Consider the following 72,089-nt stretch of genomic DNA (forward strand, 5'->3'; position numbering starts at 1 on the left):
AGAACAAAGTGTGGACTTTGATTGACTTGCACGATGATCGACAAGCCATTGAAAATAAATGGATCTTCAATAGGAAGACAGACGCTGATAGTAGTGTTACTATCTACAAAGCTCGAATTGTCGCAAAAAGTTTTCGACAAGTTCAAGGTGTTGACTACGATAAGATTTTGTCACTCGTAGCGATGCTTAAGTCTGTCCAAATCATGTTAGCAATTGCCACATTTTATGAAATCTGGCAAATGGATGTCAAAACTGCATTCCTTAATGGATTTCTTAAAGAAGAGTTGTATATGATGCAACAAGAAGGTTTTGTCAATCCTAAAGGTGCTAACAAAGTGTGCAAAGCTCCAGCGATCCATCTGTGGACTGTTGCAAGCATCTCGGAGTTGGAATATACGCTTTGATGAGTTGATCAAAGCATATAGTTTTATACAGACTTGCGGTGAAGCCTGTATTTACAAGAAAGTGAGTGGGAGCACTACAGCCTGTCAGATAAGTATATGTGAATGACATATTGTTGATCGGAAATGATGTAGAATTTTCTGGAAAGCATAAAGGAATGTTGGAAAGGATTTTTTCTAAGGAAAACTTCGGTGAAGCTGCTTACATATTGAGCATCTAAGATCTATAGAGATAGATCACGACGCTTGCTAAGTTTTTTCAATGAGTACATACCTTGACAAGTTTTGAAGTAGTTCAAAATGGAACAGTTAAAGAAGGAGTTCTTGCCTGTGCTGCAAGGTGTGAAATTGAGTAAGACTCAAAGCCCGACCACAGCAGAAGATAGAAAGAGAATGAAAAGTCATTCCCTATGCCTAAGTCATCGGTTCTATAAGTATGCTATGCTGTGTACCATACCTATTGTATATCTTAGCATAATTTTGGCAAGGGAGTACAATAGTGATCTAGGAGTAGATCACTGGACAGCGGTCAAAATTATCCTTAGAGGACTAAGGAAATATTTCTCGGTTATGGAGATGATAAAAGAGTTCGTCATAGAGAGTTACGTCGATGCAAGCTTTGACACCAATCTGGATGACTCTGAGTCTCGATCTGGATACATATTGAAAATAGGAGCAATTAGCAAGAGTAGCTCCGTGCAGAGCATTGTAGACATAGAAATTTGCAAAATACATACGGATCTGAATGTGGTAGACCCGTAGACTAAAACTTCTCTCACAAGCAAAACATGATCACACCTTATTACTCTTGGGTGTTAATCACATACCGATGTGAACTAGATTATTGACTCTAGTAGAACCCTTTTTCAGTATTGGTCACATGGCGATGTGAACTATGGGTAAGATGTGAACTATTGGTGTTAAATCACATGGCAATGTGAACTAGATTATTGACTCTAGTGCAAGTGGGAGACTGAAGGAAATATGCCCTAGAGGCAACAATAAAGTTATTATTTTATTTCCTTATATCATGATAAATGTTTATTATTCATGCTAGAATTGTATTAACCGGAAACTTGATAAATGTGAAAATACATAGACAAAACAAAGTGTCCCTGGTATGCCTCTACTAGACTACCTTGTTAATCAAAGATGGTTAAGTTTCCTGACCATAGACATGTATTGTCATTTGATGAACGAGATCACATCATTAGAGAATGATGTGATGGACAAGACCCATCCGTTAGCTTAGCATTATGATCGTTGAGTTTTATTGCTATTGCTTTGTTCATGACTTATACATGTTCCTCTGACTATGAGATTATGCAACTCCCGAATACCTGAGGAACACCTTGTGTGCTATCAAACGTCACAACGTAACTGGGTGATTATAAAGATGTTCTACAGGTGTCTCTGAAGGTGTTTGTTGGGTTGGCATAGATCGAGATTAGGATTTGTCGCTCCGTGTATAGGAAAGGTATCTCTGGGCCCTCTCGATAATGCACATCACTATAAGCCTTGCAAGCAATGTGACTAATGAGTTAGTTGCGAGATGATGCATTACGGAACGAGTAAAGAGATTTCCCGGTAACAAGATTAAACTAGGTATGATGATACCGATGATCGAATCTCGGGTATGGAACATACCGATGACAAAGGGAGTGACGTATGTTGTTATGCGATTTGACCGATAAAGATCTTCATAGAATATGTAGGAGCCAATATGAGCATCCAGGTTCCGCTATTGGTTATTGACCAAAGATGTGTCTCGGTCATGTCTACATAGTTCTCAAACCCGTAGGGTCCGCACACTTAACGTTCGATGACGATTTGTATTATGAGTTATGTGATTTGATGAACCGAAGCTTGTTCGGAGTCCCGAATGAGATCACTAACATGATGAGGAGTCTCAAAATGGTCTAGAGGTAAAGATTCATATATTGGAAGGTTGCATTTGGACATCGGAATGGTTCCGAGTGGTTCGGGCACTTTTCCGGATTACCAGGAGGTTACCGGAACCCCCGGGAGAAGTTATGGGCCTTATGTGCCATAAGAGGGAAGCACACCAGCCCACAAGGGGCTAGTGCGCCCCCCCTTGGGCAGGAGGCCGGTTAGGACTAGGAGAAGGGGGCCGCCCCCCTTTCCTTCTCCTTCTCCCTTCCCCCTTTCCTACTCCGTGTGGGAGGTGGAATCCTACTAGGACTAGGGAGTCCTAGTAGGACTCCACACATTGGCGCGCCCCCCTAGGGCCGGCTGCCTCTCGCTCTCCCTCCTTTATATACGGGGGCAGGGGTCACCTTAGAACACACAAGTTTCTCTTAACCGTGTGCGGTGCCCCCCTCCACAGTAACACACCTCGATCATATCGTCGTAGTGCTTAGGAGAAGCCCTGCGCCGGTAAGTTCATCATCACCGTCGCCACGCCGTCGTGCTGACGGAACTCTCCCTCGGCCTCAACTGGATCAAGAGCTCGAGGGACGTCATCGAGCTGAACGTGTGCTAAACGCGGAGGTGTCGTACGTTCGGTGCTTGGATCAGTTGGATCGCGAAGACGTTCAACTACATCAACCGCGTTATTAAACGCTTCCACTTTTGGTCTACGAGGGTACGTGGACACACTCTCCCCGCTCGTTGCTATGCTTCTCCGAGATAGATCTTGTGTGATCATAGGAAGTTTTGAAATACTACGTTCCCCAACAGCAATAACGGTAAACGCGTAGTGGAATTGTGAAATCTGGGAAGTTGCAACACTGCACCAAAGTATATGGATTCTAGGTTTCAATATCAATCATTCAGCTGCGTAGTTAGAATCAAAATAGAAAGAACATATTTGAAATAAAAGCAATGCTTTGCATTGACTAACGACAGGAAAGGGAATGAAGCATATTTATAGCAGCCTCTATGAGGAAGAGACAGAAATGGGAGGATAGATAAATAATAGTACAAGTGATTGATCTCAGTTTTCACTCGAATATAGCATTACTGATACATTAATAAGGTCCGGTCACCTGTGTACATAAGTGACCCCATGACAATTAACCAAATTATCTCCAAATAGAAACATATATATCATCTTGTCTTATTGTTTTAGTGCCAATGAAGTTCTGTTAGAGATTGTGCTCCTTAGGCGTGGAACCATATGCTAATTAATACTTCCTCTGTTCTAACATATAGTACATACTTTATTTTGAAAAGTCAAGCATATCAATGTTTGACCAAGTTTTAAAAAATTAACATACACATGTACTTTTATAGTTTATTTATTTAGTACTTAGGATATTGATAGTTTATTCTAGGCACTTCATCAAACATGGACATCTTTGTCTTTTCAAAAAACTAATATGCACTGCATTGTGGAACAGAGGTAGCATAAAGCATGCCATGTATAAACTGCCTGAGGTTGCTAATCCACAAGCACGGACATGGTACTCAAGCAGTGAAGCATGGGGATTTCTTATTGAAACCTTACTTAGTGAGATAAAATCCTAGTATAATGTACTACTTGTTTAGCCCTGAAGCGAACGAGACTGAATTTGGATCAGGCTGCCAAAGAAAGGATGGCAGAGGGTGGGGAAGGAGATATCGGGAGTTGTACTGCAGACCTTGTGGACCATGGCGTGGTGATGAAGGCGACCAAGTTCCGAAGACGACAACCGTCCATATCCAGCGCCATTGCTAGTCGTGGTAGCCTAGTTTGTCGCCTGCTCCTCTAGGCCCCAAGCGCAATCGTCGTTGGACGTTAATTACCACACAAAAGAAGGAGAGAAAGGTGGAGAGATGGGCGGGGTGTGCGACGTGGTGGTGGACAGGCAAATCCCATGCAGCCTTGTGTGCGGAGGAGGCAGTGTTGGCCGGATGCCTGTGCAACCGTGTGGTGTGGAGAAGGCGTTGATGCAGTGGCGCCCGTGTAACCATGTGACACGGACGAGCGGGTGATGGTCTGGGTGCCTGTGCAACCGTGTGGTGCTGAGGAGGCGGTGTTGGCTGAGGGAGTCCTGGACTAAGGGGTCCTCGGGCGTCCGGCCTGTTATCCATGGGCCGGACTGATGGGCTGTGAAGACACGAAGACCGAAGACTATACCCGTGTCCGGATTGGACTCTACTTGGCGTGGAAGGCAAGCTAGGTGACCGATTATGAAGATTCCCTCTTATGTAACCGACCTCATGTAACCCTAGATCTCTCCGGTGTCTATATAAACCGGAGAGAATAGTCCGGATAGGACAGATTCATTACCATATACTCATAGGCTAGACTTCTAGGGTTTAGCCATTACGATCTTGTGGTAGATCAACTCTTGTAACACTCATATTCATCAAGATCAATCAAGCAGGAAGTAGCGTATTACCTACATAGAGAGGGCCCGAACCTGGGTAAACATCGTGTCCCCCGTCTCCTGTTACCATCGATCCTAGACGCACAATTCGGGACCCCCTACCCGAGATCCGCCAGTTTTGACACCGACATTGGTGCTTTCATTGAGAGTTCCACTATGCCGTCGACGAAAGGATTCGATGGCCCCTTCGATCGTCAGTAATGACGCCGTCCAGGGAGAAACTTTTCCCCTGGACAAATCTTTGTGTTCGGCGGCTTCGTACTGCGGGCCAACTCTCTTGGCCGTCTGGAGCAGGTCGATAGCTACGCTCCTGGCCATCAGGTCAGATTTGGAAGCTTGAACTACGTCGCGGATATCCGTGGAGCTTGATCTTTGATGGATTCGAGACCGCGGAGATCGCTCCCCTTCTCTCCGATGAACATGACTTAAATCTGTCATCGGAGCACACCTAGGAGATGGATCCTGTTGCTGCAACGGCCTCAGTATCGAAGTAGATCATCCCCTCCGAGGCCATAAAGTATGCGGCGTTGGAGCCGCACATGGACTCAACATCCTGCAATGCTTGCGTTGACGGAACTCCGGACTCGTTTCCGGCTGCACGTTCCGGACCGGATGCACCTGCGGACACCGAGCTGGATCGGTTGTCGATTTTCGAATTTAGCACCGCAGACGTCTTCCAGCATTCGCCTCTGGGTGACGTACTAAATTCTTTGAAGAACTTGTCCTTGGAGGAAGACTCACAGCCGAACTATGTTCGGTTCGAGCTAGAGGCGGACGATGAGGAATTTTGCTTCCCACCCGCCACCCACTTCATAGCCACCGTCGACGACTTAACCGACGTGCTTGACTATGGCTCCGAAGACATCACCGGTATGGACGACGATGCCGACAATGAGCAAGGCCAAGACCCACCATTCACTTGACGTTGGACGGCCACCTCTTCATACGACGTATACATGGTTGATACACCCAAGGGATCTGGCGACGACAAAGAAGAGCCAGATAAGAATAAAACTTCCGAGACGCAGTCCAAGCGCCGGCGCCCCAAACGCCGTTCTAAGCCTCGCCGCTCAAAGGATAGCAATACTGGTACCGGAGAAAATAGCACTCCGGGCGACGCCAAAAACAATGAAGACCCTGTCGGAGCTGCATCTGAGCAGGAGGAACATGACAACAGGCAGGACAACCCTGATGAGCAGGCCATATAAGATGACTCGGGGGACGATAGTTACCGTCCACCCTCCAAAGAGGAGTCAAGCCTCGGCAACAAAGATTTCATCGTGCCTGAGGATCCTCTGGAGCAAGAGCGCTTTAAGCTTCAACTCATAGCCACTGCAAGGGGCCTGAAGAAGAAGCAGCAGCAGCAGCTTCAAGCTGAACAAGATCTGCTCGTCGACAGCGGAAGAATACGGCCTCAAGCGCCCAACCAAGAGCTACCCAAAACATAGACTGCTACCTCAATTCGATGAGGAGGCACCGGGGCACACATCTCCCTCGTGTAATGTGGAACGACCACCGCGTGGCCGAGACAGGGCGGCCGACCGGCCACCCCGCGGCCGGGACAAAGCGGCAACTCAGGCCGAACAATAGCCTGCCCCACCGCCTCGCAAAAATAGAGATGGAAGAGTTCGGGGTCACACATACGACCTCCGGCAAATCCTGGACGATAAAACAGGACCCACAAGATCGATCTACGGATCGCGAGGGCGTGCCTCGAGGCACGAGGAAGGCTACCTATTCAGACGTGATAAATCTAACCACGCCCGGGCCGAACACCGCAGACGGACTCCATCAGAACTACGCCACGATGCGGCCCGATATAGAGGCGCCGCACACCCTCTCTGCTTCACAGATGAAGTACTCGACCATGAATTCCCCGAGGGGTTCAAGCCCGTCAACATCGAATCATATGACGGCACAACCGATCCCATAGTATGGATTGAGGATTTCATTCTCCATATACATATGGCTCGAGGAGACGACCTCCACGCCATTAAATACCTCCCACTAAAGCTCAAAGGGCCAGCTCGGCACTGGCTTAACAGCCTGCCTGAAAATTCTATCAGCAGCTGGGAGGACTTGGAGGAGGCTTTCCTGGACAACTTCCAAGGAACTTATGTCCGGCTACCATACGCCGATGACTTAAGCCACATAGTTCAACAACCTGGAGAATCAGCCAGAAAATTCTGGACTAGGTTCCTAACCAAAAAGAACCAGATCGTTGACTGTCCGGACACCGAGGCCTTAGCAGCCTTCAAACACAGCATCCATGACGAATGGCTAGCACGCCACCTCGGCCAAGAAAAGTCGAAGTCCATGGCAGCCCTCACGGCACTCATGACCCGCTTTTGCGCGGGAGAGGACAGTTGGCTGGCTCGTAGTAACAACACAGCCAGCGAGACAGGCCCCTCGGAGGCCAAGAATAGCACTGGCAAACTCCGGTGCAACAGGCACAAACGCCGAAGCAATGATAACAACACCGATGACACCACAGTCAACGTCGGATTCAGTGGCTCCAAATCCGGCCAGCGGAAGAAGCCCTATAAAAGAAATAATGAAGGACCTTCCAGCCTGGAACGCATACTCGACCATCCGTGCTAGATACACGGCACCCCGGACAAGCAAGCCAATCATACCAACAGGGATTGTTGGGTTTTCAAGCAGGCTGGCAAGTTAAATGCCGAAAACAAAGAAAAGGGATCACAAAGTGAGGACGAGGACGAAGAGCCCCGGCAGCCGAACACTGGGGGGCAGAAGAAATTTCCCCCTCAAGTCAAAATGGTGAACATGATATACGCCACACACATCCCCAAAAGGGAGCGTAAGCGTGCACTCAGGGACGTCTACGCGGTAGAGCCAGTCGCCCCAAAATTCAATCCATGGTCGTCATTTCCAATCACCTTTGATCGTCGAGACACCCAACCAGTATCTGTCATGGCAGTTCGGCCGCATTGGTCCTCGACCCAATCATCGACGGATTTCACCTAACACGAGTCCTGATGGACGGTGGTAGCAGCCTCAACCTGCTCTATCAAGACACGGTGCGGAAGATGGGCATTGACCCCTCACGAATCAAACTAACAAAGACTACCTTCAAAGGAGTCATACCAGGCGTCGAGGCTCGCTGTACGGGCTCAATCACGCTGGAAGTGGTCTTCGGCTCTCCGGACAATTTCCAAAGCGAGGAGTTAATCTTCGATATCGTCCCATTCCACAGTGGCTACCACACACTGCTCGGACGAACAACGTTTGCTAGATTCAACGCAGTGCCACACTACGCTTATCTCAAGCTCAAGATGCCCGGCCCACGCAGCGTCATAACAGTCAATGGCAACACGGAACGCTCCCTCCGGACAAAGGAGCACCCCGCCGCCCTAGCAGCAGAGGTACAGAGCGGCCTTCTCAAGTAGCACCATAGTACGGCTGCCGAGCCCCTCGACACCATCAAGAAGTTCCGAACTACACTGCAGCAGGACGGCAAGGCTCATCAAGAGCTTGACTAGCAATTTGGCCTCCATCCCAGTCCCAATGAAGTAGTGGCATTCGTACCACGCGCACATAATTACGCACTCAAAATTCCATGGACATCGGCGGAGGCACAAGCTAATCTGGGATCTACAGTTCGGCTAGACCGACCCCGGACACACTTTTTCCTTTCTGTTTGAGGTTCCTTTTCCCGCGAGCCTGATCACCAGCCCCTTCGAAGGATCGGCATACAAAGGGGGCATGCAGCATAGGTGCGTAGGGTAACCTCCATACGTTCTTCTTAACGGTATTTTTACTTACTTCCCAGGACCCGCACGCTGCTCCTTCCTGATCCCGGCATGTTAAATAGTCCGGGTGCTTATCGCACTATTTGCATAAGATACGCCTTGACGTATCCATTCAGTTATAATAAAAATGATCTGCGGCCCAGTTTCTGTGGTTTTTGCTTCTTACTTCATTTTATTTTGATCTGCTTATCAGCTACATCGGTACTCTTTTGTACATTTCATATTCGCCAGGGGCTGCTTATCGCCCCATAACACGGCAACAAAGTTCGAACACTTCTTGTATAGAAGTTCGGCACCCCGAATTTAGCATTATATGCATTGGCTCCGAATCATGTCTTTGGTAAATAGTTGGGTTGCCCGGCTCCTGTTCTTGCTACCCTACGTTCCGCTCTATCGGCTAGGGTAGTAAAGGGAGAACTATTGTGATTGTGCCCTGGCCCTGACCGGATGAGCACCTCGGTAGAGAAAGCCGAAAACTGACTGTCATGATACGGCGAGAGCCGGTCAGCTGTTCGAGGGTTACAAAATCGTTGGAGATTTTTTCCGCGTCACGCGAAGGGTCGGCACTTCCCGATCAGATGCTGACAGCACCCTGGCTTGGACCAGGGGCTGCGCACTTGCTTAATTATAAAACTCCTATGGCTAAGTGAGGGCGTTTAAGCCGTATAGTCTGATTGCCTCATTCGTTGCGCTAAACAACTCCTTCAAGGACCATATAATTGGATCAAGATTGTTTAGATCCCATCCCGAACACCTCCGTACTAATTATGTGAGGGCAGAAGCCGACGATTGGCCAACCTTCAGATTGCATATAACACGGCCGCACAGGAGGAAACAATTTAAAGCATAACGAAATTACATTACAAAACAAAGCTTTGTCTTTATAATACAAGGCAAAGGACAACACGAATGTATTCATTCGAAAATAATGTCCTGCGAACATTCAGCTGCCACCAGTCGAGACCCTTCTATGACATCCGCAAAATATTTCTCGGGTGTGCGGTGCTCCTTGCCCTCCGGCGGCCCGTTGGCCACTTCAACAACGTTCATCTTCGCCCACCACATCTTGCAGCGAGCGAAGGCCATACGGGCGCCTTCAATACATACAGAGCGCTTGATGACGTCCAGCCGTGGACAGGCTTCCACTAGCCGCCTCACAAGTCCGAAGTAGCTGCTGGGCATAGCTTCGGCTGGCCATAGCCAGATTGTTAAATCCTTCATGGCTAGTTCGGCCACCCTGTGCAGCTCCACCAGCTGCTTTAGCTGATCGGTGAAGGACACGGGATGTTCTGGCGTCGCATACCGCGTCCAGAATAACTTCTCTGTCGAACCTCCTCCGGCTTGGTAGAACTCTGGAGCGTCTCATACGCTACGTGGTAAATACGCAAAAGCCCCTGGGGAACTCCGAACCCGGGTTAGTAAAAGGTATTGCTTCTCCACATACTTTCTTTGCATCTTAAAAGCCTTACCCGCCGTGATCTTCCTACCCTCCTGGATCTCCTGGAGGGCGGCCCGGGCCTCATTCTGTGCGGTCTCCGTGCTCTGACGAGCCTTGGAGAGTTCGGCCTTTTGAGCAGACGCATCATTCTCCAAGATCTCACATTTTTTCACCGTGTCTTGAAGCTCCTGTTGGACCTCCTTGACTCGGGCCTCGAGCTTTTTTCGAGCGGCTTGCTGCTCGACGGCCTTCCCCTCGGCTTCGGCCAGAGCCTTTTTTAGGGCCTCCACCTCGGTTGCGGCTCCTGTACATATTTCGACATTACGGTCAGCATGCAACGCTTGTTCTTTCCGAACACACAGTAAGACGTTACCTACCTTGCTTCTCCTGAAGCCGCATTGTAACCTTGCCGAGCTCGTTCTCGGTCCGCTCCAGCCTCTGCTTTAATCCAGAGACTTCGGCAGCATACGAGGTTGCGGCCAACAGCGACGCCTGCTTATGAACACATGTTACGATTAGCCTCCTACAACAGAGGATTGATCCTCTGTCTGGTTCTTCTATCCGAACACCGGACAGTGCATCAGGGGCTACTGACTACACGGGGATTCTTTCCCTTTCTATGTCACTTACCTCAAAACCTGTTAACAGGCTGCCGCAGGCCTCATTCAGTCCGCTCTTGGCAGACTGAACTTTCTCGATCACCGCACCCATAAGGACGCGGTGCTCGTCCACGACAGAGGCGCTTCGCAGCGCCCCCATCAGATCATCCACAGGAGCCACCGGTGGAGGCGGCACACCCCCCTTCAAAGGGAGCTGCTCGCCCGACTCCGGAGCCATAGGGGGCTCCGGAACCGTATTCGGCTGAGGGCCGATCTGGATACGGCCCTCTTCGCCAGTCATGGGGATTGGATCCCCCACGTGTCCGGCAGTGGAGGTCTCGCTTTGTGGCGCCTCCCGAACAACGTCCTGGGCTCCTCCCTTCGGAGCGATCCTTTGGGACAGCACTTCGGTGTCGTCCCCGGCCCCGGGGGAGTAAGCAGGCGGTGGTGACCTGCTCGCCATCTCCGACGAAGCCAATGAACCTCCAGAGGAGGATTGCTGGATAAGATCACGGGCCAGACTGCAATGGTTTAGTTAACTAAGTTAAAATAATAAAGAGGAAAGAGCTGATGTGTGCATCAATAAAGTCGTGTCACTCACGAGGCGTCCCGAGGCTTAGTGCGGGGACGTCGTTCCGGACTACTGTCCACGTCCCACGCGGTGTTGGCCGCCGGAGCGCCCTTCCCCTTTTTGGGCGCCTCCGCCTCCAGATGCACCGGAGCCGCCCTCTTCTTCTTCCTCTCCTCAGGGGGAGGATTGTTTTCTTCCTCCTCCTCCTCTTCCCCGTCATTGTCCTTAGGGACAGAGGAATGAGTTTCATCGTCTTCAGACGCTGCGTCCGAAGTACCCTTACGACGGAGGCCACTCTTGGCTCCCTTTGCCTTCTTCTTGGCCTTCTTCTCTGGCGCCTTATATGGCACCGGCACCAGCATCTTCGCCAAACGCGGGATGACTGGTTCTTCAGGCAGCGGAGCCGGACACTGGATCTGCTTCGCCCTCTCCATCCAGTCCTGAAAGAGCAGTAATAAAAGCTCAGACATCACCCTCGAAACAATTTGGTTGAGGACTCATTCGAAATAACATACCTTGCTAGCGGGGTGTGTACAATCGTGACCACGGTCTGAATCCGTGGCCGGTGGTTTCTCATTGCCCATGAAGAGCAATTTCCATGCGCCTTCGTGCGTAGTCTCGAAGAGCCTCACCAGGGCTGGTGCTTCTTCGGATTAAACTCCCACAGCGGGCGGCTTCGGTGCTGGCACGGAAGGATCCGACGAACTAACATCACATGGATCACATCAACGAGCTTGACGCTCTTGGTTACCATGCTCTGAACACGCATCTGCAGTGCTATCAGCTCGTCAGGGGAGCACCAGTCCGGACTCTTCTCGGCCCAAGAGGTGAGTCGAATAGGAGCGCCGGAGCGGAATTCGGCAGCTGCGGCCCAGGTGGTGCCGCGTGGTTCGGTGATGTAGAACCACTGCTTCTGCCACTCCTTTACCGTATCCACAAAGGTGCCTTTGGGCCAGGAGACCTTGGACAATTTACTCACCATTTCCCCTCCACACTCCGTGTGCTGGCCATCCACTACCTTCGGCTTCACGTTGAAGACTTTGAGCCACAGCCCAAAGTGGGGTTGGATGCGGAGGAAGGCCTCGCACACGACGATAAACGCCGAGATGTTTAGGAAGGATTTCGGGGATAGATGATGGAAATCTACCCCGTAGTAATACATCAGCCCGCGGACGAAAGGGTGGAGTGGAAACCCAAGCCCGCGGAAGAAATGAGGGAGGAATACTACCCTCTCGTTGGGCTCCGGCGTGGGGACAATTTGTCCCTCGGCCGGCAAGCGATGGGCAATTCACTTCGCCAAATATCCGGCCGCCCGGAGCTCAGTAATGTCCTCCTCCTTGACGGAGGAGACCATCCACTTGCCCTGACCACCGGATCCGGACATGGTTGCTTGAGTGGAAAGGAGGTGAAAACTGTTGGGGATCGTAGCAGAATTTTAAAATTTTCCTACGCTCACCAAGATCCATCTATGGAGTATACTAGCAATGAGGGGAAGGGAGTGCATCTACATACCCATGTAGATCGCGAGCGGAAGCGTTCCAATGAACGAGGTTGACGGAGTCGTACTCGCCGTGATTCAAATCACCGATGACCGAGTGCCGAACGGACGGCACCTCCGCGTTCAACACACATACGGTGCAGCGACGTCTCCTCCTTCTTGATCCAGCAATGGGGAAGGAGAGGTTGATGGAGATCCAGCAGCACGACGGCGTGGTGGTGGATGTAGCGGGATCTCGGCAGGGCTTCATCGAGCTTCTGCGAGAGGGAGAGGTGTTGCAGGGGAGGAGGGAGGCGCCCAAGGCTGTTGTGTTGCTGCCCTCCCTCCCCCCCACTATATATAGGGACCCCTGGGGGGCGCCGGCCTTGGGAGATCAGATCTCCAAGGGGGGCGGCGGCCAAGGGGGAAGGGGGTGGCTTCCCCCCCCCCCCCCCCCCCAAGCCAAGTGGGGCGCCCCCACCCCTAGGGTTTCCAACCCTAGGCGCAGGGGGAGGCCCAAGGGGGGCGCCCCAGCCCACTAAGGGCTGGTTCCCTTCCCACTTCAGCCCATGGGGCCGTCCGGGATAGGTGGCCCCACCCGGTGGACCCCCGGGACCCTTCCGGTGGTCCCGGTACAATACCGATAACCCCCGAAACTTTCCCGGTGGCCGAAACTGGACTTCCTATATATAATTCTTCACCTCCGGACCATTCCGGAACTCCTCGTGACGTTCGGGATCTCATCCGGGACTCCGAACAACTTTCGGGTTTCCGCATACTAATATCTCTACAACCCTAGCGTCACCGACCCTTAAGTGTGTAGACCCTACGGGTTCGGGAGACATGCAGACATGACCGAGACGCCTCTCCGGTCAATAACCAACAGCGGGATCTGGATACCCATGTTGGCTCCCACATGTTCCACGATGATCTCATCGGATGAACCACGATGTCGAGGATTCAATCAATCCCGTATACAATTCCCTTTGTCAATCGGTACGTTACTTGCCCGAGATTCGATCGTCGGTATCCCAATACCTTGTTCAATCTCGTTACCGGCAAGTCTCTTTACTCGTACCGTAATGCATGATCCCGTGACTAACGCCTTAGTCACATTGAGCTCATTATGATGATGCATTACCGAGTGGGCCCAGAGATACCTCTCCGTCATACGGAGTGACAAATCCCAGTCTCGATCCGTGCCAACTCAACAGACACTTTCGGAGATACCCGTAGTGTACCTTTATAGTCACCCAGTTACGTTGTGGCGTTTGGCACACCCAAAGCACTCCTACGGTATCCGAGAGTTGCACGATCTCATGGTCTAAGGAAAAGATACTTGACATTGGAAAAGCTCTAGCAAACGAACTACACGATCTTTGAGCTATGCTTAGGATTGGGTCTTGTCCATCACATCATTCTCCTAATGATGTGATCCCGTTATCAATGACATCCAATGTCCATAGTCAGGAAACCATGACTATCTGTTGATCAACGAGCTAGTCAACTAGAGGCTTACTAGGGACACGTTGTGGTCTATGTATTCACACATGTATTAAGATTTCCGGATAACACAATTATAGCATGAACAATAGACAATTATCATGAACAAAGAAATATTATAATAACCATTTATTATTGCCTCTAGGGCATATTTCCAATAGTCTCCCACTTGCACTAGAGTCAATAATCTAGTTACATTGTGATGAATCGAACACCCATAGCGTTCTGGTGTTGATCATGTTTTGCTCTAGGGAGAGGTTTAGTCAACGGATCTGCTACATTCAGGTCCGTATGTACTTTACAAATATCTGTGTCTCCATTTTGAACACTTTCACAAATAGAGTTGAAGCGACGCTTGATATGCCTGGTCTTCCTGTGAAACCTGGGCTCCTTGGCAAGGGCAATAGCTCCAGTGTTGTCATAGAAGAGAGTCATCGGGCCTGACGCATTGGGAATCACCCCTAGGTCGGTAATGAACTCCTTCATCCAGACTGCTTCTTGTGCTGCCTCTGAGGCTGCCATGTACTCCGCTTCACATGTAGATCCCGCCACGACGCTTTGCTTGCAACTGCACCAGCTTACTGCCCCTCCATTCAAAATATACACGTATTCGGTTTGTGACTTCGAGTCATCCAGATCTGTGTCGAAGCTAGCGTCGACGTAACCCTTTACGACGAGCTCTTCGTCACCTCCATAAACGAGAAACATATCCTTAGTCCTCTTCAGGTACTTCAGGATATTCTTGACCGCTGTCCAGTGTTCCATGTCGGGATTACTTTGGTACCTTCCTACCAAACTTACGGCAAGGTTTACATCAGGTCTGGTACACAGCATGGCATACATAATAGACCCTATGGCCGAGGCATAGGGGATGACACTCATCTTTTCTCTATCTTCTATCGTGGTCGGACATTGAGCCGTGCTCAATTGCACACCTTGCAACACAGGCAAGAACCCCTTCTTGGACTGATCCATATTGAACTTCTTCAATATCTTGTCAAGGTACGTACTCTGTGAAAGACCAATGAGGCGTCTTGATCTATCTCTATAGATCTTGATGCCTAATATATAAGCAGCTTCTCCAAGGTCCTTCATTGAAAAACACTTATTCAAGTAGGCCTTTATACTTTCCAAGAATTCTATATCATTTCCCATCAATAGTATGTCATCCACATATAATAAGAGAAATGCTACAGAGCTCCCACTCACTTTCTTGTAAACACAGGCTTCTCCATAAGTCTGTGTAAACCCAAACGCTTTGATCATCTCATCAAAACGAATGTTCCAACTCCGAGATGCTTGCACCAGTCCATAGATGGAGCGCTGGAGCTTGCATACCTTGTTAGCATTCTTAGGTCGACAAAACCTTCCAGTTGCATCATATACAATTCTTCCTTAAGAAAGCCGTTAAGGAATGCCGTTTTGACGTCCATCTGCCATATCTCATAATCATAGTATGCGGCAATTGCTAACATGATTCGGAGACTTCAGCTTTGCTACGGGTGAGAAAGTCTCATCGTAGTCAACCCCTTGAACTTGTCGATAACCCTTAGCGACAAGTCGAGCCTTATAGATGGTAACATTACCATCCGCGTCCGTCTTCTTCTTAAAGATCCATTTATTTTCTATGGCTCGCCGATCATCGGGCAAGTCAGTCAAAGTCCATACTTCGCTTTCATACATGGATCCTATCTCGGATTTCATGGCTTCTAGCCATTTGTCGGAATCCGGGCCTGCCATCTCTTCTTCATAGTTCGAAGGTTCACCGTTGTCTAACAACATGATTTCCATGACAGGGTTGTCGTACCACTCTGGTGCGGAACGTGTCCTTGTGGACCTACAAAGTTCAGCAGTAACTTGATCTGAAGCTTCATGATCATCATCATTAACTTCCTCCCCAGTCGGTGTAGGCACCACAGGAACATCTTCTCGCGCTGCGCTACTTTCTGGTTCGGAAGGGGTGACTATCACCTCATCAAGTTCCACTTTCCTCCCACTTAATTCTTTCGAGAGAAACTCTTTCTCCAGAAAGGACCCATTCTTGGCAACAAAGATCTTGCCTTCGGATCTGAGGTAGAAGGTATACCCAATGGTTTCCTTAGGGTATCCTATGAAGACGCATTTTTTCGACTCGGGTTCGAGCTTTTCAGGTTGAAGTTTCTTGACATAAGCATCGCATCCCCAAACTTTTAGAAACGACAGCTTAGGTTTCTTCCCAAACCATAATTCATACGGTGTCGTCTCAACGGATTTCGACGGAGCCCTATTTAAAGTGAATGCGGCAGTCTCTAAAGCATAGCCCCAAAATGAGAGCGGTAGATCGGTAAGAGACATCATAGATCGCACCATATCCAATAGAGTGCGATTACGACGTTCGGACACACCGTTTCGCTGAGGTGTTCCAGGCGGCGTGAGTTGTGAAACGATTCCACATTTCCTTAAGTGCGTACCAAATTCGTGACTTCAATATTCTCCACCACGATCTGATCGTAAGAACTTTATTTTCCTGTCACGTTGATTCTCAACCTCACTCTGAAATTCCTTGAATTTTTTCAAAGGTTTCAGACTTGTGTTTCATTAGGTAGACATACCCATATCTACTTAAGTCATCAGTGAGAGTGAGAACATAACTATATCCTCCGCGAGCCTCAACACTCATTGGACCGCACACATCGGTATGTATGATTTCCAATAAATTGGTTGCTCGCTCCATTGTTCCGGAGAACGGAGTCTTGGTCATCTTACCCATGAGGCATGGTTCGCACGTGTCAAATGATTCATAATCAAGAGACTCCAAAAGTCCATCTTCATGGAGCTTCTTCATGCGTTTGACACCAATGTGACCAAGGCGGCAGTGCCACAAGTATGTGGGACTATCGTTATCAACTTTACATCTTTTGGTATTCACACTATGAATATGTGTAACATCACATTCGAGATTCATCAAGAATAAACCATTGACCAGCGGGGCATGACCATAAAACATATCTCTCATATAAATAGAACAACCATTATTCTTGGATTTAAATGAGTAGCCATCTCGAATTAAACGAGATCCAGATACAATGTTCATGCTCAAAGCTGGCACTAAATAACAATTATTGAGGTTTAAAACTAATCAAGTAGGTAGATGCAGAGGTAGCGTGCCGACGGCGATCATATCGACCTTGGAACCATTCCCGACGCGCATCGTCACCTCGTCCTTCGCCAGTCTCCGCTTATTCCGCAATTCCTGTTTTGAGTTACAAATATGAGCAACCGCACCGGTATCAAATACCCAGGAGCTACTACAAGTACTGGTAAGGTACACATCAATTACATGTATATCACATATACCTTTGGTGTTGCCGGCCTTCTTGTCCGCTAAGTATTTGGGGCAGTTCCGCTTCCAGTGACTACTTCCCTTGCAATAAAAGCACTCAGTCTCAGGCTTGGGTCCATTCTTCGACTTCTTCCCGGCAACTGGCTTACCGGGCGCGGCAACTCCCTTGCCGTCCTTCTTGAAGTTCTTCTTACCCTTGCCTTTCTTGAACTTAGTGGTTTTATTCACCATCAACACTTGATGTTCCTTTCTGATCTCCACCTCCGCTGATTTCAGCATTGAATATACCTCAGGAATGGTCTTTTCCATCCCCTGCATATTGAAGTTCATCACAAAGCTCTTGTAGCTCGGTGGAAGCGACTGAAGGATTCTGTCAATGACTGCGTCATCCGGGAGATTAACTCCCAGCTAAGACAAGCGGTTGTGTAACCCAGACATTCTGAGTATGTGCTCACTAACAGAACTATTTTCCTCCATTTTATAGCTGAAGAACTTGTCAGAGACTTCATATCTCTCGACCCGGGCATGAGCTTGGAAAACCATTTTCAGCTCTTTGAACATCTCATATGCTCCATGTTTCTCAAAACGCTTTTGGAGACCCGGTTCTAAGCTGTAAAGCATGCCGCACTGAACGAGGGAGTAATCATCAGCACGTGATTGCCAAGCGTTCATAACGTCTTGGTTCTCTGGGATTGGTGCTTCACCTAGCGGTGCTTCTAGGACATAATCTTTCTTGCCAGCTATGAGGATGATCCTCAGGTTCCGGACCCAGTCCGTATAGTTGCTGCCATCATCTTTCAGCTTGGTTTTCTCTAGGAACGCGTTGAAGTTGAGGACAACGTGGGCCATTTGATCTACAAGACATATTGTAAAGATTTTAGACTAAGTTCATGATAATTAAGTTCATCTAATCAAATTACTCAATGAACTCCCACTCAGACAGACATCCCTCTAGTCATCTAAGTGAAACATGATCCGAGTTAACTAGGCCGTGTCCGATCATCACGTGAGACGGACTAGTCAAGATCGGTGAACATCTCCATGTTGATCGTATCTTCTATACGACTCATGCTCGACCTTTCGGTCCTCCGTGTTCCGAGGCCATGTCTGTACATGCTAGGCTCGTCAAGTCAACCTAAGTGTATTGCGTGTGTTCCGAGGCCATGTCTGTACATGCTAGGCTCGTCAACACCCGTTGTATGCGAACGTTAGAATCTATCACACCCGATCATCACGTGGTGCTTCGAAACAACGAACCTTCACAACGGTGCACAGTTAGGGTGAACACTTTCTTGAAATTATTATAAGGGATCATCTTACTTACTACCGTCGTTCTAAGCAAATAAGATGCAAAACATGATAAACATCACATGCAATCAAATAGTGACATGATATGGCCAATATCATTTGCTCCTTTGATCTCCATCTTCGGGGCACCATGATCATCTTCGTCACCGGCATGACACCATGATCTCCATCATCATGATCTCCATCATTGTGTCTTCATGAAGTTGTCACGCCAACGATTACTTCTACTTCTATGGCTAACGCGTTTAGCAACAAAGTAAAGTAATTTACATGGCGTTATTCAATGACACGCAGGTCATACAAAATAATAAAGACAACTCCTATGGCTCCTGCCGGTTGTCATGCTCATCGACATTCAAGTCGTGATTCCTATTACAAGAATATGATCAATCTCATACATCACATATATCATTCATCACATCTTCTGGCCATATCACATCACATAGCACATGCTGCAAAAACAAGTTAGACGTCCTCTAATTGTTGTTGCATGTTTTTACGTGGCTTGTATAGGTTTCTAGCAAGAACGTTTCTTACCTACGTACAACCACAACGTGATTTGCCAATTTCTATTTACCCTTCATAAGGACCCTTTTCATCGAATCCGTTCTGACTAAAGTAGGAGAGACAGACACCCGCTAGCCACCTTATGCAACTAGTGCATGTCAGTCGGTGGAACCTGTCTCACGTAAGCGTACGTGTAAGGTCGGTCCGGGCCGCTTCATCACACAATGCCGCCGAAACAAGATATGACTAGTAGCGGCAAGAAGAATTGGCAACATCAACGCCCACAACTGCTTTGTGTTCTACTCGTGCATAGTAACTACGCATAGGCCTGGCTCATGATGCCACTGTTGGGGATCGTAGCAGAATTTTAAAATTTTCCTATGCTCACCAAGATCCATCTATGGAGTATACTAGCAACGAGGGGAAAGGAGTGCATCTACATACCCTTGTAGATCGCGAGCGGAAGCGTTCCAATGAACGAGGTTGACGGAGTCGTACTCGCCGTGATTCAAATCACCGATGACCGAGTGCCGAACGGACGGCACCTCCGCGTTCAACACACGTACGGTGCAGCGACGTCTCCTCCTTCTTGATACAGCAAGGGGGAAGGAGAGGTTGATGGAGATGCAGCAGCACGACGGCGTGGTGGTGGATGTAGCGGGATCTCGGCAGGGCTTCGCCGAGCTTCTGCGAGAGGGACAGGTGTTGCAGGGGAGGAGGGAGGCGCCCAAGGCTGTTGTGTTGCTGCCCTCCCTCCCCCCCACTATATATAGGGACCCCTGGGGGGGCGCCGGCCCTGGGAGATCAGATCTCCAAGGGGGGCGGCGGCCAAGGGGGAAGGGGGGTGGCTCCCCCCCCCCCAAGCCAAGTGGGGCGCCCCCCACCCCTAGGGTTTCCAACCCTAGGCGCAGGGGGAGGCCCAAGGGGGGCGCCCCAGCCCACTAAGGGCTGGTTCCCTTCCCACTTCAGCCCATGGGGCCCTACGGGATAGGTGGCCCCACCCGGTGGACCCCCGGGACCCTTCCGGTAGTCCCGGTACAATACCGATAACCCCCGAAACTTTCCCGGTGGCCAAAACTGGACTTCCTATATATAATTCTTCACCTCCGAACCATTCCGGAACTCCTCGTGACATTCGGGATCTCATCCGGGACTCCGAACAACTTTCGGGTTTCCGCATACTAATATCTCTACAACCCTAGCGTCACCGAACCTTAAGTGTGTAGACCCTACGGGTTCGGGAGACATGCAGACATGACCGAGACGCCTCTCCGGTCAATAACCAACAGCGGGATCTGGATACCCATGTTGTCTCCCACATGTTCCACGATGATCTCATCGGATGAACCACGATGTCGAGGATTCAATCAATCCCGTATACAATTCCCTTTGTCAATCGGTACGTTACTTGCCCGAGATTCGATCGTCGGTATCCCAATACCTTGTTCAATCTCGTTACCGGCAAGTCTCTTTACTCGTGCTGTAATGCATGATCCCGTGACTAACGCCTTAGTCACATTGAGCTCATTATGATGATGCATTACCGAGTGGGCCCAGAGATACCTCTCCGTCATACGGAGTGACAAATCCCAGTCTCGATCCGTGCCAACTCAACAGACACTTTCGGAGATACCCGTAGTGTACCTTTATAGTCACCCAGTTACGTTGTGACGTTTGGCACACCCAAAGCACTCCTACGGTATCCGAGAGTTGCACGATCTCATGGTCTAAGGAAAAGATACTTGACATTGGAAAAGCTCTAGCAAACGAACTACATGATCTTTGAGCTATGCTTAGGATTGGGTCTTGTCCATCACGTCATTCTTCTAATGATGTGATCCCGTTATCAATGACATCCAATGTCCATAGTCAGGAAACCATGACTATCTGTTGATCAACGAGCTAGTCAACTAGAGGCTTACTAGGGACACGTTGTGTTCTATGTATTCGCACATGTATTATGATTTCCGGATAACACAATTATAGCATGAACAATAGACAATTATCATGAAGAAAGAAATATAATAATAACCATTTATTATTGCCTCTAGGGCATATTCCAACAGTAATCTAGCAACGAGGGGAAGGGGAGTGCATCTACATACCATTGTAGATCGCGATGCGGAAGCGTTGCAAGAACGCGGATGAGGGAGTCGTACTCGTAGCGATTCAGATCGCGGTTGATTCCGATCTAAGCGCCGAACCACGGCGCCTCCGCGTTCAACACACGTGCAGCCCGGTGACGTCTCCCACGCCTTGATCCAGCAAGGAGAGAGGGAGAGGTAGAGGAAGACTCCATCCAGCAGCAGCACGACGGCGTGGTGGTGATGGAGGAGCGTGGCAATCCCGCAGGGCTTCGCCAAGCACCGCGGGAGAGAGGAGGAGGAGAGATAGGGCTATGCCAAGAGAGAGAGGTTCTCGTGTGTATGGCAGCCCCAAATACCTCAAGTATATATAGGGGAAGGGGAGGGGCTGCGCCCCCATCTAGGGTTCCCTCCCCAGGGGTGGCGGCAGCCCCCAAACCCATCTAGGGTGCGGCCAAGGGGAGGAGAGGGGGGGGCGCCACTAGGGTGGGCCTTAAGGCCCATCTGGACCTAGGGTTTGCCCCCTCCCACTCTCCCATGCGCCTTGGGCCTTGGTGGGGGGCGCACCAGCCCACCTGGGGCTGGTCCCCTCCCACACTTGGCCCACGCAGCCTTCTGGGGCTGGTGGCCCCACTTGGTGGACCCCCAGGACCCTCCCGGTGGTCCCGGTACATTACCGATAGCACCCGAAACTTTTCCGGTGACCAAAACAGGACTTCCCATATATAAATCTTTACCTCCGGACCATTCCGGAACTCCTCGTGACGTCCGGGATCTCATCCGGGACTCTGAACAACATTCGGTAACCACGTACATACTTTCCCTATAACCCTAGTGTCATCGAACCTTAAGTGTGTAGACCCTACGGGTTCGGGAACCATGCAGACATGACCGAGACGTTCTCCGGTCAATAACCAACAGCGGGATCTGGATACCCATGTTGGCTCCCACATGTTCCACGATGATCTCATCGGATGAACCACGATGTCGGGGATTCAATCAATCCCGTATACAATTCCCTTTGTCTATCGGTATGCTACTTGCCCGAGATTCGATCGTCGGTATCCCGATACCTTGTTCAATCTCGTTACCGGCAAGTCTCTTTACTCGTTCTGTGACTCACATCATCCCGTGATCAACTCCTTGGTCACATTGTGCACATTATGATGATGTCCTACCGAGTGGGCCCAGAGATACCTCTCCGTTTACACGGAGTGACAAATCCCAGTCTCGATTCGTGCCAACCCAACAGACACTTTCGGAGATACCTGTAGTGCACCTTTATAGCCACCCAGTTACGTTGTGACGTTTGGTGCACCCAAAGCATTCCTACGGTATCCGGGAGTTGCACAATCTCATGGTCTAAGGAAATGATACTTGACATTAGAAAAGCTCTGAGCAAACGAACTACACGATCTTGTGCTAGGCTTAGGATTGGGTCTGGTCCATCACATCATTCTCCTAATGATGTGATCCCGTTATCAACGACATCCAATGTCCATGGCCAGGAAACCATAACCATCTATTGATCAACGAGCTAGTCAACTAGAGGCTTACTAGGGACATGGTGTTGTCTATGTATCCACACATGTATCTGAGTTTCCTATCAATACAATTCTAGCATGGATAATAATCGATTATCATGAACAAGGAAATATAATAATAACCTATTTATTATTGCCTCTAGGGCATATTTCCAACAGTCTCCCACTTGCACTAGAGTCAATAATCTAGTCCACATCACCATGTGATTAACACTCATAGGTCACATCACCATGTGACCAACATCCAAAGAGTTTACTAGAGTCAACAATCTAGTTCACATCACTATGTGATTAACACTCAATGAGTTCTGGTTTGATCATGTTATGCTTGTGAGAGAGGTTATTAGTCAACGGGTCTGAACCTTTCAGATCCGTGTGTGCTTTACGAATATCTATGTCATCTTGTGGATGCTACCACGCGCTACTTGGAGCCATTTCAAGTAATTGCTCTACTATACGAATCCGGTTTACTACTCATAGTCATCCGGATTAGTGTCAAAGTTCACATCGACGTAACCCTTTACGACGAACTCCTTTTCACCTCCATAATCGAGAAAATCCTTAGTCCACTGGATACTAAGGATAAGTTCGACCGTTGTCATCACATGAACTTATCCTTGACAACGGTGATGGATCACATGACAACGGTCTCATCCGGGACTCCGAACTCCTTCGGTACATCAAAACTCAATAAAACTGTCATCGTAACGTTAAGCGTGCGGACCCTACGGGTTCGAGAACTATGTAGACATGACCGAGACACGTCTCCGGTCAATAACCAATAGCGGGACCTGGATGCCCATATTGTCTCCCACATATTCTACGAAGATCTTTATCGGTCAGACCGCATAACAACATACGTTGTTCCCTTTGTCACCGGTATGTTACTTGCCCGAGATTCGATCGTCGGTATCTCGATACCTAGTTCAATCTCGTTACCGGCAAGTCTCTTTACTCGTTCCGTAACACATCATCCCGCAACTAACTCATTAGTCACAATGCTTGCAAGGCTTATAGTGATGTGCATTATCGAGTGGGCCCAGAGATACCTCTCCGACAATTGGAGTGACAAATCCTAATCTCGAAATACGCCAACCCAACAAGTACCTTTGGAGACACCTGTAGAGCACCTTTATAATCACCCATTTACGTTGTGACGTTTGGTAGCACACAAAGTGTTCCTCCGGTAAACGGGAGTTGCATAATCTCATAGTCATAGGAACATGTATAAGTCATGAAGAAAGCAATAGCAACATACTAAACGATCGAGTGCTAAGCTAACGGAATGGGTCAAGTCAATCACGTCATTCTCCTAATGAGGTGATCTCGTTAATCAAATGACAACTTATGTCTATGGCTAGGAAACATAACCATCTTTGATTAACGAGCTAGTCAAGTAGAGGCATACTAGTGACACTCTGTTTGTCTATATATTCACACATGTATTATGTTTCCAGTTAATACAATTCTAGCATGAATAATAAACATTTATCATGATACAAGGAAATAAATAATACTTTATTATTGCCTCTAGGGCATATTTCCTTCAGTCTCCCACTTGCACTAGAGTCAATAATCTAGTTCACATCGCCATGTGATTTAACATCAATAATTCACATCACCATGTGATTAACACCCATAGTTCACATCGTCATGTGACCAACACCCAAAGGGTTTACTAGAGTCAGTAATCTAGTTCACATCGCTATGTGATTAACACCCAAAGAGTACTAAGGTGTGATCATGTTTTGCTTGTGAGATAATTTTAGTCAACGGGTTTGTCACATTCAGATCCGTAAGTATTTTGTAAATTTCAATGTCTACAATGCTCTGCACGGAGCTACTCTAGCTAATTGCTCCCACTTTCAATATGTATCTAGACCGAGACTTAGAGTCATCTAGATTAGTGTCAAAACTTGCATCGACGTAACCCTTTACGACGAACCTTTTGTCACTTCCATAATCGAGAAACATATCCTTATTCCACTAAGGATAATTTTGACCGCTGTCCAGTGATCTACTCCTAGATCACTATTGTACTCCCTTGCAAAAATCAGTGTAGGGTATACAATAGATCTGGTACACAGCATGGCATACTTTACAGAACCTATGGCCAAGGCATAGGGAATGACTTTCATTCTCTTTCTATCTTCTGTCGTGGTCGGGCTTTGAGTCTTACTCAATTTCATACCTTGTAACACAGGCAAGAACTCTTTCTTTGACTGTTCTATTTTGAACTACTTCAAAATCTTGTTAAGGTATGTACTCATTGAAAAACTTATCAAGCGTCTTCATCTATCTCTATAGATCTTGATGCTCAATATGTAAGCAGCTTCACTGAGGTCTATCTTTGAAAAACTCCTTTCAAACACTCCTTTATGCTTTGCAGAATAATTCTACATTATTTCTGATTAACAATATGTCATTCACGTATACTTATCAGAAATGTTGTAGTGCTCCCACTCACTTTCTTGTAAATACAGGCTTCACCGCAAGTCTGTATACAACTATATGCTTTGATCAACTTATCAAAGCGTATATTCCAACTCCGAGATGCTTGCACCAGTCCATTGATGGATCGCTGGAGCTTGCATATTTGTTAGCACCTTTAGGGTTGACAAAACCTTCTGGTTGCATCATATACAACTCTTCTTTAATAAATCCATTAAGGAATGCAGTTTTGTTTATCCCTTTGCCATATTTCATAAAATGCGGCAATTGCTAACATGATTCAGACAGATTTAAGCATAGATACGAGTGAGAAACTCTCATCGTAGTCAACACCTTGAACTTGTCGAAAACCTTTTTGCGACAATTCTAGCTTTGTAGATAGTAACACTACTATCACTGTTTGTCTTCCTCTTGAAGATCCATTTAATCTCAATGGCTCGCCGATCATTGGGCAAGTCAATCAAAGTCCATACTTTGTTCTCATACATGGATCTCATCTCAGATTTCATGGCCTCAAGCCATTTTGCGGAATCTGGGCTCACCATCGCTTCTTCATAGTTCGTAGGTTTGTCATGGTCTAGTAACATAACCTTCAGAACAGGATTACCGTACCACTTTGGTGCGGATCTTACTCTGGTTGACCTACGAGATTTAGTAATAACTTGATCTGAAGTTCCATGATCATCATCATTAACTTCCTCACTAATTGGTGCAGGAGTCACAGGAACAGATTTCTGTGATGAACTACTTTCCAATAAGGGAGTAGGTACAGTTAACTCATCAAGTTCTACTTTCCTCCCACTCACTTCTTTCGAGAGAAACTCCTTCTCTAGAAAGGATCCATACTAAGCAACAAATGTCTTGCCTTCGGATCTGTGATAGAAGGTGTACCCAACTGTCTCCTTTGGGTATCCTATGAAGACACATTTCTCCGATTTGGGTTTGAGCTTATCAGGATGAAACTTTTTCACATAAGCATCGCAACCCCAAAATTTTAAGAAACGACAACTTTGGTTTCTTGCCAAACCATAGTTCATACGGTGTCGTCTCAAACGGATTTAGATGGTGCCCTTTTTTTACGTGAATGCAGCTGTCTCTAATGCATAACCCCAAAACGATAGTGGTAGATTGGTAAGAGACATCATATATTGCACCATATCTAATAAAGTACGGTTACGATGTTCGGACACACCATTACACTGTGGTGTTCCAGGTGGCGTGAGTAGTGAAACTATTTCACATTGTTTTGACTAAAGGCCAAACTCGTAACTCAAATACTCTTCTCTACGATCAGATCATAGAAACTTTATTTTCTTGTTACGATGATTTTCCGCTTCATTCTGAAATTATATGAACTTTTCAAATGTTTCAGACTTCTGTTTCATTAAGTAGATATACCCATATCTGCTCAAATCATCTGTGAAGGTCAGAAAATAATGATACCTGCTACGAGCCTCAATATTCATCGGACCACATACATCTGTATGTATGATTTCCAACAAATCTGTTGCTCTCTCCATAGTTCCGGAGAACGGCGTTTTAGTCATCTTGCCCATGAGGCATGGTTCGCAAGCATCAAGTGATTCATAATCAATTGATTCCAAAATCCCATCAGTATGGAGTTTCTTCATGTGCTTTACACCAATATGACCTAAACGGCAGTGCCACAAATAAGTTGCACTATCATTATTAACTTTGCATCTTTTGGCTTCAATATTATGAATATGTGTATCACTACGATCGATATCCAACAAACCATTTTCGTTGGTGTGTATGACCATAGAAGGTTTTTATTCATGTAAACAGAACAACAATTGTTCTCTAACTTAAATGAATAACCGTATTGCAATAAACATGATCAAATCATATTCCTGCTCAACGCAAACACCAAATAACACTTATTTAGTTTCAACACTAATCCCGAAAGTATAGGGAGTGTGCGATGATGATCATATCAATTTTGGAACTACTTCCAACACACATCGTCACCTCGCCTTTTACTAGTCTCTGTTTATTCTGCAACTCCTGTTTTCGAGTTACTACTCTTTAGCAACTGAACCAGTATCAAATACTGAGGGGTTGCTATAAACACTAGTAAGTACACATCAATAACATGTATATCCAATATACCTTTGTTCACTTTGCCATCCTTCTTATCCACCAAATACTTGGGGCAGTTTCGCCTCCAGTGACCAGTCCCTTTGCAGTAGAAGCACTTAGTCTCAGGCTTAGGTACAGACTTGGGCTTCTTCACTTGAGTAGCAACTTGCTTGCCGTTCTTTTTGAAGTTCCCCTTCTTCCCTTTGCCCTTTTCTTGAAACTAGTGGTCTCGTCAACCATCAACACTTGATGTTTTTCTTGATTTCTACCTTCGTCGATTTCAGCATACCTTCGAAAGAATTGACCGAGGAGCCGTATGAGGTGAAAATCTCATGTACGGTTCTGTAAAGGGACAGTAAGGGTGACTGCAGGAAGAGTGAACTAGTAGGCTTCTTGATCCTCCAATCAGTGGTAGTCACAAAGCAAGAGCTCGGGAATTACTTTCGTCATCCCTTGCATACTATAGTTCATCACGAAGTTCTACTAACTTGGTGATGGTGACTAGAGAATTCTGTCAATCACTATTTTATCTGGAAGATTAACTCCCACTTGATTAAAGCGATTGTAGTACCCAGACAATCTGAGCACATGCTCACTAGTTGAGCGATTATCCTCCATCTTTTAGCTATAGAACTTGTTGGAGACTTCATATCTCTCAACTCGTGTATTTTCTTGAAATATTAACTTCAACTCCTGGAACATCTTATATGGTCCATGACGTTCAAAACCTCTTTGAAGTCCCGATTCTAAGCCGTTAAGCATGGTGCACTAAACTATCAAGTAGTCATCATATTGAGCTAGCCAAACGTTCATAACGTCTGCATCTGCTCCTGCAATAGGTCTGTCACCTAGCGGTGCATCAAGGACATAATTTTTCTGTGCAGCAATGAGGATAATCCTCAGATCACGGATCCAATCCGCATCTTTGCTACTAACATATTTCAACATAATTTTCTCTAGGAACATATCAAAAATAAAACAGGGAAGCAACAACACGAGCTATTGATCTACAACATAATTTGCAAAATACTATCAGGACTAAGTTCATGATAAATTTAAGTTCAATTAATCATATTACTTAAGAACTCCCACTTAGATAGACATCCCTCTAATCCTCTAAGTGATCACGTGATCCATATCAACTAAACCATGTCCGATCATCACGTGAGATGGAGTAGTTTCAACGGTGAACATCACTATGTTGATCATATCTACTATATGATTCACGCTCGACCTTTCGGTCTCCGTGTTCCGAGGCCATATCTGTTATATGCTAGGCTCGTCAAGTTTAACCTGAGTATTCCGCGTGTGCAACTGTTTTGCACCCGTTGTATTTGAACGTAGAGCCTATCACACCCGATCATCACGTGGTGTCTCAGCACGAAGAACTTTCGCAATGGTGCATACTCAGGGAGAACACTTATACTTTGATAATTTAGTGAAGGATCATCTTATAATGCTACCGTCAAACAAAGCAAGATAAGATGCATAAAGGATTAACATCACATGCAATCAATATAAGTGATATGATATGGCCATCATTATCTTGTGCTTTTGATCTCCATCTCCGAAGCACCGTCATGATCACCATCGTCACCGGCGCGACACCTTGATCTCCATCGTAGCATCGTTGTCGTCTCGTCAATCTTATGCTTCTACGACTATCGCTACCGCTTAGTGATAAAGTAAAGCATTACATGGCGATTGCATTTCATACAATAAAGCGACAACCATATGACTCCTGCCAGTTGCCGATAACTCGGTTACAAAACAAATCACATCATGTCTTGACCATATCACATCACAACATGCCCTGCAAAAACAAGTTAGACGTCTTCTACTTTGTTGTTGCAAGTTTTACGTGGCTGCTACGGGCTTAGCAAGAACCGTTCTTACCTACGCATCAAAACCACAACGATAGTTTGTCAAGTTGGTGCTATTTTAACCTTCGCAAGGACCGGGCGTAGCCACACTTGGTTCAACTAAAGTGAGAGAGACAGACACCCGCCAGTCACCTTTAAGCAACGAGTGCTCCGAACGGTGAAACCAGTCTCGCGTAAGCGTACGCGTAATGTCGGTCCGGGCCGCTTCATCTCACAATACCGCTGAACCAAAGTATGACATGCTGGTAAGCAGTATGACTTATATCGCCCACAACTCACTTGTGTTCTACTCGTTCATAGCATCAACGCATAAAACCAGGCTCGGATGCCACTGTTGGGGAACGTAGTAATTTCAAAAAAAATCCTACGCACACGCAAGATCATGGTGATGCATAGCAACGAGAGGGGAGAGTGTTGTCCACGTACCCTCGTAGACCGACAGCGGAAGCGTTATCACAACGCGGTTGATGTAGTCGTACGTCTTCACGATCCGACCGATCAAGTACCGAACGTACGGCACCTCCGAGTTCTACACACGTTCAGCTCGATGACGTCCCTCGAACTTCGATCCAGCCGAGTGTTGAGGGAGAGTTTCGTCAGCACGACGGCGTGGTGACGATGATGATGTTCCACCGACACAGGGCTTCGCCTAAGCTCCGCAACGGTATTATCGAGGTGTAATATGGTGGAGGGGGGCACCGCACACGGCTAAGAGTCTCAAGGATCAATTGTTGTCTCTGGGGTGCCCCCTGCCCCCATATATAAAGGAGCAAGGGAGGAGGAGGCCGGCCCTAGGAGGGGGCGCACCAAGTGTGGAGTCCTACTAGGACTCCCTAGTCCTAGTAGGATTCCACCTCCCATATGGAATAGGAAAAGAGGAAGGGAAAAAGAGAAGGAAGGAAGGGGGCGCCCCCCTTCCCTAGTCCAATTCGGACTAGACCAAGGGGAGGGGTGCGGCCACCCTTGAGGCCCTTTTTCTTCTTTCTCGTATGGCCCAATAAGGCCCAATACGTATTCCCGTAACTCTCCGGTACTCCGAAAAATACCCGAATCACTCGGAACCTTTCCGAAGTCCGAATATAGTCGTCCAATATATCGATTTTTACGTCTCGACCATTTCGAGACTCCTCATCATATCCCCGATCTCATCCGGGACTCCGAACTCCTTCGGTACATCAAAACTCAATAAAACTGTCATCGTAACGTTAAGCGTGTGGACCCTACGGGTTCGAGAACTATGTAGACATGACCGAGACACGTCTCCGGTCAATAACCAATAGCGGGACCTGGATGCCCATATTGTCTCCCACATATTCTACGAAGATCTTTATCGGTCAGACCGCATAACAACATACGTTGTTCCCTTTGTCACCGGTATGTTACTTGCCCGAGATTTGATCGTCGGTATCTCGATACCTAGTTCAATCTCGTTACCGGCAAGTCTCTTTACTCGTTCCATAACACATCATCCCGCAACTAACTCATTAGTCACAATGCTTGCAAGGCTTATAGTGATGTGCATTATCGAGTGGGCCCAGAGATACCTCTCCGACAATTGGAGTGACAAATCCTAATCTCGAAATACGCCAACCCAACAAGTACCTTTGGAGACACCTGTAGAGCACCTTTATAATCACCCATTTACGTTGTGACGTTTGGTAGCACACAAAGTGTTCCTCCGGTAAACGGGAGTTGCATAATCTCATAGTCATAGGAACATGTATAAGTCATGAAGAAAGCAATAGCAACATACTAAACGATCGAGTGCTAAGCTAACGGAATGGGTCAAGTCAATCACGTCATTCTCCTAATGAGGTGATCTCGTTAATCAAATGACAACTTATGTCTATGGCTAGGAAACATAACCATCTTTGATTAACAAGCTAGTCAAGTAGAGGCATACTAGTGACACTCTGTTTGTCTATATATTCACACATGTATTATGTTTCCGGTTAATACAATTCTAGCATGAATAATAAACATTTATCATGATACAAGGAAATAAATAATACTTTATTATTGCCTCTAGGGCATATTTCCTTCAGGCGCAGCCCCTCCCCTTCCCCTATATATACTTGAGGTATTTGGGGCTGCCATACACACGAGAACCTCTCTCTCTTGGCACAGCCCTATCTCTCCTCCTCCTCCTCTCCTGCGGTGCTTGGCGAGGCCCTGCGGGATTGCCACGCTCCTCCATCACCACCACGCCGTCGTGCTGCTGCTGGATGGAGTCTTCCTCTACCTCTCCCTCTCTCCTTGCTGGATCAAGGCGTGGGAGACGTCACCGGGCTGCACGTGTGTTGAACGCGGAGGCGCCGTGGTTCGGCGCTTAGATCAGAATCAACCGCGATCTGAATCGCTACGAGTACGACTCCCTCATCCGCGTTCTTGCAACGCTTCCGCATCGCGATCTACAATGGTATGTAGATGCACTCCCCTTCCCCTCGTTGCTAGATTACTCCATAGAACGTAGCAGAAATATAATAATAACCATTTATTATTGCCTCTAGGGCTCCGGCGTGGGGACAATTTGTCCCTCGGCCGGCAAGCGATGGGCCATTCACTTTGCCAAATATCCGGCCGCCCGGAGCTCAGTAATGTCCTCCTCCTTGACGGAGGAGACCATCCACTTGCCCTGACCACCGGATCCGGACATGGTTGCTTGAGTGGAAAGGAGGTGAAAACTTGGGTGCTGGAGCTCGAGATCGGGAAGGCGGAGACGGAGAGAAAGCGTGAGAAGAGGAAGAGGGGATCCTTATCCTCTTATAAAGGCAGCAAACATTAAACGCCTCCTCGCTCGCCTTAAGATTCGCCTATTCCCAAAGGTTGTGCAAACTGCACGGTTGGGTTACCCATGCCCGCATTGATGAGAATCCCGCAATAAGGGGACACGATCTGTGCTTTGACAAGACGTGCTAGCGACCGCGTCTTGAAACATGGGACAAACGGTTCGAAATTATGACCGAACGGACGTAATGCAGAAAGTTGTTAGCGGATGGAACTCATGTGGAATATATATATTCTCTCTGCGGTTGTGCATGGTGTGTAACAGGTCCGGATACAATCATCGCGTCCGAAGACTATCTTGGAAGTTCGGAAGAAGGGGAACCCGCCTTGCAATGCCGAAGACAATCTGCGTGCCGGACTCCTCGTCATTGAAGCCAGGTTCAGGGGCTACTGAGGGAGTCCTAGACTAAGGGGTCCTCGGGCGTCCGGCCTGTTATCCATGGGCCGGACTGATGGGCTGTGAAGACACGAAGACCAAAGACTATACCCGTGTCCGGATTGGACTCTACTTGGCGTGGAAGGCAAGCTAGGTGACCGATTATGAAGATTCCCTCTTATGTAACCGACCTCATGTAACCCTAGATCTCTCCGGTGTCTATATAAACCGGAGAGGATAGTCCGGATAGGACAGATTCATTACCATATACTCATAGCTAGACTTCTAGGGTTTAGCCATTACGATCTCGTGGTAGATCAACTCTTGTAACACTCATATTCATCAAGATCAATCAAGCAGGAAGTAGGGTATTATCTCCATAGAGAGGGCCTGAACCTGGGTAAACATCGTGTCCCTCGTCTCATGTTACCATCGATCCTAGACGCACAATTCGGGACCCCCTACCCGAGATCCGCCGGTTTTGACACCGGCATTGGCCGCCTGTGCAACCGTGTGGTGTGGAGAAGGCGTTGATGGACTGGTGCCCGTGTAACAATATGATGCGGAGGAGCAGGTGGTGGTCTGGGTGCCTGTGCAACTATGTGGTGCGGAGGAGGAGGTGATGGCTTGCGTGTATCATCATGCGAGAATGGGAGAAAGATGGAGAGATGGGCGGGGCATGTGGCGTGGTGGTGGACTGACGGCGCCCATGCAGCCATGTGACGCAAGGAGGCGGTGATGGGCCAAGCTGACGCTAAATGTGTAGGTGTGCGATGGTACATCACTTTGATACGCGTGAATATAGTTGGCCGCATCATTAATTTCCCTCGTACCAGTTGTACATGAGCGGCATGCAACCCTTTATTTCTTGCGAAAAAGTAGTCCCTCTGATCTAAAATAATTGTCGTGGTTTTAGTTCAGAGAGTAAGTGACACGTAACTCATCAAGTGTTGGACAAACATAGTTGGATGGTTGACCCAAACAGTAAAGAATACCTACTATTGGATGGTTAGGACGACATTGGTATCCCCTGCCCATCAGAGTTCAAGTCCCAGACTTGACATTGGTGCTCGCATTTTTCTGGATTTATTCCAGGCCTTTTGATGATTTGCGTTTGGCGGGAGGAGACGTTCTCGTCGACTATGAAGGCGTCTGTGGCGACTTCATCAATCTCAAGATAATGTGCCGACTCAGTCTTTAAGAGATGCTCATAGGGATAGGGTGTGCGTGCATGTATTCATATGTATGAGTCTATGCTCGTATATGTGAGTGACTTCGATTGTACCGTGTTAAAAAAATATCTACTCACATAGTAAGAGACTGTGGTTTTCCAAAGAAAAACTAAGTGATTGTTCCATAAAAATAAGAAACGTGGTCACTTGACCCTTCCCAGCCCCGGAGCACTCATAGCGCATACAATCGAGGGACCTTAGATATTGTAGTGATATGGATAGATTTCGTCAAACTTTGGGTGCGATGGAGGCAACTATAGTGCTATAGGGAAGCAGCTTCATATTTTTGGCCTAGTAGGACTGCCTATTAGGTTGGTTTGCGTAAAAAAATAAGAAAATCACACAAAACATAAGGCACCTTTAGTGCTACATACAAAGCAACTTCACTGCATTATGTGTACCTGTAAATTTTGCTACATTATCCCAACTTGCCTATCATGACTGCTCAGTTGCCTATTGTTGATGATCAGTTGCCGATTGTTGATGCCCAGTTATCTATAAATACTAAATTGCCTACCATTGATGCCCAGTTGCCAGCTGTTGGTAATTAGTTGCCTACTATTGCTGCTCAATTGCCTAACTTTATGAACATAGTTGCCTGCAATAGTGTGAAGTTGTTTACCGTTGTTTTTTAAGTTGCCTACAAACAGTCTGAAGTTGCCTAGATTGACCACCAAGTTGCCTACCATAACTAGCAATAGCAGACACAAGAGTATCAGCTAGACGACTTCATAGTAGTATACGCAATTTAGAAACAATGACATATGAGCATGAATAATATGCAACTTCAGTACTGGTGAGGAAGTTAGAAGAATGTTAGATAAATTTAATTAGGACCCAAAATGCAGTGAAGTTGCCTATTTTTTGCAGTAAAGTTGCCTCTATTATAAGAAAAGTTGCTTACAAAGGCAATGTGATTTTATCTACCTCCTTTTGAACTTGTTCTCTATTACTAGTTAGTTGCTTATTGTTGTTAATTAGTTACTTTTAACGGATCGAGGTTGCTTCTGTTAAACTCGCCTCATCTCGCATTAAAGTTGTTTTTGGAAAAAAAATCATCAAAACATATCCATGCGGGATTTAGTTTTAAAGAGCTCGTCGCGACCTGGCTAGCCAACACTAGCGCTCAGTACAGTTGGGGGGCGCAAACTCCCCCGAAAAAGGAAGGCACAAGGTTCTCATAACATCCATCTCAACATAGTTTTAAACTTTCGAATCATGATAGACAACTTAAATCCCACAAAAACTTTTCAACATTGTAGCCAACTTAGATCCCTTGATGGACAACCTTTATAGTATTGTAGGCAATCGAGGATCACTCGCAGAAAACTTGACAACTTGGTTTTTGAGGTAGGCAACTTAGAAGCCATGTTAGAAACATTTGCACTCTATGGTAAGCAACATTTGCACTATGTGATGTATGCAACTTAGCCACCATGGTAACCACCTATTACACTACTGCACACAGCTAATTAGGAGGGTACTAGGCGAATTCACTTATACACACAATTCAATTCATATAGCATCAAAGTTGCTCATGTTTAGCACTAAAGTTGCCTCATCCAGCATCAAAGTTGCTTTTGAGAAAAACACATCAAAACATATCCATATGAGATCTAGTTTTGATGAGCTCGTCATGACACACCCAACAGTGAAAACGGTTCTTCAGTCTGACACTCGGTTCAAAAGTTGTAGCTTTTTGAAAAAAATGAAACGGAATAAATAGGTGATTGCAACACATACATGCACACTGGCGCTGGTTATTCACATGCATGTGGGCGCGGTCCCCACACTCTGTCACCGTTCGCTGTCTTAAATAATCACATGCGTTAGCACATGCATGCATCAGACGGCTTCGATGCATACGCTCGGGGGCTCCAATTAATACAGCTGCTAATAAATATGGGAAAAATCTATGCCGCGTGAACATGACGTTCGTTGGAGTCTCCCTCTAGTGAATTGTCATTAAATAACATTTCCGTTCCTTTATCAGTTGCAAAGAACCAAAAGAAGACACACAAGCTGACAACCATGATGTGCGCATCACTGTACACATACGTGCATACACAAACATATGTCCACAATAGATTCCTTTCAGCGTGTGTTTGAAATCGCAAGCTAGTAAAAAAAATTGACGTGAATGGCAGGAGCTCTGTCTTTGCTTTATAGTTTTTTTTTCAAGAGTACGCAAATTGCGTACCTTAGCTTTATAGAAGAGAGAAAATAATGTACAAGAGTGTTACAATCCTAGCCACCAGTCACAAGCCGACAGAGGCCATGGCAAACTCCAACTCCACACACTATGATAACTCCTCACACAATGTTGTCAACTCCCCACCCACCCGTTGTCGCCCACATGCGCAGCTCATCAAGAATCCTAGATACTAACTCAGAGGCGGAAATAGATGGAGTCGCCGGGTGGAAGACTCGAGCATTTCGTTGCTTCCATAATTGCCAACACACCAGAATCACCAGGCTATCAAAAGCTTTACGGGTCTCCTTGCGAATCAGCTTTCGGGTGCTACCCCACCAAGATTCCAAGTTATCGTTCGCCACTGGCGCTAAGGTTGGCGCAGCCCTAACGCTGGTCAAGATCATGTGCCATACCTGTCGTGAATAGACGCACTGGATGAGTAGATGTTCCATGTTGTGTTCCTCCTGGTCACACAGATAGCAAGGGGAGGGGTCATCCTGTAACCCATGTCGTAGCCTCCGGTCAGATGTCCAGATTCTATGTTGTATCGCGAGCCACAAGAAGATTTTGCAAGTGAGGGGTGCCCAGCATTTCCAAATCCATCGCGCGTAGGCCACCCTGATTGCACCTTTGAATAGCATTTGATAAGCTGAGGCCGAGGTGTAAACTTGCTTGGAGTTCCAGGGCCATATCGCCTCGTACCTTTGAGTAGGATCAAGATGTGTTGTAATGGCAATCTCCCAGAGCTTGATTAACTGAACTAAATCGTCGGTGGTAAGCTCTCCTGAGATGTCCGCGGTCCAGCGGTGGTTCAACAGTCCATCATACACTGTCCGCTTGTTCACCGTCTGAGTGCGAACCTTGCTCCATATGCCCGGAGCAATCTCCTTAGCAGTTCCACCATCCATCCATCTATCCTTCCAAAACAACACCTTGTTGCCATCACCAAGTTTCCAATGCACTAGGCTGTCAAAAGCCCTCTGAACCTGAGGATCGCTCGCCATCGGTAGCCCATGCCAGGGTCGGTTCGAGTCAGTACGCCTGAGCCACTCCCAACGCAATCTTAATGCCAGGCCTTGACGGTATAAATCAAGCAGCCCAAGGCCACCTAGGTCTTTAGGCCTGCAAACTCTTTGCCAAGCCACAAGGTATTTTCCTCCATGAATCACTTCCGACCCTTCCCAAAAAAATGCTCTGCACCGTTTATTGACTTGCTCAATTGCCCATTTAGGAGCATCTGCTATGATAAGATGGTGAGTGGGGCGCGCCATAACTACGTCATGCACCAGCACTAACCTCCCTGCCCTAGTGATCAGCCCTTTTTGCTAGCCTGGCATGAAATTAAGCACATTGTCCACAATCGGCTGCACTCCGAGCACGTCAATTGCCATATGGATAGCTGCAGCCCCAAGTACTTGCAGGGGAAAGACTCCATGCTCCAGGGCATGGCACCCTCGACCAGCTCCTTGTCACCATCCTCATCTCTAATCATGATGGCCGTGGACTTAGAGTAATTTATGTTCATGCCCGAAGCGATCCCGAATATGTGCAAAGCCTCCTTGACAAATCTAAGATCCGGAATGGTTGGTCTAACAAATAATACGACATCATCCGCATAGATGGAGAGTCTTTGCATGGGGGTGCAACCCGGCATCTTGCTCAAGACTCCACTCTCCTGTGCTCTCGTGATTAGGGATGTGAGGACATCCATGGCAATAACAAAAAGCAACGGCGAGACCGGATCTCCTTGCCGAAGCCCTTGAGCATGAGAGAATTTTTGCCCCGCATGTCCGTTAACCACCACGCGTGAGCTGGCCGTAGAAAGCAAGATCGCAATCCAGGACATCCAAGTGTCTGAAAACCCCTTGGCACGAAGAACCTCAAATAAGAATGGCCAAGATAAGGTGTCGAACGCTCGCGAGATATCCAACTTGAGTAAGACACCTTTTGCTCTCCGACGATGTAGGGATCTAGCCACCTGTCTCACTAGCAAGAAATTGTCGTGTAGATTCCTCCCCTTGATGAATGCCGATTGGTTGGCGTGGACGAGCTCATTCATGCGCGGCCGCAATCGATTTGCGAGTAACTTGGAGCCGATCTTGGGCAAGCTATGAACCAAACTGATGGGACGGAAAATCTCCCACACGACATGCGCCGGCCTTCTTAGGGATAAGAGTGATCAGGGCTTGGTTTAGTCTTCCAAAGCCGCGGCCGTTACCAAGAAAGAGATGGTGGATGGCGGCAAGCAAGTCTCCTTTGATAGTGCTCCAAGCCTTCTGAAAAAAGAGGCCAATAAACCCGTCCGGGCCCGGCGCGCGATCCGCTGGCATGTCCTTGATCGTGGCCCAAACCTCCTCCTCCGTAAAGTACACGTCCTGATCCAGTAAATCCACCGGCTGGATCCCTAGAAACTCTAGATCAATGGTGTTCTCGCGCCCTCTTGCCGAGCCAAGCAAGTGTTTGTAAGTTTGGAAAAAAGATTTCCTCCTTGCCGTGCTGATCCGTGATAAGGTTACCATCATGCATGATCGCCGGTATAAATTTTTTTGTCTTCCTGCCATTTGCCATGAGGTGAAACAGCTTGGTACTAGCATCTCCTTCCTGAAGCCATCGAAGTCGTGTGCTTTGCTTTATAGTAGGGGAAGAAAAAGGGTATAGAATGGATTCCCCTTCGGGGAAGATCCGAGTTCAAACACTCCTACATCAGTGAACTGATAATCACTCAGACAAATTAAAACAAAACTCTCACACTCTCTCCCTCCAGGCTTCCCTGAAGCACCTAACGTCCTCTTGAATTAGTCCCGTAAGAGCAAAGGCCGAAACGTGCCAACATATATCGATCCGAGCTAGTAAATTTATGACCATCAGATATCGGTATACACCGAAACGCGCCAACATGTGCGTAGGTTGCTACGATACAAACACTTGAATTGCCATGCTTCCCCGGCTTCATCGGCAGTTCATCACTCAAGCTGTAATTATTACTTACGCCCTCCGTTCAAAAATACTTGTCGGCCAAATAAATGTATCTAAATGTATTTGAATTCTAGATACATCAGTTTTTATATATTTCTCTGATAAGTATTTTCAGATAGAGGGGTATTATTTTGAAGGAAAAATCAAACAGTATTTTGTACGCACCGCTATACAGATGGCAGGGCACATACATATGTATCTCGCGGTCAATGTAAAACGGGCAGGCCACACCATGCCAGGTCGCCAGCAAGCGCTGGCTGAGACACAAACATTTGGGCATGACGCAAGTCACCGCACATATAGCTGCTTAATCAAAAACCAAAAACAGGTATACACAACTAAAAGGAGTTGCAGATCAACTTATGGTTAAACGACTAGAAGGATAGTGATATCTTCGGTCCATCAGAACTAAAGTTAAATACATGTTTTGTGGCTTCCGCAACACCTCACGTTCCAGTACTCCACAAGCAAAGCCCGGGCGGCTGGATACGACGACGTTCATTATCTGCTCCAAAAAATTTAATAAGTAGATAACGATATCACACATGCATTTACCGATCCACCCCTCTACGCGTGAAAGCTTGACCCCACTGAAAGACTTGCGTGTGCAAGGAGGCAAAACATTAAGCATGGTTAATTTATTTTAGCTGATTAACTAAGCTAACTCGAGTTGGGTTGGACTTTTCCCAGTGTCGGTTTAGACGACGGTTGTGACTTTGACCTGCCGTCAGCGGGTCGTCATGGCACATGTGTCAATCGAGCTCCCAGTGGACCCCACATATCTACATTCTGTACAGGCTCAACGGCTGAGATCGATAGCCCGCAGGTCAGCCATCAGTTTTTTTTTTCACAGAATGTAGTCATCAGTTAATTAATCACGGTAAGGAACACGGTACATGGGCACTCGAATATGTTAGTCAGAGAACAAATTAAGGAGCTGATATCTTATCTTTTAAAAGATGAACAGTTACAGGCGGCAGGCACGGCTAAAGAAAGAGACACATTTATTTGAGAAAACAACATGTGATCAATTAGGAGCGGCGACTTGACCAGCAGTGGTGGTACTATAGTACAGTAGATGCATGCATGGTGGTGGTTGCAGTTCCCAACTTTGCTTCCGAGACAAGCTAAGGCGTCCAATCTAGAAGGAGGAGAAGATTCCTCGCTATCAAGTTGTTGCCGCTGCACTACACGACACACCGAAAGCTAAAACTATTTACATGCCTTCCGTTTCACATGCACCTAATCAACTGTAGCTGAACCTGTAAAGTGTGTGGTGGCTACTATTACAACTAGTTATTACTGTCTTAATCAGCTAGCCTTTGCTTCATCCCATCCCTCTCTACAGCAAGGCCAGCAAAAATTAACCTTCGAAACAGCAATCGTCGTCTTCCCAGAGCGGAGAAAGCTAAGCTTGCTGTTCTCTCTAGCTCTCTGATTAAGTGTACCTTAATTGATCAACGGGGTATGGGGTGGAGTGGTGATGTGATCATCCGAAGTTGTAGCCATTGGGGGTGTTAGTGGAGGCCGGCCGGGGCAGCATCTGCGCCGCCTGTATGCTCTGCAGCAGCAGCCTGTCCTCCGCCGACGACTCGAACCCGTGCAGGAACGACATGTCCGCGCCGCCGCCCCCGGCGTGCATGCCGCCGTAGTCGCCGTACTGCTGCGGCCGGAAGAGCTGGCTCTGCTGCTGCTGCTGCAGGGACGACGTGGCGGCGGACGGGCGGTGGTGGCCGAGGTGGTCGAACGACATCACGGCCGAGGTCGGCGACGGGCGCACCGGCATGCCGCCGCCGAGGCCGTAGTCGCCGCCGCCCGCGCCGAAGCTGATCACGGGCCCGCCGCCCGCGCCGGCCGGGCCGTAGGGGCCGGAGGGGATGCCGGTGAACTGCTGCACCATGGCGCGAAAGTTGGTGGTGTCGGTGTTGAGCAGCGTGACGGGCGCCCGGCGCGAGGCGCGGGACCTTCGCCGCGCCGGCTTGCCGACGCGGCCCCCCTCGACCCCGGGCGCCGACCTCATGGGGCTCCCGCCGCCTGAGCCCCCGGACGTCGGGCTCGACACCGTCACCACGCTGCCCTCCGCCGCCGCGGCCCCATTGCCGCCGACGCCGTAGATGCCCGCCCAGTGGCCCATGTTCGCGCCGGTGTCGCCCATGGCACGCAGTAGCACTGACCGCAGTAGGAGGGAGGAGTAGAGTTCTCGAGGCGGACGGGGAAGGCGTCTACTTATAGGAGACCCGCGACGAGTCAAAGGGGGTGCTCGGGGAGACAGCCCACCGTTGGATGGAGAGGACGGGTGATCGGACGCGGGCGCGGGCGTGGGGTCGCCTTCTGGAACGTGGCTGACCCGCGCGGGTTCCGCGAAGCGTCGCGCCCGAGGTGGCGGCCCACTAGCGAACGGGTCGTTGGCGCGGGGCCCGCCTGCCCGCACCAGCGAGCCCCCGGCGATGGCGCCGTTAACTCGAGGCAGCTGAGCCGATTCCTACCTCCCCTACTCTCTCTCTCTCTCTCTAAAAGGAAAAAAAGATGTTTGAATTGGGTCGCCTGCGCCGGCTTGCGTGACGGAGTGGCGTCGCTGTTGGTGGCGCCGGCCGCCGGAAGCACGACCGTCCTGTCGGGCTCGCCGCAAGCTAACGCTTCATGGCCGCCGGTCAGCCGGTGCACTGCAAGCACGCGCGGCGCCTCCGTGCGAAGCGCACGTCCACTTGTGGCGTGCCAAATCGAGCACGCGCGTGGACGACCTCTGTCTCTTGTGAACGAGATCCGGGAGACGCAAAGATTTAGCCGGCAAACAGTGGTCGCTTTTCACGCTCCGTCGATGGGCTGTCCGCGCTTTACACAACATGCGTTCTTTTCATCTTCTCTTTTTTTACGTGTGTGAACCGGCCGGGGGGCGAAGGAAGAAGAGAGTAAACGAGGGAATATCGTGGCACGCAGGCAAAGCGAGAACGGTCGACCGGGGCCGCCGCGAAGCTTCCACCAGCTAAAGGCCAAAGCCGACGGACGGCGACGTGCATGGCGGGACGTGCGCTGAAGCTAGCACCACTGTGTGCGCGCGCGCTGTGACGTTCGTCGGCACGTGCCCCTTTGATCGGATCCCACTTGGACGACGACGAATGTGCATGTCTACACTACACGGGCGGCCGGTGGATCGCGGGGAGGATTGCTATTGTATGTCTTTTACTCCGCCTCGGTGGTTCAAATGCACCGGGAACAACAACTCCATGTCCACCGGACATTTCACAGGACATTCGGATGCATGTGCACCGGGAACAAAAACTCCATGTCCATAACAATGATCGGCTATAATTAGAGGAAACAGGCTAAACCATAGGCCAAGGGCATGATCTCTACCCACTGACTATTAATAAACGGTGAAACAAGCAAACAAATGCACCGTCAACTCACCAAGCACATTGACACGCCAATGAATGACAACGAAATAGTCCCCACACGCGTCATGGCATCCTCACACCCTTCATTGAGTGAGCCAGATCCGGCGTGGCCATCCCAAGGAGGGAGGTGAAGATCCCAACAGGCTTCCGAGGAAGCACATAAGACACAATGGCCATGCACCTATCATCCTCACACATACATTTTGTCTTGTTAGTTTGAGAAAAGAATGTGGCAAAAGACATCACAAGATTAGAACTAAGTGGTAAAATATGACAAGAGCTTTTAAATGAGATACCTGTTGGCATAAGCCGTGACTTGATGAGTTGATGGTGAAAGATGAAATTTACTCAAAGAAAAATCTTATGCAAAAAGTGAGAGTTAAAAGTGCACATTTAACCGGCATATGACCCTTGCTAGGTATAAGCCAATTTTAAAACGTCTTGAACTTGTAATCTTATATCGATGTGACTATATAAGCCAGCTGATTTATTTATTTTTCCTGTGCAAGTCAATTTTGTCACTTGTTGGATGGGCCATTGTTTTCCCTAAAGACCCTCATTTTCTTCTTCCTCTTCCAGCGGCTTGCCTCCATGCCTCTTCTTCGGCTGCAAGGTCGCGCCTTGCTACCACTCGATGCACTGTCCCTACCTCCGACGAGGTCCGCATAATCCGAGCGGGGATAAACAACTAAAAGCCCTCCTCCTCCACCCGCAACGGTCAAGTCACCGCCCCACGCCGTCTCCATTTACGACTCATTCCCTGCCCGGCCTCGAAGTTCCGCCTTGCCTCCTTTCCTTCTGCCTGAAAATCAGCTTTATATCAAATGTTTTTTTATGGTGACTTACACCAATTCAAGTTTGAGACCCCTTACAAATAACAGACGCGAGCTTGTATACGACGCCAAACATGAGTTTGCGGACAGATCCCAAACTCCCAACATGTTTGTGTAAAGACAACAGTGCATAGAAGCCTACTTGGTTGCACTGGCCGGTCAACAAGATTGGGTGCGGCCAAAAACGACAGGCTTTGCCGTCTTTAGGAGTATTTTTTATTTTTGATCGCCTGGGTTTGCACGGCTCTGACTAGTTGAAGGTCAAAGGAAATTAGACCCTCTCTAGTGGTTGGTGGTTTCAGTTGGTTCAACGCGATCGTGACTGCCCAGCACATATGGATGCATTTACAAAAAAATAGTTAATTGGCAACGTGTATAAAACATCCTACTACCTGGCCACATGTACATGTTGTCATGTTTTTGGGTACGATCCTCTAATTATTTTTTTTAGGAATATACAGGCGTCGAGAGAGGGAGAGAAATAATCTACAGGATGCAGCTCTGCATGTCCTGGCTCGGCTCGGCTCGGCTCAAGGCACCGGAAAGGAGCGGCACGGCTTCGGTGGCGGCTGGGCCCATATAAGCCGACGGACCGGCGACGTATACGTATGAGCTGACGTGATGGCACGAGTCAAGGAGTTGACTCGATATTCTTTCCTCGCCATATTCTACTGCTAGCGCAGAAGACTGTACTACTAGCGTTCTCAATCAACACTTTGATTACTGTGGTTAATTAGTAACGTTGTTTTAGTTTAAATTTAAACTAAAACAGCATCACTTATACTTCTGAGTACATGGTTATGGCATTGGGGTTTGCAGTCTACTGGCTCTACTCCAGAATGAAATACACGACCACCACTGTTTCAGTTCAAACTTTATTGGCCTAATAACAAAAGGAACAAGCTTAATCTACATAACACAAGACCGACACTTTTAATCCACATCAGTCAAACCCTCTTTTCCGTTTGTATGATTTGGATTTTGCGAGTACATATTCCGGTATGTATATCCCACTAGCACGAAAAAGCTGTATGTCGAAGTCGAGTGAAGATCGCGCCATCTCGCGCCCGCCTGTCCGGTTCCTCGGAGAAAACGACCCGTCGCATTGCCGTTTTACCACATGTGGGTCGGACAAACACAAGAAAATCCAGAGGATGGTGAAAGGATAAGGGCTTGGTTAGGTTAGGATTTGGTGCGGGGCGGGCCCCCACCAGGAACTTGGTTGACCTTTCAACCCTTGATTGGCGGGGAGGAAGGAGGCAAGGAACCGGTCAGGATGGCTCACTGGCCAGCTAACTTAACCGCCCCCAACTTCTTCAGTCTCTGCGTGCTCAGTGCAGTCTGCCGGAGTCTGAGGCTAGAGCATCCAAGCAAGTAAAAGAGTAGTAGGGTGGTTGCTAAGCGTACACGTTGAAAGGCTACGCGCCCTACGATCGGGTCCCGTTGAAAGTTCAAGTCGCAGTTGTGCGGCCGCGTGAATTTTCAACAATTCCATTCGTGCATGTGCGTATATATAATGTCGTGTGTTGATCGACAGGTCTAAGCCCGTGCCTGGACGTTTCTGAATGGGGTCTTCTTAACTAGGCAGCCGGCAAAGGAGGAACATTTTCCTTTTGAATGTTTTGACGACTTGCTGGCCACGGTTGCCGCGCGGTAGAAACGTAAATTTACTATAAAAGGGCACCGGTGAAAAGTCGTGTGGTATCATTCTTCGAAACTGTGTTCTGTGTATTTGGATTCTTCGAAACTTTTGGCTCAAAATTCTAGGGAAAAAAAGATGCATGGAAATCCGAATGAACAACGTATCTTCAGAAAAAAGAAAAGAAACATATAGTCTTTCTTAAGTACGATACCACGCAACTTTTGCATACGTAGTCAAACTGTCAAAGGGGCAAACTTTGCTTAATTACTAGAGTAGAATTTGAGTTCCATACAGACTTAGGGTGCAAGCATCCCATGATGTGCGAGTAACACGGTAGACAGACGTCACGCTGAGGTTGAAAACCCACTTGACTTATGTTCTACAGAAATCAAGTTCACAGAACCCAAATCAATCCTCAAACTGAAATCTGCAACATCTGGAAATCGCAGACTAGAGAAGATAATGTTTCTTACATCTGCTTCTGAATCTTTACCATCTTCGCTGTTGCTACATTCATCACGAAATGTAATTCCATACATATAAAAAGACGTGGCCTTGATGTTTTCTCACAGGCCTAGTGTAGCAATCGTATCAAGTCGACTGGAGGTGATTCAAGAAAACAAGCAAGAACCAGAGGTAGATTAGGCTTTCGTTGTCTGAGAAGATCTGTTTACCATGTATACAGCTCGCCAGACAGCGAATTCGCTGACCGCAAAAGGTCGCTGAAACGTGCTGTCTTGGCTCCAACTAATGCAACATCAACAGCAAAAATTTCAACTAAAAAAAACCCATAAAAATTCCACCCCAACCACAGATTTTTCACCATCACAAGAACCACACACATATATGGAATATCGTATATATAATAATGATTAAAAAATGTGGAATAGTACAAAACATCAAGGCATCAATGGATGAAAAGAAGTAGGGAGTAGCTTACTTGCCCCAATCGCTATCTGCATCGATTTTGTTTTGAATTTAATTCTGTGGGCTTCTTGTTTCCTGCACAGTATGCATCCCACCGCAACACGGCACAACAGCGATGACTGATACCTACCTCTGCTTCCATGCCAAGAGGCATCCAATCGCATGTCGCCATGGCACAGATCAGGTGATCTGGGTTCACAAGAAACCGGACACCTGGGTGAGGCATCTCCATCACAATAATCTGGTCAATTTGGCATGGAGTGTGCTACTGTGATTCTGTTTAGATGCATGCATGCACACAGAACCCAGCATTTGCAGCCATATGTTTCAGATGATGGTTGTGCACAGAATCGATGCCCCTAAAGCTCCCAAGAGATATAACCATGTACATGAACCTGCTTTACCCAGCTAAAGCATGCAGACGACGCGAGAAGTCAACAATAAGCAAAGCTTTTTGGTGCAAAGTTATGCCCGCTGATCAAGTCCTTTTCCTCAGCCTGCACCACAACCCGTTCTTTGTGTGAATCGTCGCGCCCGTCACCATCTCTACTTCATCGGGCGAGCCTCGCAGCTCTACGTCAAACTTTTGCAATAACAGGGCCAAGGCCACTGTTGACTCCAGGAGCGCGAATTGGTCTCCCACGCATTTGCGTGGTCCTCCGCCGAAGGGGAGGAAAGCAAAGTCTGCTATAATCTGGTAAATGAAGTTTGATAAGGTCTTAATTTCTTCAAGAAAGAAAGAGGTCTCAGTATGATAGAATGACGAGACCAATGTTCAGGCATACCTCGTTGGGATACATCGCGCCAGGACTCCGGTCAGGATCAAACCCAGCCCACCCTTCTATGTTCTCATCCTTCTTTGGAACTGTAAACCTCTCGGGTTCAAACTCATTTGGACTATCCCAAAAGTATGGGGACCTATGGAGATTGTATATCTGCAGTGCCAGCATTTTCACATAAGACAAACTTCTCAAGGAGAACAGAATAAAGTTTGGAGTCGTCTATGTTCCACAGACCTTTCAACCTAGAGCAAACTTATCATGAAGGTAACTTATATTGGTACCAAAACTATGAATATCTGAAACAAACAACCAGCTTAAATCTGCCAAATCCCCATCTTACCGAAAGAAATATATCGGTTCCTGCTGGTATTTCGTATCCCTCTTTCGCTCCATTGTACCCACCTATAAATTTGTATGCATTAATTTTCATAACACGAGTCGGTATCACATGTCATGCCCTTTGATATCTGGCACATGTTTTTCTGATTGTTGGGAGAAAGCTGTGTGTATTAAAGAGAAGATGGAACCTGGCAATTTATCAGGCCGGAGAGAACGCCTGATTAACAATGGTGGTTGAGGATACAAGCGAAGAGCTTCAACAATGATTAATCTTATGTACCTAGAGCACATAAATGCAGTATGTGAAATTTAGAAACATTTATGGCGCATTAATACAGTAAACTCTAAACTAACACATGGTAAGAAAGCGCTAGCGATTTTGCAAAGCATATAATATGCAAAATATATGATGATTTAAAAAAAATTAAGACCTGAAAAAAATAGTGAATATAAGAATCAAACATAGTTCAATTTACAACAAATGGTAACATTAGTAACATACTCCAATTTCTTGAGCTTTTCTGCAGTGATTGCCCCATCGATTAGGACAGAATCAATCTCTGCCTGGGCTTTTCTCATCTTCGTGGGATTCTGCATCAACACACAGTAGATTGTATGATATTCACAACCGAAAGAAAACTACTTGTTCATGTGAGTTAAAATGTGTACCTGGGCCAGCAGAAAAATAGACCATGTGAGAACAGCTGCAGTTGTTTCATGTCCGGCGATAAGCATTGTCATAAGATCATCTCGAAGCTATCACAAACCAAGAAATTTGTCAATTTATTTGCCTGATTCAAGTAGCAATACAAAGTAAAACTTCGAAGGGTATTAAAACATTGAAAACTTCCTGTGCTGGAAGAAATAAATGGTACAACATACAAGTTATAGATGTTCCATTCTTACCAAACTATACATTACATGGGCGATTTACCTGGCGGTCGTCAACATCAGCTCCCCGCATGTCAACAAGGAACCTCAGCAAGCTGGCATCCTACAAAAATAGTGGCAACATTATGAACTGCCAAACTACCATAGATGTTTTATAAAGCAACCTGATAAGACCAGCATGACCCAACAAAATCAGGAGTAATAGGAGCCAACCTTCAACGATGAGTAGTCTCTCTGCTGAAGTTTTTCCACATCAGCTTCCTATAAAAAGCAATGTTGAATTTACTACAAAATCCAGAAAAAGACGCATGACTAAATTTTCTGTTGCCACAAACCTGTCTTGTTTCTTTTGCATTTTTAATAAGATCATCAAGGCAATCATTGATAACCTTGAGGTCACTGCGGAACTTCCGCTGTCTTGGCACTATCCATTGAGTTAAAGGAAGATTCCAGTAAGGGATGTAAAAGGTGGATCGATGCTCAGCTTCAAAAAGAGTACCATATACTGCCTGCACAATACACATAGAAACCCCTCCAAAGAAGGGCCGACAAAATAAGCAGAAGAGCATTAGTCATGTCTATTCATCCTAAACATGCAAGATGGGTATTCTTCTGTACATTTACTCAATTTTAAAAACCAGAACAGATGCACTTCTCATGAACAAATTATCATCAGATAGTATAACTACGTATGTGATATTACACCAACCTTGATTACAGGAGATTCCTTATTAACAGAGTCAAAATCAAAATTGAACACTCCCAAGCCAATTATGTCGAGAGCCAAATTGGAGAATTCCTCTTCAAGGTTCACTATGGTAGATTTGTCACCATGGTCCCCCTTTTCAATAAGTGCTTCAAGTTTCAATATGGTTCTCTCTGAACATTTGGTAAATACTCTCACCATAGCTTCTATGAATAAGGCATGGAACCCAGGAGTTATAACTGCAGAACACACAGAATGGATAAGGTGCACCATTACAAAATGCAGTGATGAAGCCATGATCAAGCTGTGTGGTCAACTGACCACACAAGATTTTGGCAAAACCCTTAGATACAAGTAAAAAATATGCAAAAGGTAGTATATAAGTTGCAAACACGCATGTATTTGATATCACAAGTTTAAATTGACATCACATTCTTGTTTTCTTGGCACCACCACTAATGTTTTGTGAATGCAATCACAAGGTTCAAGTAGGCTCTGAAATAGTTTGATTATGTTGAAAAGTTGCTCCATAAGGTAACTACCATTTATGATTGTATCTAAAAATGTTTCATAAATCATGCTAGTTGGCTCAACAGTCCAAATAAGCCCTAGGACCAATTAGCAGGACTGGAGCTACTATCATAAAGCATACACAAGTAACCTCTATTTTTGAAAGTAAGTTAGCCTTTGATTGTCAGGTAAAAAAAAAAGCAGGATAATGGATTCATATCAATGGACAACAGTCAATCTGCTTCTGTTGACTAACACGGACTTATACCGGTGTACAGAAATATGAAGTATGACTGCACTCAACGAAGGCTTAGAAGTATGCAAATATGATTCAATATCCGACCTTCTAACCTTTTCTCCTTTGCTTCCAGGTATCAAGGTCAGCAGGTATAAGACCCTTCCCCATTATTGGTTCTAGAATTTCAGCGAGAACTCCCTGATTTCAAGTAGAAAAGTATGTAAGAAAGAAAGCTAATCCAGCAGTTATTCCTTACATGTATTTAATATTGTTATATGCACAGTACAGTCACAGGAGAACAGCATATGCTACAAATAAATTGCCACCTATTATGGTCTGAGCTTATCTAGAGTTTCAGATGATCATGTTAAAAAAAAGTTTCAGATGATCTGTGTATTCATTTACATATGTTCACACATTAGAAAACATACCTTATCATAAGAGAAAGCATTTTCTCGCAAGATGTATCTAGCAACAATTGGATCAGAGACGACAACAAATGATTTGGGTCCAAAAGCAAGTTTGTAGACAGAACCGTGCTGCAAGGATAACAGGATATGTGAGCAAAGCATGAGTTTTCCTCATGGTTGTTTGATTATGAACCACGATCTTTCGCAAAAAAAGGAAGTTACAACCAAATGAAAATTCTATCATATCACAGCAGCACAACTCGATCAAAAAGATCATACATAAACTATTAGTATTGACCTTGTTATGCTCCTGCTACTGCCACTTTTCTGCTCGCATGCAGCTCATACAAAAATAATGTTTCACTCTTATATGCAAGTGAAGCATTTCTGAATGGGGCTGTGAGAGGCCACATGTTATATGACTTGCATGGTGCATACAGATATACCAAATCGATTAGTTCGTTTTAATGTTGATGAAGGCCCTCTTAAATGACGTTAGGCGGTTTTTCAACCTGAAGCTGAGACCTTAACAAACAGAAGGTTTTCTGAGAGGGTATGATTAGCAATGTACAGTGCATATAAGGATACTTGAAGCAGAAAAACATCGATGACATGATTCAAATAAATATGGTTTGAACATGGATTTAGAAAATGGTAACCAGATTATTACCATGCAGGTGATCATCTGGTCAAGAGTACCAAATTTGTGGAATTATATCATGTAAGTATTCACTCAAACATCATGTACACACGTCACACTTATCTACTATTTGCAGAGTGCAACTAATACATGCTTCCAGTAAGCAGAACAAGGCACTGCAATAAAAAGAGTAAGCAACACGAGACAGAACGGGATAAGCACCTCGAGGAACCAATCATAGAGCGAATAGAAAAGGGGCCGGTCGAACAGGTCAGTGACAGCACCTTCGGCAACCGGCATATTCTTGAGGTTGCTGCCAGCGAGCAAATTGGTGAGAAGGTTGCTGGCGTTGTCAAACAAGTTCCTCTTAGGCTTGGTGGTTTTGTCAACTCCGGGCAACTGGCATCTGCATAAACACCAACAGTAAGGGGCTAGGCACATATTGTACTCTGCAAAAACAAAACCTGGTAATTTGGCAGGCGCCGGCACTACCAAATTCTTTGAGTACCACGTTTCACATAAAGGAAACCACCAAGCATTATATATCTTAATCAATTAATGCGTCAACCAACAGAGAGCTGATAGACCACCAAACATTATTAATTAATGTACTGTACTAAATGAAGAAGGATGTATGGGCAGAGTTAAGCTGCCTGCTCATCGTGGGCAGCTACAGAGTTAAATTGGCAGTTACTTCAAACAAATAGCTATAATTTGACGGGGCTTAGCAGGGCACACAGTGCAGGGGCAATCGATCGAACGCCTGGTGGGCAGGGCACACGGCCGACTAAGTGGAGAGGTGTGGAGTGTGAGGCTGGGGATGCCTTCTGTACCTGACGGGGAGGAGGCGGCTCCTCCCGTGAGCTGCCGACGAGGAGGGGTAGGAGGAGGCGAGGCGGTGCGTGCCGGTGCTGGACCTCGGGAGGAGCGTGGCGGCGGTGGCCGCGCTCATGGCCATGGCGCTGGAGCGCGCACTCTCGCAGCGGGAGAAGGTTCGACGGGCGCTGGCGTCGTGGCGGAGTCAGACGATAGATAAGGTGCCTCGTCCGGTAGCGTGGCTAGACTAGTGTGTGCGCGCCATGTGAGATCGCCGTCCGCGCCGCTGGTTGGAGATCACGTGGCGTCCGTCGGATCGGAGGACGGTGGCGTCTGGTCGGTCGGAGGAGCGCCGGTTGCCCGCCGACCACGGAACGTGGCACGGCCGGTGTTTATTGGATTCCAGTGGGTCGCCCGCTAGCGCCAGAGGTGGCACGACACCGCACGCGTCAGGCTGTGGGTGCTCCACTACAGCCACGAGGAATTTCCTCCTAGCAAAAACACCTTTTTCTTAAAACACAGGCAAACCAGGCGAAAAATCATCACAAGAGCCCATAAAATTAGCTCACGCATGTACACTTGAGCTACCCACACTTTTTTTTAACAACAAAAGGCACATGAAGCGCCAAATTCATTCAGCTCAGTAGCATCTTACATCATGAATTACAAAGCCCTGAACCTGAAATGTAGCTAGGAAAGTAACTATAGAGCAAGATATATGTCTATGAGCTGAAGCAAAGCAACATATTTCAGGTTCAACATTAGAACGTAGAACCTGATGAGCTACATTAGGAGCGATATCAAACGTAGAACCTGGTAAGCTACATTATGAGCGATATCATTTATATCCCTAGAAATATGAAACACTTGAGGTTGCAAATTGGACGCCTACTTGAAGAAATCACGGAAAAAAATTCGGATGCTTCATGGGGCATTGGCCTCCTGAAAGTGCAACTAATTCCTGAATGATTTTGGTAATTCATAACAATATATAGCTTATTAAACTAATATCCTTTCAAGATAAATATTTCAGGTAATTCAATGAATGGCATGGCATGAACTAGCAATGTGGACCCCTCAAAATGCTAAAAACGCATATTGGCAAAAGCTCCAGACTCTTCATCTTTGTTTTAGTGATCCAAGATCACACTGAGTTCATAGGAAAGTCAATACTATTAAAATTAAAAGGGAATGAGGTGTTACTTAATGGCTTGCTTGCTCAAATGCTTAGTGATATTGCTCCAAATACCCTCAACCACTTTCTCCTTCTAAATATGTCAAAATCCCAAACTTCAACTCGCCCCACCAGTTCTTTCTATCCGACACCACCGAGTTCATATGACATAGCCACAGCTAGAAACCCTAACAGTTCGGTCACACCGATACGGATCTCGGTCTCACCGAGATGGCCTTGCCAACTCTCTGTTGTCTGTTGCAATTATTCCGGTCTCACCGAAATTGTGATCGGTCTCACCGAGATGGTTTGACCAACTCCCTGTTGCCCTATTGCTTCACTTCGGTCTCACCGAGTTGATGCAATCGGCGCCACCGAGATGAGGTTTGCCCTAAGCCCTAGTACATCGGTGATGCAAACGTCGACAGAAACTCGATGGCGCGAATAATTTTCCCAATCTTTCACGGTACAGTGTCACCTGAAACGGCGTACCGCTCGCGGTCTTGTAGATGCAATCGCCACAAAAACAACACGCACACCCGAGAGAGGAAGTACGTGGACGATCTTCGGCAGATCAGCAGAAATTGAAACTCTAGAATCAATCTCAGACCAAAATCACAAAGCTTCAATAGCTATCAACAAATATTCAGCGGCGGCTTGGAGATACCCCGAGTTGCTGATCTATCCATCGATGGAAATAAACCTATCCAGAAAAACTGACCCTCGTACACGGCCGACCTGGCAGGCACACGGGCTAGCCCGACTCGTTTCCTAATTTCCAAGATGACTTGGACTCTAACAACCACGTAACAAACTAGGTACGCTAAAAAAACTATAGTCTCTTTCGTATCTAACTAAACAAGATTTAACTAACGGATTGTGCTAACTTTCAGTTGACTGTAGCGGCAGATCCGGACGATTCTACCCATGTACGATCCACTTCTTTAGATGTGGGAATTAAACCACCGCATCTTTTTTTTCTTCTAGCGCAATAAAAAGAATTGGCGGAAGTGGGAATCAAACCCACCACCTCTTGGTAGACACAATAGTTCGCAACCACCCAGTCTAGATTGAGCCAATGATTAGATTAAGGTTAGATAGTATTTGTACTGCTACTTAGCGCGACTCGGAAACGAACAGCCAATGATTAGATTAAGGTTAGATAGTATTTGTACTGCTACTTAGCGCGACTCGGAAACGAACAATTTTTCTTTCTTTCCTTTTATATTTTTTATCCTATATTGATGGCCCGGCTGCTCTGTTAATATTTACAACATCATGATAATTTTAACGTAGTAAAAATTGTTGACATATCATGATAACTTCGTTGTAAATAGCATGCCAGGGTACACAAGTTTTTTTTGCAAGGTTACAAAAGTTATCAACCTTCTGGTACGTAACTTATCATGCTTTTTATACATAAGTTACCGGGGAATATTTTAAATATTTTTTCTTGGGTCAGAGTTACGGCTGGGTGTTGTACAAAATTATTATACTTTGCAGTCTGTAAAAATCATGATATTTACACAAAAGTTATCAAGAGATGTTTTTAAGAACTTTTTCCTAGATCAACGTTATCGTGGTGTTTGTACATAAGTTATCATGACAGCGGTACATAAATTATCATACTATTTACATAGTAATTATCAGGGTACGTTTCAAGCACCCCTCGCATTGAAATATTACCGTCATATTTGTATCTAAATTATCAGGGCTGCAGTGCATAAATTATCATGTCATTCACATAACAGTTATCGGAGTAATGTTTTTTAAAGAGAAAATTTTCAAAGTCAAAGTTATCAGCTGTGTTGTGTGTATATTATCATGTTATTTGCACAGAAATTACCGGGAGTATGATTTTCAACAACTTTTATCCTAGGGTCAAAGGAGTTACCACGGTGTTCGTACGTGGGTTATCAGCTTTGTTGTGTGTATACTACCATCCTATTTACACAGAATTTATCAAGGGTTGTTTTTCAATATTTTTCCTCGGGTCAAATGGTTACCATAGTGTTTGTACGTGAGTTATCAACTTTGTTGTGTCTATATTATCATGTTATTTACATACAAGTTTCCGGACTAGATTATTTAACATTTTTTGGGTAGAAAGGTTACCATGGTGCTTGTACGCGTGTTATCATCTTTGTTTTGTTTATATTACCATGATATTTGCACAAAAATTACTGGGGGTATTGTTTTCAACAACTTTCATTCTGGAGTTAAAAGAATGGCGAAGTATCCAGTGAAAATGACTTTTCAGTGAAAATTTGAGAACTACCCCTCATGTGCCATTAGATCGATCAGAAACGGCACAAATCGCAGGTGGGATGGTAACCGGCCACTTAAACACTTATTAGCAGATAACCCCCTCACTTATTCTCCATGCAGGTGAGTAATTCTTAATCCCTAGCGCACGACGGCGTCCCGGCTGCCGTCTGCTTCCCACGCAATGGCGGCGCTCCACCACGCAACCGCATCCCGGCTGCCGTGGTGCTACTCTCAGGCGGCGGAGACCATATATGAACCAAAATCCCATGATAGTACAGACTGAGTAGAATCCGAAATCCCAGTATATTCCATACCACCAATTCAGTTAAATCGTCCCACCAATTCGCATATATCAAAACATTCAGACATTCAGGTTTGTAGATAGTCGCTTCAGTACATGTTCGTCTTCAGAAACTTCACAACAATCAGGTTCAGAGAAATCTGAACGTTGCATGGGACATCTTGGCAGGCCGCGTCGTGGCACGCGGAGGGAGAGGGCTCCCGGCTGGTAGAGCGCGTGGGGTCCCGGCCAGCCGAGGGCGTGCCGTGGCCGGCGGAGGGCGAGGGATCCCGGCCAGCCGAGGGAGCGTCCTGGCCGGCGGAGGGCGAGAGATCCCGGTCAGCCGAGGGCACATCATGGGCGGCGGAAGACTAGGCTCCCAGCCAGCGGGGGGCGCCTCCTGGCCGATACAGAGCACGTCTCCATCGCTGAGCAGATCGAAGAAGTCAGAGTCGAAGCGCCAACGGATTTTCCGATCGTGGGTAAAGAAGAGGGGGTTCTCTGTAAAATCCCACCTCTGGTCAATGCCGTTCCTCGTCGATCCGATCGCCCACGAGGAAGTTTCCAGATTTTCGCTGAAAAACCGTAGTGTTTGTATGTGAGTTATCGGCTCTATTGTGCGTATATTACTATCATATTTACATAAAAGTTACCGTGGTTTGTTTTTCCACTAAATTTTTCCCCAGTCAAAAGTTACCGGCTCTATTGTGTGACCACGGGTGTTTGTTATATTGTCAGGTCGCGCGTAAATTACTGTGTTATTTACACAAAATTGATGTGTATATTCTCCTGTTGTTTAGACATAAGTTATCGGGATATGTTTCAATATTTTTTTCCGGGTCAAAATTACCAATGGTATTTGTATGTAAATTATCAGATCTATGATGCATAATCGTGCTATTTACCCATAAGTTATCACGGTCTTTGCATCATAATTTACTAGGTCCGCATGCGTCAAATACCATGCTATTTACACACAAGTTTCCGGTTTTGTCGCGTGAGAAAAACGGATCGAGTTGTTTTTCCTTTCGACTCATTTAATAAGGTATAAAACACATGTAATCTGCATAAAAAACAGAAGAGAGAGTTAGCTCAGTTGGTAGCGTGCTATGGCCTCAACCAACAGGTTCGAGGAGCGGATCGAGCGGTCGCCAGATCGTACGTGTCTGTCGCTAACTGTCGGCAGGAAAATAGCTTTTCCGTTAACTAATTTAATTATTCGGCAAGCTGATCACAAACGTCCAACCTTTCCTTGTAGCTTCTCAAGTAGAACTCAAACTTGGACATTGGTTGCCCGGATCATCATATCTGTGCATGGTGTCCTGAAACATGGCTTTACCTCATCTTGTGGAAAAATATCAAACGCCATTTTTCCAAACCGAAGCATGAAAGAATTTTTAAACTGGCGCCCAAACGTATTAAGGGTGTTTCCATTCCAACGGACTCTCTGGTGAATATTTTGTGTTTCTTTTCGTTGGCACAGTGCTGGAACAATATATTTTGATGTTTCATAAGAAGCTTGCAAACGATCATTGCGAAAATTAGGCAAGGGCATATCAATCGGTCCCATCAAGTTGTTCCAGTCGGTTCCATCGAGATTCCTAACGTTCACATTTTGAACTAATCGGTCTCACCGAGTTCATCTATTCGGTCTGACCGAGTTGGGTCAAATGTGTGTAACGGTTGAATTTTGTGTGAAGGTTGTATCACTACAAAAAAAAGACACATCCATGACATTTTGAGCCGAACGAATTTTTTTTCTGTCATACATATGACACTTCTATGACGATAATTGTGACAAAACCCGGTATCATCATAGATGTGGTGGGCTCCTACTTCTATGACAAAAAATCATGACAGAAAATGGGCTTTTCGTCCTGGGCGGGCCGGAGACGCAGCTGCATGACATTCTTTGGGCCGTCCATGACGGAAAAAACCGTGGTAGAAGCGAGGGCGAGGAAAATTTCGGGGAGTTCCCGGTTACGGTGGGAAGTCGGGGGCCGAGCGATGCGCGTCTCTCACGTATACGTACGCGCGTGTGTGCGAGGCGTTGGCTCTAACTGAACCCGAGCGAGGCGTTGGGCTCTAACTGAACCCGAGCGATTGCACTGCAGCCTACGCGTTACTGAACCCGAGCGATCGATCGATGGCTGTTAACTGAACCCGATCGAGCGATTCCTTCGCTACTGCTAACTGAAGCCGATCGATGCTGCCTCTGGGATGAACAGTGAGCGTTGCCGGGGGGGTTGGATGAACAGTGAGCGGTGGCGTTGCCTCTGGATGAACAGGACCCCGTGGTGTAGAGGGCTGGATGAACAGTAGACGGTGGAGGGGTGCCCGTGGAGGGATGGTTGAGCAGGACCCCGTGGTGTGGAGGGCTGGATGAACAGTAGACGGTGGAGGGGTGCCCGTGGAGGGGTGGTTGAACAGTAGCCAGTGGAGTAGCGCGGGGTGGAGGCTGGATGAACAGGAGCCCGTGGAGGCTGGAGGAGGTCGATGGTAGCCCGTGGAGGCTGGAGGAGGTCGACGGTGGAGATGAACAGTATCGCGTGGAGTCCCATTTTGCGGTACGCCACACCCCTCCCGATGAACAGGACCCCCATTTCGACCATAGGAGGTCCATTTCATCCGTTTTGCGGTACGCCACACCCCTCCCGATCAACAGGACCCCCGTTTCGACCGTAGGAGGTCCGTTTCGTCCGTTTTGCGGTACGCCACACCCCTCCCGATCAACAGGACCCCCGTTTCGACCGTAGGAGGTCCGTTTCGTCCGTTTTGCGGTACGCCAGACCCCTCCCGATGAACAGGATCCCATTTCGAATGTGGCCGGTCGAACACAAGGCCGTTTCCTCCGTTCTGCGGTACGCCAGACCTCGTTTCCATCGCCTGTTCCGTCCAAGCCCTCCCGATGAACACGACCACGCATTCCATTCCGACCCAGCCGGTTGGCTCCCACGCGTTCCATTGCCTCCCGATGAACACGACGCATTTCGTTGCCTCCTCATGAACACGACGCATTCCGTTGCCTCCCCATGAACACGACGACGACGCTGTTTCTCCGTTCCGACCCAGCCATGTCAACGAGCCCTCGCCGTACATATGTGCGAGTAGGCGTTCGAGACCCCGCCGGTATGTACACATACGTGGCCGTATTTTCTTTCTTGCACCCTGGCCGCTGTACGTACGTGTACATGCTACGTGCGCGCCTCTACTACGACACGTGCGCGCCTCTACATCCACCAGTATATATGTACGTACACGTTCGCGACCAGAATGACAACGCTACGTACGCTTCGACCAGGTGGGTCCTGACTGTCAGGCACTTCCTTGCGTGCGAAGATGTAGCTGGTGGGTCCCAGCAGTCAGGGGGGCGAATCGTTTTGTTTTTTTGTTTTGCCCGGACGCAGTTCCTTGCGTGCGAAGGTGTAGCTGGTGGGTCCCAGCAGTCAGGGGGGAAACGTTTTTTTCGCGAAATATGGTGGCCCGTCCGGTGGGTCCCTGCTGTCAGGTGAAGGAATAATTATTTTGCGCGTAATAAGGAGGCACTTCCTTGCTGCGGCCGTGGACCCAGCTGTCAGCGTCTTCACGCACAGTACTCTTCCGATGGAAGTCGGTCGTTGACCACATTGACCACGCCGCGCCGAGAGCACCACGGCGGTGGACGACGGCGAGGCCTAGGAAGGGGACGACACGGAGGCAGGGAAGACTCGGCAGTTGTTTTCCACGCGGAGGGGAGTACGACTGTACGAGGGTTTACTGGTTCGTCTGCCATCGCTGGAGAATAACAGCAGGTGTGGGTGAGTAGAGGGATGGCTAGGCCAGCGATGGGAGTACGGTGGGGCGGTGAGGCCTGCGCGGCACCACAGCCGGCCGCGGGGAGGAGGGAGCAAGCAGCCCCGCCGGCGCTTGTTTGAGCGGCTGGAGCAGGAAGAGCAGAGATTGAAGAAGCACAATGGCCGTTGGATGGACATCCAACAGTCAGTGCTTGTGCGTCAACCTTTTTTTTAGGAAAGCCTCAAATCTGTGGAAAATAGCATACAACCCATCTGCCATTATTTCTAATAATTTACAGCCCATTTGCTAATTCTTAAGGTTTTTTTGGAGCCCATATTTTTTTGTTAGCATTACATCCCATATTGTGGCCACGGTTAAAAAATTATACGAAATTTTGCATATTTCGGTGCGGTCCGAACTATTTTTAATCCCGAAATTTCGACTCACATTCAAACTGATTTTAAAAATAAATGTATATCAATATAAAATCCAACAAATTCTCCACGCATAAAAATTAATGTAATTTCTTGAAATGAAAAAAAAGATATTTGAAACTAATTGCCGGTTTGATGGGTCCCCGCTGTCGGGTGGAGGAATAATTATTTTCCGCGTAATAAGGAGGCACTTCCTTGCGGCTGCCGTGGACCCAGCTGTCAGCCTCTCCACGTACAGTACTCTTCCGATGGAAGTCGGTCGTTGACCACATTGACCACGCCGCGCCAAGAGCACCACGGCGGTGGACGACGGCGAGGCCTAGGAAGGGGACGACGCGGAGCCGACCAAGACGCGGCAGTGGATGCACACGAGGAGAGGAGTACGAGCGTTCACTGGTTCGGCTGCGGTGTGAGGCTACCGTCGCCGCAGAATAACAGGGGGTGTGGGTGAGTGGAGGGATGGCCTGGCAAGTGGTGGGAGTAGTATGGGGGCGGTGAGGCCTCCGCGGTAGCACAGCCGGCCACGGGAGGCAGGAGCAGGCGGCAGGACCGGCGCTGCTTTGGGCGGCTGGAGCAAGAAGACCAGAGGTTGAAGAAGCACTATGGCCGTTGGATGGACATCATACGGTCACTGGAGTATTCACTAAGTTGACAAAGCCCTCCGTCCCCGTCAACTTAGTAGGCCCACAAGTTAGCCTAACAATATGGTGGGTCCCAGCTAGCAGGGGGTATTCATTTTTTTGGGCATAATAAGGAGGCATTTCCTTGCGTGCGAAGATATAGCTGGTGGGTCCGACCTGTCAGCGGGGGGACATTTTTTTTGCGAAATACAGAGGCCCTTCCTGTGGGTCCTAGCTGTCAGGTGGAGGAATCATTATTTTGCGCGTAATAAGGAGGCATTTCCTTGCGTGCGGCCGTGGACCCAGCTGTCAGCCTCTCCACGTATAGTCCACTTCCGATGGATGTCGTTCATTGACCACGTTGACCAGGCCGCGCCGAGAGCACTAGGGCGGTGGACGACGGCGAGGCCTAGGAAGGGAACGACACGGAGCCAGGGAATACTTGGCAGTTGTTTCCCACGCGGAGGAGTACGAGTGTTTACTGGTTCGTCTGCCGTCGCCGGAGAATAACAACATGTGTGGGTGAGTAGAGGGATGGCTAGGCCAGCGATGGGAGTACGGTGGGGCCGTGAGGCCTGCGCGGCAGCATAGCCGGCCGCGAGAGGAGGGAGAAGGCAGTCCCGCCGGCGCTTGTTTGAGCGGCTGGAGCATGAAGAGCAGAGATTGAAGAAGCACGACAGCCGTTGGATGGACATCCAACAGTCACTGCTCTCGTGTGTTGACTAAGTTGACAGGGCATTGCGTGTGCGTCAACCTTTTTTTTTATGAAAGCATACGCGTCAACCTATAGTAGGCGCACAAGTCAGCCTCAAATCTGTGGAAAACAGCATACAGCCCATCTGCCATTATTTCTAATAATGTACAGCCCATTTGCTAATTCTTAATAATTTTTTGGAGCCCATCTTCTTTTTGTTAGCATTACACCCCATATTGTGGCCACGGTTAAAAAGTATACGAAATTTTGCATATTTCGGTGCGGTCAACTGTTTTTAATCCAGAAATATCGATTCACATTCAAACTATTTTGAAAAATAATTTATATAAATATAAAATCCAAATAATTGTCCACGCATAAAAATCAATGGAATTTAAGATCTTGTAATGAAAAAAATTGAAACTAATTCCCGGTTTGATGTGTTTTAAAAATGTACAGCCCATTTCTGGGCAAACCGAATGAAACTCTCCTCGTCTTAAAAGATTTGCAGCCCAGCAGGGCCGATAAAGCAAGTAGGCCTTGTTTGGGTATTTCTTAAAAAAAAATAGAACTGGGCTAGCCATTTTCAGCAAGAAAAAAACACAACTGGGCTCATGATATGGTAAACATAAATAAAACCCTGGCTAGACGGGCCACAGCCCCCGCACAGCCCCGTTGTTACCCTGATCCGTCGCTAAAACTAGTATAAATAACAACTGCTTGTTCCTCAAAAAAAAACTGCGCGACTTGCTGGGTCCCTAGTGTCAGCCGCTCGTAGTGTAATTCTCTCGTTTATTGACTACGTTGACAATGGCGTGAGCCCCAGATATCCAACCATTAGGAGGAACCATATTTTTGGGCTTGTACTATAGAGGCACTTGCTTGCGTACTGCCATGACGCTGGTGGGTCCCTACTGTCATCCTCTCCACGTACAGCCATCTCCTTGTTCCTCTTGGTTGTTGACGACGTTGACAACGTAAGAGGGCGGCGCACCGCGCACGGCGAGCGAACCAAGGCCGCAAGGCGGAGGACGACGGCGAGGCCTCGGACAGAACGAATAGGAGCCGTTGAAGATGCGCCGGTCCAGTCGCAGGCGGAGGGGAGTACGAGGGTTGACTGGTTCGGGTGCGGGTGCGTGTTGGGGCTGACGTCGCCGGAGAATAACATGACGTGTGGGGGAATAGAGGGAGGGACTGGCCAACGTTGGAGGGTAAGTACGGTAGGGCGGCGGAGGCGCAGCCAGCCATGGGAGGCGGGAGCAGGCGGAGCCGATTGGGTGGTTTGGTTTGGGCGGCTGGAGGAAGAAGAAGACAATAGATAGAAGATACACGACAGATGTTGGATGTCAATCCAACGGCTGGTAGGCAGAATCGTTTGTTGACTGGCTAGTAAGTCGACACCACCTTGGATAGGCTATTTCCTCGCGGGTCCCAAATGTCAGAATCCAAATCTGTCACGGTCATGCAGCCTTTCCTATGAAAATTTACAGCCCATTTGATGTGCTAGTTCGAAATAAGTTTGTGGGTGCTGGTGGGGGCTAATCACTTGGCTTCTGTAATGCACAGTGAGCTCAAGCAGCCGGCGAGAGTGGTGTTATTTCCCTTGGTTGGGATTTGTTACAATATTTCACTCTAAATTAAACGAATGGCAAGCCATTTGCCTTGTTTCAAAGAAAATATGACAGTCACAGCCGAGTTGAAAAGGGCAGGAACATCTAACTCCAGCTTACAAACTGTACAAAAGCACGAGGGTTAATTGTTCATCAGGTTTACAAAAAAACCAGATTGAAAAGGGCAACAACATCCAACTCTAGCACTGTTTTCGGCAGTCACAGTCAAATGGATCGGTCAGGTCCAGAGAATGAACATTCTGGGTCATAAAATTTACTGGATTATGACCACAATATGTTGTAAATAGAAGCCCGACACATTCAGAAGCTCTTTTTCCCACCTAAAACTCCTTTTTTGCTCTTCGACATACCCATCCGTCAAAACCATGCTGCTGATAAACTTAAGGCTGATGGACAATAGTAACCTCGCATTCAGCAGGAAGAATGTGACAAATCTTGTGTTTGCACGGTTGGCTACATATCGTTCTAGCGTTATTGTCTTCAATCGAATCTCATGAGAAGTGAGAAAATCCCGATGCTTACGAGTCCACCGATTGGTTATAACTTTCTTACCCCGTCCTGTTGCCTAAATAGACATGAAGATTGAAAACAGTTAAGGTCTAAAAGAAGAGTGTCGAAAGAGCAACAGCTGAACGGTTAATTCTAGTACACTATATGCGGGCTTCCAGTGTGCGTGCAATTATCACATTTATATACAACTTCTCCAAACATGGAAAGCATTGCAGCAAGCCAATAATCTTGTTCAGATCAAAACTATTCATTTGGATATATAAGATCTTGACATAATCCAGCACCATTGATAGGCCATCCATGGAGAAACTCTTCATTGAGGATAGAACATAATATTAGTACAAAATGTGTACTCCAAGATGATATATAAATTATGCGCAGAAATTTAAAATGCAGCTTATGGGTACAAGTGTAGATGATAATATAAAGTACCTGAAGAACTGTGGAGCCAAACACCATATTGAAATGAGCACAGAGATCATGTATTACACCCAAGGTCTCCAGTTTAGGCGCAGAGAGGACGGTTATTTGCAACGGTGAATAACTAGAATCAAGGATCAACCTTTGAAGTGAAGGGGCATCTTGGATGATGAGCTGCCTTCCGTCAAAAGAAATTCCAATTCTTACAAGGTTAGGCGACTTTATTTGAAGACAACCGATTCTAATTGTGAAAACAAGCACCAAGCACTCCAGCGTAGGGCAACTGGAGTGGATGATGCTGTGCAATGAGGCCTCCGATATACGAACCTGCACAAGTGAAAGTTTCTTGAGAAATGGGAGTCGAAGGTTTAGTACCAGATTGTCTGGTAGGTAGCACAACACAAAGGTGGCGGTGTGGAGAGAGGACGAAAACCGCGAGATGGACATCGGTGCTGAGGGCACAAGTTCATGGCATTCGGTATGTGGTATGTGATTTCCAGGGGAATAGTAGAACTCAAGCAGCTGTAGTTCTATGAATTCAGGGGATTTCAGCCAGGCGTCCACCGTGCAGGGCATGGTATGCTTGCTCAGGTAGCATGACGGGATGCATAGGCTTTGAACGGAGCCCTGGTGGGAGGAGATGATGGCTCTGGGGATTTCAAAATCATTGAAGAGAGATAGCTGACGACAGTCGAGATTAAGGGGCACGGCACGCCATAGAGGGCGCCACCGAATTGAGAGGACTTAGGTGCGGCAGCAATCCTTGGTGGGGAGAAGCGAGATGATCTCCCCAAGGACGGCGTCCGGGAGATCGCTGATGCGGTCCACCCGAGATTCTACGGGTTCCTGGGATCCGGTGGGGGCGGGGTCGCCGCTTCTCCCCGCGCTGCCCGGTGCGGGATCTACAACAGGCGTCGCCGCTGGCGGGAGCCTCATCTTCTTGGCGCTGGGGTCAGCCGACTCCATTTTCCTCGAGGGCGTCGCGTCGCGCTCACGGATTTGAGCAGAGTAACGAATGACGAGCCTAGTTGTAGTGCGAGCGAAGAAGAAGGGGAGCTGGGGGTTTTCTGTAGGAGTGAGGAAGAAGGGGAGTTGGGGTTTTCTGTAGGAGTGAGGTGAGGAATTTGGGGGTACGAGTGGAGCGAGCTGATGTGAGGTGGGTGGAAGCGAGGAGGAAGAAGAGCACCCAGGTTTTTTTTTGGGGGGGGGGGCGGTGTGCTGGGTGTGGGTAGCGCCTCTCATTCAGTAAATATATGGGCTTTTGAATTGATTTTACTATTTACTAGTGTGGATGGGCTGTTTTGTCTTGGGCCCAGAGAAACAATTACTACTAGTACAGTGGAGACACTCTACAGCTACCCAGAAAAACAATTACTACTAGTACAGTGGAGACACTCTACCGCTTCTGGCTCCTCCTAGGTCATTGAAACGTCTCCCTCTACTGAATGTCGTTATACTTTTGTTCACCGACATGCGGGCCATGCAGCGCACGGGCCCAAATGCCACCCACCAAATTAGAAGGCAGTATGCAGGCGGAGAGTCACCCCGGTCGTAGCGCGGCAGTAACGAGCCGTCGTATCACAAAACCCCACCTCCCCGCAGTCTAAGTTTGACGGACGAAGCAACCATCATTTCACTCTTCGCTGAATCCCCTTCTCCCTCACCGTCTTCAAGAAAGGCAACACTCGCATCTGCCACTGTTCTTCTCTCCGAACGAAGGGAAGGTAAGCGGATCCGTGATGTTGGTATATTTTCGTTCAGAGAAAAAAAAGAACTTTTGCAAAGCAGTAACCGATCCTCACTCTCTTTTTTTGTTTCATTGTCATTGCGATTGTGTTTTCCTTTCAGTGGTCTCCTAGTATTCGTCAATTTCATGATGGACCAAGGAGAACCAGGCAAAGATCTGCCGATATTGGAGCAGACGCGGGAGGCTGATCCCCACGAGATAGAGAGCTCCAAGAAGATGGAGGCAACCACCGAGACGACCCCAGATACGCTCACGGCCACTACTGAGATGGTCAACGCCCCATTTGAGGTTACAGCCCCCGTGGCACTGCAGGAGCAGTTTTCCCCCTTCAAGGATGTGTCCCCCCCCCCCCCCCGCTGAGCTGCCCAAGGTGATTTCCTTCTTTGCCGATCTCGATTGTGGTTTTTCATCTAAGTATGTGGTGATTTTTTTAGAAAAGGAAGTATGTGGTGATTAATAATGCAAAATTTTATTAGCTTCGATGCCATGCTATACATAGTGGTTTAAATAACTTGTGTTTCTTATACTGAAAGGTAATTCAGAAATTGTTTCTGTTTCAATTAGAGCCCTGATGCAGACAAGGATTGTGTGGTTGTACATGTCACTCGCTATGAGGCGAACGACCTGAATATACGCACTAGGAAAACAGAGTTCTTAGGCTGTTGGATCCTAGAAGCCATTTGCGGTTATACCAATGAAGAGTTGTATTCCAGCCTCACTGTTGTCAGGCGTGTTGTCCAGGGTGTACTGAAGCACAAGAAGTTCAAAGCTACTCCTTCGTTTGTGAGGCATACTGTTCTTGTCAAGCTTACGCAGGAAGATGACGTGGCATGCCTCCACAAACAAGTTTATCAGTGGCAAGGCCACAAGGTTGTCCTCATGAAGGTTCATAGGATTGAGCTGCTGCGGGACGTCCTTGATGATGTTCATGGCAAGGTCCGTCTTGTGTCCAGCCCAAATTAGATCGAGGCATGAAATAGTTGCCCCAGCTAGTGTTTAATAGTAGTTTGGATTGTGTCTAATTATCCGAACCTTGCCTGTTATCGACCCCTCTGGGGCTAGACTCTGTTTGGATCCGTCTATGGGAACTGCTGCTACTTTTGTGTGCCCGTGAATCATGTGAGAACCATCGTAATTGTTGCCGAAACAGATGTGTCCTCACTAGTTTTTTCATGAATATGGCATGGTAAGACATAAGTTGTCACGGTTTATCATACGAGCAGTGTGTGTTTTGATGAAATAGAGCACTCGTTCGAGAACCGTGCGCCGACGTATACATAAGTACTTGTAAACACTGTTGGTGCTACCCCACTTGTAAGCAGTTGTGCAAAACACGGCACATTGGCTCAGCTCGCTTCAACACTAGGCTATCGACCAGCTAACAATCAACAATCTGTTGTCTGACATATAAGCAACTATGTATCTTGTTACAGTGGTTCATGCAGTTAATTGAGGCCACAATGTAATAAATTCCAAACGTTCACACGCTAGTCCAGCGCTCATGTGGAACACTCACATTAAACTCGTCTTCATAAAAAACTTGAAAAGCATAAGTTAAGCAAATTTATACAGCTCAATGATTCATAGAACATAATAAACATATACTAGTTCACAGCAAAAGACAAAGTTGTGAGAAGGTTTACAAATCAGGAAAAAACAAGCAAGGCTTCTCTGAGCAAAGGGCCTCCCGGCAGGCTTAAATTTCCTGGAGTTCACTCTGGTTTTTTCTTGTTGCCACCATCCAGGGTTAGGTTGTCTCATTCCAGAATAACCAATTATAATTGTGGTCTCAGCTGGAATGCTGAACTGAACCATGCAGTGTACTGACCAGCTAAAATGCTTGTGCATTCCACTAAATTTAAGCACCGCTATTTGCAGAAATAAGCAGACCACAATGCCTCTTGTCCGCGCACCTGTGCAAAAAACCGCCGTGCAACCGTGCCAGCTAGTCCTCGGTCCATGGATGAACTGGTAGAAAGTGCATTCCGGACTAGGATGCAGTTGTTTTCGCTCATCCCTGCACTGCAATCAGGAAGTAAAACGTATGAATCAGCTTCTTTTAGATTGCGTTGGTCATTCTACCTTAGTTACTACCAATGTAGGGATACCTTGAAGACGGGAGGTTAGACGACGACAACGAGGGATAGCCATCTCATTTTGCGCAGTTGTACTAAAACTGAGGTGTGTGCTTTTGATTGCGCGGATAGAAACGATACGGAGACAGACATCCCGAAACGATATGGAGACAGACATCCCTGTTTGCGCAAATACGAAATACGGTTATTTAAACAGTGACAGATATTACTACTTTCCCCCGTTTCCTCTTAGAACCAAGTCCTAGATTCATGCTACAGCTTTCCCACTTTTGTCCCTGTTTGAACCAACGCTTTGAGTCGACTGTATGAACTAGCTTTACTTCTAATAATAGTAGAAGTCTAGGTGGCTTTGGAATAGCGGACGGAAGTAGAAAAGGATCCACACGAAGGGAGCTGGGGCAGTAGAGCAAGGCATGTTTCGAAGGAATATATACCTGAGGGTCGTCGGCATGTGGCAAAGACGGCGTCGGGAGGCCGCATCTTGGCCACAATACCGTAGGGAGGAAGAAGGGGCCGGAGGCCCTCCCGAGCCGGCGGTCTCTCGGAGAGAACGACACGGCCGCCGATCGGGACGCACGGGCAGCCGTTGGTCTCCTCCCTCGCCGCCGACGACAGCGTGAACGATGCACCTACACCCTTGCCCCGGTCGAGGTTGTCCGACCGGATTTGTGACCAGCCGTGAGCTGAGAGAGAGTGTGGCCACCTATGTGTTGCTTAGATCTAGAGAGCATGAGAGAGTGAACGAGAGGAACCCTAGTAAAGCAAGCGCTAAGGCTCCTGCTTTTATATATAGTGGAGTGATTTTGTTGTACCAGCTTCAAAAAAATGCGCTCCTACGTGTACCCGCGAGTGGGTGTGAGAGAACTAGTGCGTGCGTGCACCGCTTCTCTTCGTGAGAGTACAATATACTATGCCCAAAGAACGTTCGCCGCAAGAGTAATAGTATAAGTGTGTGACGTGTGAGCTAAAATAAAATGTGCGCGCCGTCTTTTGTTTTTTAGAAGTTCTGAGGGTAGGGTGTGAAGAGCACATATGTGCGTGACGTCTACCTGCAGACAGACGGCGGGTGCGACGTGCGAGTCTGCGAGAGGACTCGGGAGAGTCGTGACTCGTGAGGGTGCGTGTGCGTGAGAGAGAGGGGGGCACGTATCAATGCAATGCATGTGTCCGTAAATCATTATCCGACAAACGTTCGCCACAAGCCTTTTCCTGACGAACGCCGTAAGAACCGTTAGATCGGCATCCGACAGTGTTAGTTTTGCCATGTCATTTAACAGAACAGCCACTCCTCCTACACACAAATCTTCCACGTGAGTGTTAGCAACTACCGTATGCTCCCTCCGTTCCGAAATGCAGTGCTTATAGCTTTATTGAAAATTTGAACCTCGCAAACTTTTACCGAGTTTTCGTGTACCAAATTGCACATGTAGAATACCATGTATATATCATTTCATTCATCTTCGAGAGGTAACTATAAAGATGGGTGAGGAGTCTACAAAGAAAGACCATCGTATCACCCACAGCAATTTCAAGCATCCTTTAGTGTCGAGGAATATCATAGGAACTCTATATGATATGATTTTTATAGGATTTTTTCCTTTAGAGCCAATTGGTTCATAGGAATAGATTCATATACTCCACATTTCAAAGGAAATAAACATGATATCATTTCTATAGCTTTAGAGCCACTTGGTTCATATGAATGGATTCCTATACTCCCTTAATTTCAAAGGAAAATAAACATTAGCGTATATTCAATAGAAAAGTTCCTATGATATGAACCAAATTACATCTCTTTTCTAATCCCTCCTCATAGGAATTGAGATACATGTCATCTCTAGATTCAATAGAAAAGTTCCTATGATGTGAACCAAATTACATCTCTTTTCCAATCCCTACTCATAGGAATTGAGATGCTCCATGTCATCTCTTTCCCTAGAACTTCCATGTATACATCTTCTATTCCTAAATAGATAGTACAACCCACCAGTAGCTTTTTTCCAAAACATGCAACTATGGCACAAGAACTATATAGTGTGCCAATAACTTTGAAAGATGGTCGCTGGATGAAGCTAAACCGACAGTGCAGAGATAGGCAAATCCGAGCACTACTGGCCGTTGGATATCATCAACATTCCACCAGATCTGCCACATGTACAATTTAGAAGACTCCATGGTTGAACTTAAGCATAATGCACAAACCTCAGAACACAAGCACTTCTCCTTTGTTCTAGAATCTTCTGTATCATAATTGATTATTATTTTTTAAATGAATTGCCATTATTTGTTTTTTACTTTATGATTTACAATGCACAACCCCATGAATCTTAACATTTTTTATAAAACTAATTGATTTTGAATGAGATGAACTATAAGAACTAAACGAACATCTACATCATGCATATATGACTCAAAGCTTTACATGCTATAGTGTGTATTTATTCATAATTTGGTTTCAAAATCTCATGCGTTCAATACATGTGTACCTTACTAGTTTTGAGTAGAGTAGCAAATTTCACGTGGCCCCCTGGGTATATCAAAATGCAGGGCCCATGCATCATTGCCTTTCGGTCGAACCTATGTCCACAATTTTTTGTACGTACTATATCTCCACTGGTCCTCGAACCCAAAATGTTGCCTCATTCCCATAAAACCAAGCGGCCCACACATATTTAAGGCGTCAACTCGAACCCGTTTACTACGACGTGGCCCCGCACGCCGTAGTACTCCTACAAACCCTACCGCCGCACTCATCATCGGTTTTCTTCAAGAGGACGAGGGAGAAGCCGATTTGTAGTGGAGGCGCTTTAAAAAAAAGGATCTGTAGCGGAGACCCCTACCCTAGGGTGCCCTAGGTAGCTGCCGCACGCATCATTGTTTTATCTTTTCTTTATGCTCTTGCGCCCTAGAGTGAAATGATGGTTGCTTCGTCCGTCCAGCTTAATGCGGGAAAGGTGGGGCTTTGTGATTTGACCCCTCATCGCTCATTTTCTACTGCTGCGGCGCTACGACCGGGGTGCCTCCAATTCTAACCGCTGCTCCGAACTGTAATTTGGTGCATCGCACGTGGAACAAGACGGTGGATGAGCCACATGTCGGCCAAAGGGGTCCTGTTAAGTGTGTCGCCATTTCGTGTGCGGACTGACCCTGCTTGAGTTGCTACGCCAACACGACAGGAGCAGCCTACCACTTGGTTTTGCTCCTTGGTGAATCCCGACTATATTGATCTAAAAAGATACGTGCTGAACTACCCTCTCCGTCTCGGTTTTTTTATTTTTAGGCGTCTCGGTTTATAGGGCCTGCACGTAGTTCTAGGTCATCCATTTGACTAACTAAATATGAGTTACTATGTCACAAAAAGTATATCATTGGATTCTTAAGCGGATGTAGTTGTATTTAAAAGTCGAGGGCAGGGCTTTTCCTGCGTGGTAGGCGGGGCAGTTCCACCGAGTCGGTTCGACAGAGACGCGAGAAGACAAGGGAGTAGGCTGCTGCAAACGTAGGGCTGTGTGATTTGACAGCGAGTTACTGCTGGACAGGTGGGGCCCCGTGATTTGACTTTCCATTATCATTTTAACTGCGGCGCTACGACCGGCCTGAGTCTCCCGATTCCTGACCACCTCCATACAGGTGCCTCTCCCAATGCTCCACCATGTGGTTGAGGCTGGCTCTTGCATGAGAGCCCACTTCTCCACTTTTTCCTTGCCTCTCTTTCCTCCACATATGCAAAAATGCCATGTAAAGCGCACTATTGTACTTACTTTTACTTGCTCCTACAGGTGCTTAAGCTTGCCACATAGGCATAAAGTCTGATGTGGCAAGTTAATCAAGAAGAGAGAGACTAGTTTGGTGACCCAAGGAAGAAATGGTGCTAAGCGCGTGTACCTAGGTGAAAAGACAATTTTGAGTCTATAGCTAATTAAATGAAGCAAACTTAGCAACACCATTTCATTGGAAGAGGTCACTCCTTGGCAAATGCAATAAATACTAGTACTCCCTGTGTCCCATAATATAAGAACGTTTTTGGCACTACACTAGGGTCAAAAACGTTCTTATATTATGGGACGGAGGGAGTACGAAGAAAGAGATAGAGAGGAGTAAAAAATACACTTATAGCCAACTTGTTGTAGTATGAGTGACTAAGTGATGACTATGTATGACATGCCAACATCAGATAGCCTAACACACCGTGTTAAATCTCCAAGGGCGCGACCGCGCGAGCGACGCGACGATCGTGGTAGGCGCGACAATGATACGGGCTGCTGGCAGCCCTTGGATCTGAGATCAAACGGTCGCATGCTAAGTTGCTGAAAATTTGCAGAATAACCCTCCAGGATAGGATATTCACCCATAGGTCTAGAATCACGCCATGCAACCGTTCGATCTCAAATCCAAGGGCTCTCGGAAGCCCGTATCATGGGAGAATGGAAAGCCACTACCCTGCCATTCGCACGCTGGCAGTTCGCTCCTACTCGTCCCCGCACGTCCTTCAATACTACGGCGGTTCGCTCCTAGTCGTCCCGTCCATTCACATTACGGCAGTTCCACTAATCCTAACCCTCCTCCCAAATCCATGGCGTCCCAAATCTCCACGATCGGCGGAGAGTACAAGGTTAGAACCATCACCGGCGATGAGTTCGATGTCATCTACACCCGTTCTTCCGCGACGGTGAAAGGATGCCTTTCTCGCTTCAGACGCATGTTCGAAAACTCAGATGATGACTGGGTTGCTGGGCTAGATGTTGAGTACACCACAGTCCTGGGACGAGAGAAGGATCTAAAGGACGAAGAGAGGAAGAAGCCCGCCGTGATCCAGGTTTGCGTACATAACGTTTGCTTGGTCTACCACATATGCCATGCCGACGTTGAGTGCCAGGATTTTAAGAACTTCCTCAAGGACAAAACAGTGAAATTCGTTACTGTAGACTTTAAGAACGAGAAAGAAGTCCTGGGTCAGATAGGCCTCGTTGTAGGCAACCCCTTCGACCTCTAGAAGAATCGGCTGGTGCCCTCTCGTCAGCCTTCAATGCTGACCCTGGCAGGAGCCATGGTTCATCCTTCGTACCGTAAACTGGAGAAACCTCATTACACGTTTCATCGTCATGCATGGCAGCGGAATGTACTAGATATAGACCACATCCACTACGCTGCAATGGATGCTACCTTTGTTTCAATATCTACAAGGGTTGGATGAAGAGCAACAACCAAGTGTGCGGTTCAAGCAAAGAAGTATCGGCCAAGAGGAAGAGGGACAAGGACGAAGTCGAGGACGTGGACGAGGACTCCGAGTAAGGTGGCAGTGTCGTTGCTCATGGTGGTTCTAAACTTCTAATGCAGTGTCTACCGGATTAGTTGCATAGTTTAATTTCAGGTGTGCTTAGTTTAATTTGAGGGGTGTGTTGTGCTGAGCCCCGAGCAGAACTATGGTATGTTTCTTCTCGTTACTTTAACT

At 47.1% G+C, this 72,089-nt stretch overlaps 2 protein-coding genes across 2 annotated transcripts; both read right to left on the reverse strand.

The window, feature by feature from the left end:
* Nucleotides 1–39,773: 39,773 nt before the first annotated feature.
* Nucleotides 39,774–42,147, reverse strand: LOC109738665 (uncharacterized). The gene has a single exon (XM_020297759.4). It carries the CDS (start codon nucleotides 41,013–41,015, stop codon nucleotides 40,350–40,352), a length of 666 nt encoding a protein of 221 aa, XP_020153348.1. The 5' UTR covers nucleotides 41,016–42,147; the 3' UTR covers nucleotides 39,774–40,349.
* Nucleotides 42,148–45,575: 3,428 nt separating this feature from the next.
* On the reverse strand, nucleotides 45,576–51,467 carry LOC109738664 (cytochrome P450 97B2, chloroplastic). Its single transcript, XM_020297758.4, has 14 exons — nucleotides 51,007–51,467; nucleotides 50,396–50,579; nucleotides 49,555–49,662; nucleotides 49,237–49,321; nucleotides 48,379–48,614; nucleotides 48,005–48,178; nucleotides 47,883–47,930; nucleotides 47,713–47,772; nucleotides 47,448–47,534; nucleotides 47,281–47,369; nucleotides 46,967–47,058; nucleotides 46,780–46,841; nucleotides 46,443–46,592; nucleotides 45,576–46,351 (listed from the first exon to the last, which is right to left on the reverse strand). The coding sequence occupies exons 1-14, from the start codon at nucleotides 51,129–51,131 to the stop codon at nucleotides 46,136–46,138; spliced, it is 1,716 nt and encodes a 571-aa protein (XP_020153347.1). The 5' UTR covers nucleotides 51,132–51,467; the 3' UTR covers nucleotides 45,576–46,135.
* Between the last annotated feature and the right edge of the window lie 20,622 nt (nucleotides 51,468–72,089).

Source organism: Aegilops tauschii, chromosome 6, assembly GCF_002575655.3.
Source record: "Aegilops tauschii subsp. strangulata cultivar AL8/78 chromosome 6, Aet v6.0, whole genome shotgun sequence".
NCBI classification, from domain to species: domain Eukaryota; kingdom Viridiplantae; phylum Streptophyta; class Magnoliopsida; order Poales; family Poaceae; genus Aegilops; species Aegilops tauschii.

What these genes read in the sequence shown, in the direction of transcription:
- LOC109738665 (XM_020297759.4), bottom strand. Translation starts at nt 41,015, where the DNA reads ATGGGCGACACCGGCGCGAACATGGGCCACTGGGCGGGCATCTACGGC.
- LOC109738664 (XM_020297758.4), bottom strand. Translation starts at nt 51,131, where the DNA reads ATGGCCATGAGCGCGGCCACCGCCGCCACGCTCCTCCCGAGGTCCAGC. An exon ending in AGGAATCTCCTGTAATCAAG is followed by an intron (nt 48,179 to 48,378) that starts GTTGGTGTAATA and finishes TGTATTGTGCAG; the next exon opens with GCAGTATATGGTACTCTTTT. An exon ending in CTATTTTTCTGCTGGCCCAG is followed by an intron (nt 47,370 to 47,447) that starts GTACACATTTTA and finishes GTGTTGATGCAG; the next exon opens with AATCCCACGAAGATGAGAAA.